Source organism: Helianthus annuus, chromosome 9 (assembly GCF_002127325.2).
Source record: "Helianthus annuus cultivar XRQ/B chromosome 9, HanXRQr2.0-SUNRISE, whole genome shotgun sequence".
Classification (NCBI taxonomy): Eukaryota; Viridiplantae; Streptophyta; class Magnoliopsida; order Asterales; family Asteraceae; genus Helianthus; species Helianthus annuus.
The window spans coordinates 81,939,902-82,011,990 of NC_035441.2; the positions used below are offsets into that span (position 1 = coordinate 81,939,902).

General features: G+C 38.1%; 3 protein-coding genes and 2 long non-coding RNA genes across 8 annotated transcripts; 3 read left to right on the top strand and 2 right to left on the bottom strand.

The window, feature by feature from the left end:
• Positions 1 to 4,554: 4,554 nt before the first annotated feature.
• On the top strand, positions 4,555 to 7,405 carry LOC110877821. Of its 2 annotated transcripts, XR_002557299.2 has the most exons (4): positions 4,555 to 4,865; positions 6,151 to 6,235; positions 6,542 to 6,632; positions 7,211 to 7,405. It is a non-coding gene; the product is annotated as an uncharacterized LOC110877821 (long non-coding RNA). The 2 variants fall into 2 exon arrangements; XR_002557298.2 differs by having other exon boundaries at positions 4,558 to 4,865; positions 6,542 to 7,405.
• Positions 7,406 to 10,308: 2,903 nt separating this feature from the next.
• Positions 10,309 to 13,535, top strand: LOC110877822. The gene is made up of 4 exons (XR_002557300.2): positions 10,309 to 11,038; positions 12,323 to 12,407; positions 12,714 to 12,804; positions 13,383 to 13,535. It is a non-coding gene; the product is annotated as an uncharacterized LOC110877822 (long non-coding RNA).
• Positions 13,536 to 32,315: 18,780 nt separating this feature from the next.
• On the top strand, positions 32,316 to 40,538 carry LOC110877823 (LL-diaminopimelate aminotransferase, chloroplastic). Its single transcript, XM_022126035.2, has 9 exons — positions 32,316 to 32,470; positions 33,550 to 33,617; positions 33,743 to 33,859; positions 36,853 to 36,915; positions 37,016 to 37,120; positions 37,227 to 37,277; positions 38,964 to 39,284; positions 39,357 to 39,563; positions 40,054 to 40,538. The coding sequence occupies exons 1-9, from the start codon at positions 32,428 to 32,430 to the stop codon at positions 40,345 to 40,347; spliced, it is 1,269 nt and encodes a 422-aa protein (XP_021981727.1). The 5' UTR covers positions 32,316 to 32,427; the 3' UTR covers positions 40,348 to 40,538.
• A 1,315-nt stretch (positions 40,539 to 41,853) lies between these two features.
• On the bottom strand, positions 41,854 to 45,652 carry LOC110877825 (transcription factor GTE7). Its single transcript, XM_035977436.1, has 4 exons — positions 45,351 to 45,652; positions 42,705 to 44,860; positions 42,410 to 42,632; positions 41,854 to 42,324 (listed from the first exon to the last, which is right to left on the bottom strand). The coding sequence occupies exons 2-4, from the start codon at positions 43,965 to 43,967 to the stop codon at positions 42,278 to 42,280; spliced, it is 1,533 nt and encodes a 510-aa protein (XP_035833329.1). The 5' UTR covers positions 43,968 to 44,860; positions 45,351 to 45,652; the 3' UTR covers positions 41,854 to 42,277.
• A 4,396-nt stretch (positions 45,653 to 50,048) lies between these two features.
• Positions 50,049 to 55,148, bottom strand: LOC110877826 (DNA-directed RNA polymerase II subunit RPB7). 3 transcript variants are annotated; one of them, XM_022126038.2, is made up of 7 exons: positions 54,960 to 55,146; positions 53,572 to 53,698; positions 53,323 to 53,488; positions 51,066 to 51,116; positions 50,773 to 50,838; positions 50,622 to 50,690; positions 50,049 to 50,313 (listed from the first exon to the last, which is right to left on the bottom strand). In XM_022126038.2, the coding sequence occupies exons 2-7, from the start codon at positions 53,685 to 53,687 to the stop codon at positions 50,248 to 50,250; spliced, it is 534 nt and encodes a 177-aa protein (XP_021981730.1). In that variant the 5' UTR covers positions 53,688 to 53,698; positions 54,960 to 55,146; the 3' UTR covers positions 50,049 to 50,247. The 3 variants fall into 3 exon arrangements, with proteins under 3 accessions (XP_021981730.1, XP_021981729.1, XP_021981732.1); XM_022126037.2 differs by having other exon boundaries at positions 54,964 to 55,145; XM_022126040.2 differs by lacking the exon at positions 51,066 to 51,116 and having other exon boundaries at positions 54,960 to 55,148.
• Between the last annotated feature and the right edge of the window lie 16,941 nt (positions 55,149 to 72,089).

Here is a 72,089-nt window from a genome sequence, read left to right on the forward strand (position 1 = left end):
CGACCTGATTGTTAATGTTTAAACATTCTGCGTTGTTTTTGCACAAATCACAGTTGATCAAAGTTTAAAGGCATTACTTGAGTCAGTGTATTGCATGATGAGGGGATATGCTAAGATTGTGGGGTCCATAAGAACTTAGTGCATAATTAATATACCTAAACGTATCAGTAAGCATTTTGAAAGTTTTTAGATTGAGCTTAAGTGGACAACAATATCGTCAATCTATGTGAATCGTTTAGAACTGAAAATGAAATCAAGCTTAACGGTGCTTGTGATGTGTCTCAAAACTGATATGATCCTCTTTCGCAAACTCACAAAAATAGTGTTTGTACATATTTCATTTCTGCATTTAAATTTCAGTTTAGTTTACATATTTTGAAAAGTCCAAAAAGATTTTCGACGACTAATGTTGATGAGCTGATTTTCAAAATCTCAAGTGCTAAACAAGATGAACTGGTTTGGGAATCTGTGTGCTAAATTGAAAATTTGGTTTAAAAAAGGGGTTAAATTAGTTAATCAAGGTCATTAATTTGAACTTGATGTAACTATCATGATTGAAAGATTTATACCAAGTAAGTTTTTCTTATTGAGATAAGTAAAAACTTATGGTTTATTGAGATGTGTGTAGGTGAAAGAAAGGTTTCTGATCCTGTTGCTACGGAAAGCCAGGAGATGCATCAGAACCTGAGAAGAGATTAATTAGAGAAAAAGCCAGGATGTAATTTCAAAGGTGATAACAAATTCCAGACAGCGATCCCAGCTTGGTGAATGGGGGAGTCTGACGAGAGTTAGAGCCAGAGAAAGATCCGGGTACATGATTCCAGGAAAAATTCCTGAAGAAGACCGATCAAGTTTGAAGAGTCGTCATGTTGAAGACTCTCACTGAAGATTCCGTCAACATTCAAGGGGGAGTCTGTTGGTGCAGTTGTCTGTCGACTTCATCTTCGTTCGAGTCTTAGATTAGAACTGATTGTATAGTGCATGAAAATCGAGATAGTGGAAATTAGGAGTGATTCCGCTCGAAATGACATAGTGTCATTTCAAGCGAAATCTCAATTGTCCTGATTCCGCTCGAGTTAGTTTGTTATGATTCCGCTCCAAATGAATGTTGAGATTCCGCTTGAAACATGTTCAAGCGGAATCAGAAGGTCTATAAATAGGACAGTCCGAGCGGAATCAAGTAAGTCAGTTCAGTTGTGATTTCCGACGGCGAAGCTCCGTCGAGGTGTCTCCGAGTCTGTAATCGCATTCTGATCAATACAAGAGATAGTTAATAGTGAATTCAAGCTAAACAAAGACAGTATCAATGAATTCCGCCTCTGATTCTGTCTGAGCACTCTTCTGATCGACTCGTTAGGTCGTTTCACGATCCTACAAAAAAATATATCAAACAAGAGAAGCTAACTTACAAAAGTTTTGCTACGACCAGGTCAACCTAAGTGTTTGCCACGACCCGGCGCTAATAAAATTTTGGCTAAGTAGTGGAAGTTTGGACACAAACTGAAACTAAGAAACCGAACATTAGATATCATAAGTGCATTGTGACACCCCAGGAAAACCAGGAAACAAACGCAACTTAACTAGCTTCCTCAGTAACTACGCGCTAAATTTCGGGACGAAATTCTCTTAACAGGGGGAGATTGTGACAACCCTCAAAATTTCATGTAATCCGTACAATTTATTAATGATAATTAAAGGGCTTGATGACTGTGCTGAATCATTTAACTGCTCTCTGATTACTGTGATATACTTACATGTGTTTGTTAACATACTTGGCTTGTGCAGAAAACTTGACTAAATGGTCCTGAATATTTTCCTATGTGTTAGGAATTAATTGTGTTACAAAAATATATGTATAAGACGCCTTACGGAATAATTAAACACTCTAACGAACCGGTATCTAACCGAACAACCGGACATTACCCAGGACACCAAAATATTGCTAGAAACATTGTTTAATTATTTCTTGGCTTGTCGTAATCCCCGAACACCCTGACACCCACTAGAAATCACATAGCTAACATATATAAACATAATACTTGAAATCTAACTATCCATCACCTATTTAGTTGGAAAAGTTACAACCAACCCCCCCCCCTAACCAATTCGGTCACAAGGACCATACCCACCACACTCTCAAATCTTGCCTAAAGATTTTATGGTATTATTTTAATAGATCTTTGCTTGTAGTACTCACCAAAATATATGAAGTGATTATAAAAGCATGGCCAAGATCACCACAACCATACTCCATCATTTCACACTCCCTCACTTCACTCTCTCTCCCTTTCTCGGCTCACCCACAACCGGCCACCATACACCACCCACACACCACCCATCTTCTTGCAACTTCAATCCAGTCCAAGGTGATAGCAAGGTGCTAGGAGGTGAAGTAGGAAGCCCGGTGTGCTTGGAACTCGAAAGACCTCTCTAGATTGCTTTTATCCACCACTTTTACGCCTTTGATCTTCCCTAGCCTCGAGCTAGTAGTAAGTGACTCTAAACCTCTTCTTGATCTTGTCTAGAGTGGTTAATGAGCGTTTTGTCGGATAAATCGTGAACACTAAAAATCAAAACTAAAAAGTCTTGCTAGAGTGATGAACTTGTTGGTTAAAGAGTAAATAATGATGAAACATGGTAATACAAGATAAATCTGAAATAACTTATAACCTGTTGTAAATCATTATTAGAATGAATGGTAATCATATGTGTGCGTTTTAGTAGCCTTTAGACTGATAACAGCTTGCTGATGTGTGTTTTCAGCCGCCTTTAACAGGCTGTAAACAGGGCATAAATTCAACGAAAAACCGATATTTTGAATCTAAAATATGTTATTATGAAATACGGTTCTAATGGCACCGGAATCGTAATTTTTGGACATCGTTTACTATTTTTAAAGTATTAATTTGTAACAGCAACTTAAGCTGAATTTTGACAGCAATAAATGGGTGTCATACTTTCGGTCATAACCTGAGTTTTGTGATGAATCGGACCATGAAATTTGTATATTAGATGATAACCGATGCATGTGTAATTACCCCACTGGAATTTCGTAAATCGGACACTTGATGAATTTTTAATAAATTGTTCCGTGGACTGTGGTCAGAAATTCATAAATCTAAGTTCAGTCCGGAATATGATTTTTTATAAAATATTGGTAGTGAACCGGACCCCGATATTTTTACACAATAAAATACGGAACGTTTAAGACATCCTGTAAAAATATGGGAATTTTTGGAATAATTTAACTATTTTATTAAAATGTCCGAAAACAGCCGGTTTTGAATATAAATGCTGAATTGAGATAAGTTGTGACTTGCGTGTCTAAATGTCGAGTATGCTATCCGTGAATGATCTAACATGTTATATATGTTATGTGCATTATCGTATGTTTGATTTTGAGTGGGGAATGGATGGGAAACTTAGAGGGCATAAACTGTTAAAGTGATGCATGTTATGTGATAGATACGTGTAGGAACTTTGTGTTCTATTTGAAAGCCATTAAATGACTAACTGGTAAATCATACTAGGACGTGATTGACCGACCTTGACTGTTAGCTATATTGAGAATCTAACCGAGCAAACCAAGGTGAGTTCACACACTTTCTAAGGCATGGGATTCCCGGTGGTTTGGGAATGGGTTAAAGAATTAAAACGGAATCTACATACCCTACTTAGGTAGGATATGTACGGCCATCCTCCTCGGGTAGGATGCCAGTATTAATCCTGCGTATTCTCTTTGGGAGAACTACGTACGTTCGTCCTCCTTGTGCAGGACAACAACCTTAAACTTACTAGACAAAACTCTATCATAAGTCCCTCATTTTATATCGACTTAATCGCTGAGGCCAATGGCGAGCGGGTCATTAGTTAATAGCGCTATTAGGTTTAACAAACCTCACACCGTGCCAGTCGGACGGGCGTGTACTAATGGACTATGGCAAACCATCAGTGATGATAGACATTGATGTAGGGCACAACTTACTTGCGTAGTAGTCGATATCATACGGTCTAGTGGTTCACATGGGGAAGCCCCCACTAATCATGAACAGGGTATGGGTAATAAAGAATGAATTGGTTTAAACTTTCTTTCAACTAAGGGGTAACCCCCACGGCAATTACGCCAACGAAAGACAAACCACGTTTTTGGAAAACAACTTAAAACTAAACAACCAAACGTGAACTCACTCAACTTTGTTGTTGACTCGTTGTTACATGCCTTACAGGTCGTTAAATGCTTGGAGCTTGCACGAGGAAGGAGTTGTTGTGGGATACGGACTGTCATGTTCCGTAATAAACACTTAAACCTTATGAACTTATTAAATCTACGTTTTGGAATTTAAATGTAACACCCCGAAAACAGGTTTGGAAATTAAACCCCGTTAATACAAAAGACGGGGAAAGTACCGTTAGCGGTAAAAGTAAACCGGAAAATATTAGGAATCAAGTGAATAATCCTAATATTAACTAAAAGTGAATAAGAGCTTCCAGGAAAATAGAATGGATAAAAGGCCCGATTTAATGGGACTTAGAATAAAACGGGTTTTAACTCCCGGAACCCACTAAGTTAACTAGGTAAAATTAACCTAGTTAGTAATGAGTAACTAAATAATAAACTATGGGTTATAGTTTCATTTATGAATCTCTAAACTTGAGGGGCTAAACATGGGCAACTAGAGAAGTGTTTTATTAAAACACTTAAATAAATAAAAAAACACATACATGTGTGTACGTATGCGATCAGAAGAAGGAGCCAGGAGAGCTCAAACCCTAGTTCAACAAATCCTCCAAATCGAAGCTCAAATCAAGCCCGAATCGTCTGCATGATTACAAATTCGTGATCGCCTAGTCGTGGGGATCATAAGGTATGTAAAAATTTGATGATTTGTGAAGTTGTAAAATTTGAGTAATCTTCATAATCGCGAATTATGTATGGATTAGAGAGGCTATGGCTGAATTAGTGTTGTATGATTTCTTGAAAACAAACCCTAGATGTAAACTCGCTAATTTAGCACCATAATTTAGTGTTTTGGTTAACTAGTTATGTAGGTGCTAAGTGGGTTTTATGAATATGGGATGAACACTAGAATTATAGTGTTAAAATAGATGAACATTAGGTAAGTAATGCAAGTTCTAGTTGTAACTTATAAACACTAGACATAAGGGCTTGAAATTGATGCTTGAAGCTTGGTTGGAAGTTAATCAAGAACTTGACAAAAGAAGTATACGAATCTTGCACACTAGGTGTTTGTTAAAATGCCTAAATGAAAACTAAAGTGCTGAAATAGATGATATTTTTGACATCTCTTAGCCTACAATCACTGTGTTATAGGTTTCTAACCATTACCAAAAGTTTAATAAGGGTTATAGCCATGGAAATAGGTTGCATTTGATGGTTTGGGTCGAATTTGAAAGGAACCTAAACATGATTTCCGTAGCTTTTTATATGGATTTTGACTAATCTTAAAAAAATCATATAAAATCAACCGTTTATCCGATTTGGGTGTTCTATACCTTTTCGGAAAGCTTATGAAGTACGTTTTTACTGTTTTCAATCATAAGAAACAAATGTGGTTGTTAAAGAGGTCAAAAATGTGATTAAAACTGCTGTTCAGAAAACTTAAAAGCTGATTAAAAAATGAAAATATAGTTGCTGTGCTGATTTTATAAAAATCATAGAAAATCATAGAAAATTCGTTAGAAGGTGTACCTTATATGCTTGCGAAGGTATTGAAGTTTTCTACGATCCATTTTTGAACATGTTAATCTTGTTCGGACTTTAAATGGGTCATAATGGTCGATTACAGCAGCTGAATAGAAAAATCGCTTCACATTAATAATGTTATTATTAATCCGGAAAAGGCATATGATTGCGTATACTTGTTTAGTCATGAAGTATTTATTGTTAGGAACAAATAGCACTTTATGTGACATGCTTAAAGTGTTTAAAATCACTTACTAACTTGTTATATAAGTAATTTCACTAACGGGTCAAACGGTTAGTGAATGAAAATAATTATGGTATGAAACTAGTTGTTGAATATATGGCATGCTTTGATTGATAAGTGTGTAAAAAAAAGGGGGGTCCATACGGTGATGGCCATTATATAGAATGACCAATCTAACCATCTTATGGATGTTATGATATAGTTGACTCTAAACAAGCTAGGTGGGAGCTTGAAAAGGAACAGGTCAAACGGATCATGGATGCGAAGAATGTTTGCGCGGACGCGAGGTAAGTCAAGCTTACACTTTTTTTTAGGATACGTATTTACTTTATAGATTATAAACACGACCAAGGTTATATCCGAAGTATGGGTTCCGACACGAAATGATACGGGTCGGGACGAAAAAAAGGATAAAAAAACATGTTTAATGGCAAAAAGGGGCGAAATGGGTTAAATAATGAAATGGTAAATAAATACCATTCAAATATAAGTGCAAAATGTTTGGTCGTTTAGACTAAACAGGTCAAATGGTAATGTTAACACCATTTGACGAATAACGAGTAACAAGTGCATGTCGAGTCTAATGCTCACAGGGTAAAACGGCTTATGGAATTTACGTGGCTATGAATCAGCAAATTATTAAGGCAAGGTATTAAAACGGGTCAATACTTTGACCCGCGCCAGGTACGCGTAAATTTGGTGGAAGATATGTGAATACCTTAATGTAGAAAAATGACATGTGAAAGTAGAGAGTGGGATTTAAACTTAAATGATTAAATCCTCTCTAACGGGTCAAAATATGCATTTAAGCGTAGACGGGTCAAAATCTTGTAAAAAGGTAATAAGCCTAATGCATAAAAGTCTCAAAATTTATTAAGCCGGATGTCGGACTTTAACTCCATATGATGGAGAATCAAATTACAAACATGTAGGAAGAAATGGTAGGTCAAACGGACAAGCGAATTTAAAGATACGAAAGATTTCGTGTCAATTACGGCCAAATGGAAAGGCTGAATGCAGGGGCCACCATAACTTACGGTGTCACCGTAAGTTACGGTGGAGCTGAATTATTTACGGTGGTTGCCTACTGTTGTACGGTAGGAAAATTTTATTACAGAGGCCACCGTAACTTACGGTGCCACCGTAAGTTACGTTGGAGGTCATTTTCAAATTTTTGTTTTTGGAATCAATGGTTTCCCGGACTCGTTTGGACACGTTTTAAAGCCCGTAAGACTAAAGCATTTCGTGTTTATGAAATGTAGGTACATTTTGGATGCCGGAAGACGATCAAGCTCGACGAAGGACCGAACACGATATAGATACATGCTTCCGCACTTTAACACATTGCAAATATTAAACAACGAATTCAACCACGTTATGTAGAATAACTTATGAATTGTAAAAGTTTTAATAAATTCGTATTTTTATAGTATGTGTAGGCTTAACTACACATCTAATTGTTGGCGTTTACATATAAAATTGTTAATTAGTAACTAGGGTGTTACAAGTTGGTATCAGAGCCCTGGTTTAAGAGATTCAAGTATGGTGGGGAAAACCATGCTTGGACTTAAACCTTATGCTCTTGACAAAGATTGGTGTTCGGTTCGAGGCTTGATCGCAAATCCGGTAAGTACATCTATGCTAATAGTTTAGCATGCTAAAGTGTTGTAAACAACACATGGGGTTATCGTGCGATACACGTTACCTCAATTAAGCGATAAATGTAGTTGACAAAGTTACGCGTGTTGACACATATAGTACAAAAGTCTTGTATTATGATACGGGCATTTAGTAAAGTTGGCATTACTAACTTTTGTGAATGTCTTGATTGAAGGACACTTGCGTTTAAAGATGACAAAGGTTAAACAAATTAAAGATGTGATAGAGGAACAGTCCGAGGCATGACGAGAGGAACATGCTCACTAAGGACTAAATCGCGTAAAGACCGCGAACAAGGTTAATGGCAAGAAACGCCCGTCGGGGCAAGCATTATCAGGTGCGTGCTTTTAAATATAATCGCGCAATTAGCAATGTGCAACAAACATGTAAAGAATGATTGTCGCATATGTAAATTAGAAACTTGGGAAACCTGAATAGAATACCTATCCAGGATATTATCTCCAAGAAAACTAAATAGAGGTGTTACTTACATGGGGTGTGATGTGAAAACTATAAAAAGGTCATGTATGTCATGTGTTAATCGCTTACTCTGGCCAAGTAAGTAGTGGCATATGATACCATGAGTTTCTTATAGCGGACACATTATATCTGATGTAGTAAGGACAGGGTAAATGGGACAAATTAAAAAGTACCCAAAAGAATCAAGTGAGCAAAATATTTGATAATAATGTAAACGCACAGCCGAGTGACGGAAGCGTATTACATTAAGATAATGAGCCCGAGTGAAGGGACAAAGAAACACGTAAGATGATCAGAATACGTATCGGGAGGGGGGTGTACTTACACTCGAACCCGGAAAATGCAAATATGTAAAATGATGTAGACATGTATTGGGAGGGGTGTACTTACACTCGAACCCGGAAAATGCAAATATGTAAAATGATGTAGACATGTATTGGGAGGGGGTGTACTTACACTCGAACCCGGAAAATGCAAACATGTAAAATGATGTAGACATGTATTGGGAGGGGGTGTACTTACACTCGAACCCGAAGAATATAAACATGTAAATGATCAAGATATGCATTGGGAGGTAGTGTACTTACACTCGAACCCGAAGAATGCAAATAAGACTCTTAACGGGCCGATTTTGTAAAACACCAAATTTGAGAACAAAGTAGGAATATAAAAGCGAAACGAAGTCATAATGCATACCGTAAGGGTTGCAATAATAACGACTTCGGTAAAACACCCGGTTGGTGGGTAAGGATTTAAACACATGCGTAGACTGAGAAACAGGAACGCGCATGGAAAGTCAAAAGACTCGGGTTTTGGGTCATGACCAAAGGACGATAAGATAACGGCAAATAGAAATTTTGATGAATTACGCTCAACTATTTTAAAGTTGAACGGGTCGAACAAAAATTGAAGTTTGACATTTATAAGTGATGAAATTTTCAGACGAACAAGTCAAACAAAATTTAAAAAAGGATGACTCTTGCTAAAGTAAGTAAGCGCGAATCGAATTAAAAAAAAGTGCGAAATATTAGTAAACCTATGTAAAGGAGTTAACGGTGTTAAAAACATTAGAATAAAAGAACCCGGGTAATGGGACGTAAAGAAGTATAGGTAAGAACCGGTTAACAGTAAGTGTAGGGCAAACCGACGTGTAATTGACATTAGAAGTCAATGAGTCGGAAGGATAATTCGAAAGAAAACAATGTAGCCTTAGACTACGGTCAAGGTCAAACGAAATCCAAAAAGTAAAGGTGAATAATTCTAAAACATAAGAGGGGGTGCCTTAATGCCATATGCGTATATAAATGTATACATATTTGAATAAAGACTTGAATAAAAGATGATCTAGGGGATCATCATGACCTGCGGGATATGAATTAAAGCAAAAGGATCATAAGGGTCTCACCTTAAAGAGGTGAAAACATAAGGAAATAGCCTACGAGGTTAAGTGAAGGAACCTACGGGTCAATAGTGTAAGGTGAGGGAATTTGTTACGATTCCCCGCATAAAGTAAGAACAGAAAACAATAAATTATGAGTTATCAATTTCCTTGATATGGATAATTGACAAAAGTTAAAGGGAAAATGCTAAACTAAAACTCCGGTTTTTGCAAGAAATGACTTTTTTACGAATATGAATTCTGATAGACGAATATGTAATAGACATGAAAGATATAAGTCTTGACACTGATAAGTGCAAGACGATACATTTGAAAAGAAAGGTTGGAATAGACCTAAACATGACGTGACGCGATCACGGTCAAGAGAAGTAATGTGAAGTAATCATATTATGACCCGAGTGATGGGTACAAAGTAACTGGACTGATAAGTCTAGTTAGTGAGATCGGTTAAGGTCGAAACCCAAATTAAGAAATTGTTTAACACGTTATTCACTACGAAGAGTAATGTAGAATAAACATAATTTATAAACCTATGTGACTAAGTGGCCAACGTTTGGCGACTCGGTCAAGTAAACAACAAAGGTATATAGATCCAAGAGATAAAGTGACGGCCCATGAGACCTCACTAACAGAAAATATTGATCACTTATTTGAGGGATCATAAAGCTATAAGTTCATGAACAAAAGAATAGTTGCTAAAAGTGAAAGATTTCACCAAGGACCTTTAAACGGGTCAAAACGACGGATTCATAAATAATTTGATAGTATATGAAAGCGATGAATATCGCTAAGTTAACTGGACTAGTGGAAATAACGAGGTTACGTTATTTCAAGATTGCACTATGTAGTATGAGATACGTAGACAATTAGTAACCAAAAGGATATTGCCATACTTTTCTGGTAATACGAACAATTGGTCAAAGTAAAAGTAACGTTTAAAAGATTTCTCGGATCAAATGCATTGAGTTTGAACTCGATGAATTAAGCAAGAAAAGGTTTCGAGGACGAAACCTCTTTAAGGGGGGTAGACTTGTAACACCCCGAAAACAGGTTTGGAAATTAAACCCCGTTAATACAAAAGACGGGGAAAGTACCGTTAGCGGTAAAAGTAAACCGGAAAATATTAGGAATCAAGTGAATAATCCTAATATTAATTAAAAGTGAATAAGAGCTTCCAGGAAAATAGAATGGATAAAAGGCCCGATTTAACGGGACTAAAAATAAAACGGGTTTTAACTCCCGGAACCCACAAAGTTAACTAGGTAAAATTAACCTAGTTAGTAATGAGTAACTAAATAATAAACTATGGGTTATAGTTTCATTTATGAATCTCTAAACTTGAGGGGCTAAACATGGGCAACTAGAGAAGTGTTTTATTAAAACACTTAAATAAATAAAAAAACACATACATGTGTGTACGTATGCGATCAGAAGAAGGAGCCAGGAGAGCTCAAACCCTAGTTCAACAAATCCTCCAAATCGAAGCTCAAATCAAGCCCGAATAGTCTGCATGATTACAAATTCGTGATCGCCTAGTCGTGGGGATCATAAGGTATGTAAAAATTTGATGATTTGTGAAGTTGTAAAATTTGAGTAATCTTCATAATCGCGAATTATGTATGGATTAGAGAGGCTATGGCTGAATTAGTGTTGTATGATTTCTTGAAAACAAACCCTAGATGTAAACTCGCTAATTTAGCACCATAATTTAGTGTTTTGGTTAACTAGTTATGTAGGTGCTAAGTGGGTTTTATGAATATGGGATGAACACTAGAATTATAGTGTTAAAATAGATGAACATTAGGTAAGTAATGCAAGTTCTAGTTGTAACTTATAAACACTAGACATAAGGGCTTGAAATTGATGCTTGAAGCTTGGTTGGAAGTTAATCAAGAACTTGACAAAAGAAGTATACGAATCTTGCACACTAGGTGTTTGTTAAAATGCCTAAATGAAAACTAAAGTGCTGAAATAGATGATATTTTTGACATCTCTTAGCCTACAATCACTGTGTTATAGGTTTCTAACCATTACCAAAAGTTTAATAAGGGTTATAGCCATGGAAATAGGTTGCATTTGATGGTTTGGGTCGAATTTGAAAGGAACCTAAACATGATTTCCGTAGCTTTTTATATGGATTTTGACTAATCTTAAAAAAATCATATAAAATCAACCGTTTATCCGATTTGGGTGTTCTATACCTTTTCGGAAAGCTTATGAAGTAAGTTTTTACTGTTTTCAATCATAAGAAACAAATGTGGTTGTTAAAGAGGTCAAAAATGTGATTAAAACTGTTGTTCAGAAAACTTAAAAGCTGATTGAAAAATGAAAATATAGTTGCTATGCTGATTTTATAAAAATCATATAAAATCATAGAAAATTCGTTAGAAGGTGTACCTTATATGCTTGCGAAGGTATTGAAGTTTTCTACGATCCATTTTTGAACATGTTAATCTTGTTCGGACTTTAAATGTGTGATAATGGTCGATTACAGCAGCTGAATAGAAAAATCGCTGCACATTAATAATGTTATTATTAATCCGGAAAAGGCATATGATTGCGTATACTTGTTTAGTCATGAAGTATTTATTGTTAGGTACAAATAGCACTTTATGTGACATGCTTAAAGTGTTTAAAATCACTTACTAACTTGTTATATAAGTAATTTCACTAACGGGTCAAACGGTTAGTGAATGAAAATAATTATGGTATGAAACTAGTTGTTGAATATATGGCATGCTTTGATTGATAAGTGTGTAAAAAAAAGGGGGTCCATAGGGTGATGGCCATTATATAGAATGACCAATCTAACCATCTTATGGATGTTATGATATAGTTGACTCTAAACAAGCTAGGTGGGAGCTTGAAAAGGAACGGGTCAAACGGATCATGGATGCGAAGAATGTTTGCGCGGACGCGAGGTAAGTCAAGCTTACACTTTTTTTTAGGATACGTATTTACTTTATAGATTATAAACACGACCAAGGTTATATCCGAAATATGGGTTCCGACACGAAATGATACGGGTCGGGACGAAAAAAAGGATAAAAAAACATGTTTAATGGCAAAAAGGGGCGAAATGGGTTAAATAATGAAATGGTAAATAAATACCATTCAAATATAAGTGCAAAATGTTTGGTCGTTTAGACTAAACAGGTCAAATGGTAATGTTAACACCATTTGACGAATAACGACTAACAAGTGCATGTCGAGTCTAATGCTCACAGGGTAAAACGGCTTATGGAATTTACGTGGCTATGAATCAGCAAATTATTAAGGCAAGGTATTAAAACGGGTCAATACTTTGACCCGCGCCAGGTACGCATAAATTTGGTGGAAGATATGTGAATACCTTAATGTAGAAAAATGACATGTGAAAGTAGAGAGTGGGATTTAAACTTAAATGATTAAATCCTCTCTAACGGGTCAAAATATGCATTTAAGCGTAGACGGATCAAAATCTTGTAAAAAGGTAATAAGCCTAATGCATAAAAGTCTCAAAATTTATTAAGCCGGATGTCGGACTTTAACTCCATATGATGGAGAATCAAATTACAAACATGTAGGAAGAAATGGTAGGTCAAACGGACAAGCGAATTTAAAGATACGAAAGATTTCGTGTCAATTACGGCAAAATGGAAAGGCTGAATGCAGGGGCCACCGTAACTTACGGTGTCACCGTAAGTTACGGTGGAGCTGAATTATTTACGGTGGTTGCCTACTGTTGTACGGTAGGAAAATTTTATTACAGAGGCCACCGTAACTTACGGTGCCACCGTAAGTTACGGTGGAGGTCATTTTCAATTTTTTGTTTTTGGAATCAATGGTTTCCCGGACTCGTTTGGACACGTTTTAAAGCCCGTAAGACTAAAGCATTTCGTGTTTATGAAATGTAGGTACATTTTGGATGCCGGAAGACGATCAAGCTCGACGAAGGACCGAACACGATATAGATACATGCTTCCGCACTTTAACACATTGCAAATATTAAACAACGAATTCAACCACGTTATGTAGAATAACTTATGAATTGTAAAAGTTTTAATAAATTCATATTTTTATAGTATGTGTAGGCTTAACTACACATCTAATTGTTGGGGTTTACATATAAAATTGTTAATTAGTAACTAGGGTGTTACATTAAACTTATGGACTATGAACTTATATTTTGGTATCACGTATTATGCTTCCGCTGTTTAATTTAAAACTTGGTTAACTGGCTTTTGGTCACCAATTGTATTGTGGTTGGTTTTATTTACTTAAATACGTTGTTCAATATGATTGGTGGCTCGATCCTGGTCACGTCACGCCTCCAAGCGGTGGTACTCCGCATGGTGGATTTTGGGGGTGTGACATGCATTGTCATAAGGTCGAAAGAAACGTGTCCAGCGGGTTACAAACAGAAATTAAAATTGTATGATTACATGCCATAACATAAAGAAAAACACTGCGCGATTACAGAGATGGAAAAAGGGTTCTTCAATCCTCTTTAACGATCGGAAGTTCACTCTTCTGTTTTATAACCGACAGCGGTTCGTTCACCAATTCTGAAACTTTGTCAAGAACGGAGATATGAAAGTTGTCGAAAGCCTTGATCGCAGCATCTAAGACGTCTTTGGCTCCTTCATCGTACCCGAGGACCTCTTCAGCAGACTGAACTGACCCCTTGGCAGCTTTGAAACCTTGTTTAATCCCTTCGTTCACACCAACTGCATTAACACTGTTCACCAGGTCCGCAACAACCTTCTCCAGCTCAGGGCTTTGATGCACCAATTTGACCACCCAAGCAACCCCATCCGTCATGAGCTCCAACACCTGGGCGTATAACTCAACCATTTCACCATCACAACGAGTCAGCTTGCCTTTCGCTTTATCGATCATTGCCTTATGCGACTCGATCGCCCTGTCGCGAGCCCTTTCAAGTTCGTCCTTGTCTAAAGAAAAACGGGATTTAATAAGCAGTAGAGAAAAGAAAACAGGAAAGAAAGAATTACAATCGTACCATTAATCAAGCGATGATGATCGGCCAGAAGCTGGTCATAGGACGTGTGCATCTCTTTTAGCTCAGCCTTGTTTCTTTTTTCCCCATCAGATAATTTTTTCTCCAACTCCCCAAACTTCACCTTCATATCCTCAATATCCTGGACAGCCTTGTCACGAGCTTCATAAGCAGCCGCGGCAGAAGCCTGTGAAGCCTTGCTCACCTCTTTAGCTTCAGAAACTTGCTCTTTCAATCGATCAGCTTGAGCTCGGAGCGACGTAATTTCTTGCTTCGTCTTCGACCGAACGTTATCTTCATTTTTTAAGGAAGCAATTTCACGCTCGAACCTACGGCAGTTGGATTCGGCTTCCACCCATCGTTTGTAAGTCTCAACCACCAGAGAATTAGATTGAGCTTGGTTCAGCATCAGGGTGTTCCCAAGCTCCGGTCCGCTCATTTTTCGATAGTGAGCATGTTCAGCAGGAGTTCCGATATGAAACAATGACATCTTGGCGGAAAGAGCTTCCACAATCCTGTCTTTATTGACCAGCGACCAATCAGGGACATATCTCTCCAGGGCCTGAGCAGAATCCATCTCCATCGCACCTCCCGAACCTAATTCTCGACAGAGAAAAATGGCCTCAGTCTCGTACCATAAAGGGGAAGAAGAGGCACTATCCCCACCATCAAACTGTTGAGGGCTTGGCCTTGAAATGTTAGAGGCAACCCCAGTTGTGAGCTTACTCGAAGGGGAAAGATCAATCTTCTTAAGAGATGATGGATCAGGCATGTTGGTGACATCAATCACCTTAGTAGTTTGGCCCCCGAAAGATAGTGGGCTCAAAGGAAGGTTAACATGTTGATCCCTCGGGGTCCTCCCGCCATGAAGATGAGCGTCTAGATTTTCCAGCAAACCTCCGGCTACAGAAAAACTGGTAACCTGATCAACCTCATCCTCTAAAATAATCACCTTATCTCCTTTTGTCTTCTTTAGCTTCTTAGGGTTCAGATCGGCTTTGGAAGAACCGCCCCGCCTCCTTTTGAAGCTGACTTGAGGGTGAAACTCGTCATCATCTTCTTCATTTTCGCCACCTCCGGCGTTCACGCCTTCGTCTTCAACAGACATATGCACTGAACCATAGAGCACAACTTTATCTGTATCTTTGGGATCACTTGACCCGGTTTCTTTCCTTTCATCCCCTCCACCCGTCGGAGCTGTCCGAGCCGAGACATTCGTCGTTTGCTCTAAGGGTACTGAAGCTGAACCCCCCTGACCGGCCTCGGCAACGAGCTCCCTAATCGAATAAAGGTTCTCCTTCACTATGGTCAGATATGGCGGATCCCCCTTCGGTGTCTTAGTAGCTCGAACATCGAGTTCCTTCGAATCAAACGATTTCAACCTCAAGGCCTCCTTCAATCCCATGGCTACGCACACAGAACAAAGAAAGAGAAGACATTTGATAAAGTACGCATGATTAGAAATCTAAAAAAAAGTTAATAATAAATATGTATCAAGGCATATGAAAAACAAGCGCTCAAACCGGAAGCATAAACTAACCCTTTCCACCCCACTTTATAGTGGGGTAATACTCTGGTTTAGACCAAATCATGCTTATCCTCCCCATGACCAGGATGTGTTCCGAAAATTTCAGAAAACGGCCAGCCTCCTTAATCAAATTCGCGTACAAATCTGCGTCAAAATAGAAGTCTTCCGGAAGAGGAGCAGGAAGTCGGGACTTTTTCGATCTCCAAGACATCTCAGACGGGACACACCGATCATCCACCAAAAAGAAATGATCTTTCCAATCCTTCAAACTGGTAGTAATCCACGAGTAACAGCAAGCGTTCTTATTCCGAGTCTCGAAGGTGTACCAGTCTCTGGACCGGTTCAGTTTGTAAAAAGCCCGGAACACATCTAGATCCGGATCGGACCCCAAGCCAAAACAAGAAAGGCGGGAGTATTATCTCAGGATTTTCTTCCTTTGTTTATGGGAGAAAGCGCAAGGGTTTATGATTTCCTTTGGGCGCGCGAGTGTTTGCCAGTTTGACTGTTTTTTAGATCTGTTCGTAGGACCAGTGCGCGGCCGCGCAAGGTATAAGGTTTGATCAGTAAGGTTTTGGTATGGTTCCCAGCACCTTTTATGGGGTTTTTGGGACCTTACCCCTTCAAGTCCCCCCCCCCAGTCTAGTGTTGTACTTATGCAAGTAAGTGGAGCACTGGACTTTTGAGAGGAAAATGCTTTGGGTTATGAAAAAATGAAGAATCTTCGATAAGAAGATTTATATGTATTTAAAAATTTGTTCTTTGAAAATCATGCTATGACGTATAATGACGTCAGTTGACAGGAAAAGTGGTATTTGTAAGAATTTGCCTGTTTTTATTGGGATGTGTAACGGCGTTTGTCAGATTCATTTAATGGAGATATGACTCCAGTTCCTGTAGCGCCGTTTGGATGTGATACTTCCTGACAATTAATCATGATGGTTAAGCTTTCTTGAAGTTGAGTTTCCCTATATATATGCACATTTAAGATGCTTTGCTTTTAGCTTTTTCTGGTAAAGAAGATCAAACGTTCTTACTATACTCGCCACTTGATGGATGCTTTTAGGGTTTATGAGGCTGCTGAAGGTCTCGTGCTTCTTTCTCGTTCACCGCCTCCGATTGTTATCAGAGAGGATCCGATCGAACCTGTTTCCCTGACGACTGTTGGTTCCTGCTGTAAGCTTCTCCAGCACAAGGTTGTTATTGATGGTGGTACTGTGCTAGATGCTGATGGCTTAATGGCTCGCTTTCCACTGCTCCAGAAGGGAGGATGTCGGCTGGTATATCAACGCCGGAGAACTCGCCGGTGTGGGCAGATGTCTGTTGATGATGATTCTGATGCTGATTAGGTGTTTAGCTTTAGGACTATCTTTCGTCCTTTTTTGTAAATCTGAACGATTTTTTTGTGAAGATCCTTGTCATGACCTTGCTAGGTGTCTGTGGTTACACTTTTGATGGTGTGCATATTTTTGATGTAATATTGTCCCTGTTAGGGTTTGCTTGTATGTTTGGATTACAATGTGTTGCATATTCTTTAATTGCTTTGATTAGTTAGAGCGAATGAGAGATGGTATTGTGCTCATGTGTGAACGTTTGTCCAGAATATGCGCTTATGTTGCGCTTTTTTTTTCTCTTCCAAACTGTTCATGAGGTGTACAATGTTTACCATATTGTTTTCGCGCGAACCAAAGGAATTTTATGCAATTTGTAACAAACAGCAATCATGAAAATAATGTTTGTATTAATAAAGCGCAAGCTTACAATATGGAAATAGGAAACATATTGCTGTGAGTGAGTTGTCCTATATGTAACACCTGCGCAGCTGCTGCGCGTTCCAGGTGCGGGGAACTAGGGTCCGTCAATTCTCTTAAGGGTATACGCCCCTGTAGGATCGTTGTAGACCCCGAATGAGTCGATCAGAAGAGTTTAAAGTCCGGTTCAAAGGCGGAATCAGAGAACTAGACACGTAAACAACTTGATACTCTAATATATGTCACTTATATTGCATTTAACAGTGTTTACAACCTGGACAGACTTTGGCAGCACTTCGTTACACGTCCGAAGATTCGATACCAAATAAAATGAACAAGTGCACTATATATAGGGTGATAGTTTTGCTTATATGGACGTGCCATAAGAGCGGAACTACTAGCTAATGGTTTCGCTTTTATGGACAATGTCCATATAAGCGGAACCTCTTGCTAAACCACCAACTTTCGTTTCTCGAACCTCGTGCACTGGATATCCTATCCTATCCTATTCTATTACATGATACAAGACGAAGTCAATAGACGTAATGCAGTAACAGACTCCCCCTCGGATATTGACGAAGTCTTCAGTGACTATTCTCTGTTATGACACCTCTTCAGTGTTGATCATTTTGCCTTCTCAGTCAGATTGTAACAATGTAAGCATCTTTCAATCTTTCTCTTTGATCAGCTTCTCTCTTTTGAATGTTATACCAGGATCTCATCACTGGCTTTATCATCAACAGCTTTATCATCAGCAGGCTCCCCCTCTCGTCAAGCTTCCGTGCTTTTAGGGATCGACACCTAGCTTTCCAGCTACAAGTTCTTCCTCGCTTTCAGCTTGTCTTCAGACTCCCCCTCAGTCTTTGCTTTCGGGATCGTAGTCTGGACTATCTTATCCTGCAATCACTCAAACACTATATAAGTAACAACATTTTAAAACCATCAATCAAATTCTCTAATCCACTCCCCCTATCAACCAACTTTGCAGATATGGCAGCGTTAAAGAATCCAACTCCCTCACAGTTTATCATCCAAGTCCAATTTAATGACCTTGGAGATATCACAAACTATTTTTGAAATTTTGATTTTTCATTCAAGTATCAAATTAATGAACTTGTTTTATTTTCAGAAACATAATCAGCTCACTATAGATTTTGAAACTCAACATTTCAGACATCGGTTGTCGAAAATAAAGCAGAAATCAAAATCTTTTTGTATTTTCTGAAAATATAAAGCAGTAAAGAAATATATACAAACATATTTACAGACAATATTTTTGTTTGAGTATACGACAGAGGATCATATCAGTTGTTGACAAGTTACAAGTACCGTTGAGCTTAATTTCACTTTAAGAATTAAACAATTCACTTAGATTATCGATATACTAGTCCACTTAAATTTTCACACAAATTTCAACTGATTCAGGATACGATTTAGATGTTTTAGGAACTTAAACTCATTCATGTGTCCCACCTCTTGAAAATACTCCCGTATCCAAAATCCCAGATATTCAGTCTTACAGGTGAGTATACCACAAATGATATCTGTAAGGGATTAAATGCGAGGGCCGTGAGAGCTCAGGTCGATACTTCCGTATACGCAGAGAGATGACTGCTTCGACTTTCTGGTGTGTCCCCTTTAGAGGATCTTTTAGTTACAATAGCAGCGACTATCAATTTTATTGTTTCATCAGCTTGCTGAGGGCGATGCTATGTTTCAAGCATTTGCAGAAAGTATTATTCGGGGACTAGGTCAGTACTTCCATACAACAGAAGTCCCGGAATAATACCCCAGATATCACTGAGTATAAAGACCTAGTATCTCAGAATATGGGACCTTTCAAACAAGATTTCAGGGGTTACCTATATATATCCAAGTAGTGTTCCCCACGAAATAAGCAAGTGTTTGAATTTAGGTTTATATCCCGAAAAAGTTTACTAAGTGTATAAAAACCTATCGACATATCATCAGTGAGACTGTTTAACGCTTATTAATTCTATACAAATCTTTAGCGTACAGTAACTGTCTACTGATGTACAATCATTTCCTCTTTTTACACAAAACTCAAATTTTTGAATTTATCATGCTTTTGGCTTTTTCAAATTTTCTAATGTTTTTGTATTTTCTGACAATTTTTCTCCCCCTAAAATGCAAAACCATTAAAAGAAATTTGACAACACGATACTGATAGCTTAGTCTCGCCATCCATGTTCTGCTAATCATGCACTGAATTATACTAAAAGTAGTAATTACCCCCATGATTTACAACACATTGATTTTTACAGTTTGAAAACCGTTCTTCAATCTGATGAATGTAATCATGTTTGTTCAGCCGTGAGGGTTTCGGCGTATTCAATCAACATAATTTTTTTTTAATTTTCTATTTTTGACATAAAGTAAACACAAACATATTTTTGGTTTTTAATTTTTCTAATTTTTAGGGTTTTGGAAATATTATTTAATTATATACAGAAAACCAAATAAACACCCTGTTTCAACCAACACAGGTTCCACCAGCCTTCTCCTCCTCTCTGTGTGCCAGGCTACTCCAACTTCCAAACTTACAATCTTCAAAATTCTTGAGCACATACACATTGAACTAACTCAATTATTTGAACAATTTAGCCCAGGTCTGTTGGACCTTAGGCATTTCAACACAATATTCATTCAATGCTAGAAATTCTCTATCATTATTCACAAAAACTTTTTCAATTTTAACTTCAACTTTCTCATCTTTTACCAAACCAACATGTTTCTTAACAGACCATGTCTGACCTTTTGGAGTACCCCTTTTGTAAAAATGTTTCTCTTTTTGATCAATTTTATTTTGAACAACAACGTTTGGTTTCCAAAACTGTTGGGGTTTTGTCATATCAACTGATGTTTTCCATCTTTGTGTTGTTCTGAATCTGGGTGTGTGAGAATTCCAGGTCTGTCTTGAATCGAACCTATTCTGATTTGATTTCTAGCTTTGATTTGAAGCAAACTTGTTTGTATTGTACCTCCAAGTTTGTTTCGAGTCAAATCCGGTTGACCTTTGTCTCACATTCTCAGATTTTTGTTTCTCAACATCATTCTTCTTTTTGTCAACATCCACAGGTTTTGGATTTGGACACTTGCGTGCAAGATGTCCTTTTTGATCACATTTGAAACATGTTCTCATGGACACATCTTTGACCTGTGGTTGTTGCTTTCTCTTTTGTGCATCAAACTCAGAATTAGACTGTCGTCCAATTTTAAGTTCTTTTTCTTTTGCAAAACTGTCTCCTTGAACAAAACTCATTTTTTCTTGATAATTTAGCGTCACATTTTTCTTCCAATTTTGTTTTCTTTTATACCCCAACCCAGCATTCATGTTCTTCTTTTTGACACCCGGTTTGTTATAAAAAGTTTTGTGACCTTTACCAGCAAACTTTGAAATCTCAGATTTTTGAATCTCAACCATTTTGCAAACTTTATCAACCTTTTCTGAAATCACATTCTGAATCGGGAATACAACATCTAAGAATAATTTGTCTAATCCAATCATGGTATAAACCAATCCCTTTGAATCATCATTCAAATTTTTCTCGGATTTTATGGTTTTTAGATATCCATCATTAAAATTTCCCTCATTTTCATCTTGTGATTCAGTTTTACCTGTATCAACCGATTCTTCTTTGAAAAGACTTTCAACAACCTTACCCACCACCTTTGAATCACTAATATCATCAGATTTGGTGTAAGTCACATCGATGTTATCAGGTAACTGATCAACCATGTTGATTACTTTTTCCACTTTTTCGCCATCATAGAATGTATAATTATTCTCCAACGGTGGTGGAACTTGATGGTATTCAGACCCTATTCCCTTTTTGTTCTTTTCAAACTCTTTCTCATCGGGTGTGATGTTGAAAATACGTTCCAGAATATATGAAGATGAATGATAGCTTTGTAATTTATTGACCAACTTTTCTTTGTCTGCCAATTCTTGTTTAAGCTTAGCAACATCATCAATATATTGGTTTAACACTCTTTGTTTATCTTCAAATCTAGTTTCAAGAAACTTAGTGTTTCTTTGACAAGCACACAATCTATCATCTAGACTTTTGACTTTGCTTTTTAAAGTTTCATATGCTTCTTTTACAGTATCATATGACAATTTCATTACATCATATTCTTTTTGCAACTCTTGAATTTTGATGTCTTTTGGAACACATTCGTTGCAAACAGCTGAACACTTTTCTTTTAATATCTTGTTTTCTGTTTCAAGATCATCACATTTTTGTTTTAATTTTTCATTTTCTTGTTTCAAAAACTTTTCATTTTCAATCATCTCATGACATTTTTCTTTGAATTTTTTTTTTTATTTTTGTGAATTCAATGTCTCTGTTGTTGAGTTTTTCATCTTTATCAATACAAGCACTGCACGTTTCCATGCATTTCTTGCATTGTTGTTCAGCTTCATTATCAATTTTATCAGAAATATCAGTTTGAATAATTACCTTAGTGACTGGCACTGTGGTTTCCTCTGCTTTCTGAGTCTGATCTTCTTCAGCCACTTGCATTTTCTCTTCAACAACTTCCTCGGCTTTCCCTTCAACCTTCTTTACTTCATTCACCATCTTCTCACTCTCAATCACAATTTCTTCAACTGTCTTCTTCTTCTTCTTCTCCAGACTAGCAAATATTACCTTCCGAATACCTTCTTCAACCTGCTCTTTGTACCTTGGAATCTCCCTAAGGCCTTTGCACCAAACACTCACAGTAGGTATAACAGCAACTAATGCATCAAGATCAACCGTCTTCGGATCAACCGTTGGGTTTCCTTGAGGATCAACATTGCATTCTTTTTCTTTGCTCCACCTGCCTGCTCGTGTTGCTTCTTTGTAAGCATCATATACATCATCCAATCTCAGACGTGCATGTCTTTCTTCACGAGTAAGTGTTACTTCAGCAGTCATTGCTTTAGCTTCCACTTTGACAACCTCTTCATCATGTTGACTCCAATCATAACCTTCATCCTCATAGATTATGAAATTGGGTCCTTCTGACTCTTTTAAACATTTTTCCCAATCATAACTTTGAACTATAGATTGTCGGATCTTTCATAATCATAATCTATACTGTCCTCATTTTGATTACAGAATGACAAAGCAGCTCTCTTTTCTTTGGATGATCCTCCATCAATTTGCTTTCTGGTTGGCTGTTCGTTGTTCTTGTGATAGATAGCCTTTTTGTAATAGTCCTCACGAAACGGATTTACACTTTCATCAACTCTGTTGTTTGGACATTCTCTCCTGAAGTGACCTTTTTCCTTACATTTGAAGCAAGTTACTTTGTTCTTGTCAAAACCCATCTTCATTTCAGGTCCTTCCAAACATCTTCTGCCAGTGATCTCCATGAATCGTTGAGCTCTTCGAATGACACTCTCCATGCACCAGCGAATATCCATAAGTTCCATTTCTTCTGGATCCACCTGATCGTAATCCTCTTTTGTCATGTTAGGATTTCCGATCTTTCCCGCAATTAAACCTTCGTAAGATACCAGAATGGATGCTAAAAAGCTCATATGCTGTTGAGCAAATTCATTGTTCAGCAATGGAGAATTCTTCCAATCAAGGTTGGAATTTGAATTTGACGATCCAGATGCAGACGATGCATGATATCCCGGATCATAACTTGAAGATGTATTCTTTGGTGAATCATTTGTCTTTTCTGCAGAAAAACCCGTTTTGATCCTTGGAGATTCATTGTTTTGTAGCATCCCTCTTCTATAATACAAACCAACATTTTGTTGATAGTTAGAACTAGACATCTTGTTTTGTTTTTGAATCAACAGATCATGCCCCTCTATTTTTTCTATCAATTGATCTAATGTCAGTTTATCAAAGTTAGCATCATTTTTCAATACAATCACATATGTTTTCCAATCATCTTCATGTGGTAAAGCTTCAACAAGTTTATCCACCATTTCTTCTCTCTCTTTCTTAATTTCAAATCTCTCCAGCTCAATCTTTAGATGACAAAATCGTTCAATCATTTGACGAACTGTTTCATTCTTCATGCAGCTAAACATGTCAAACTCTTTTTTCAACAGTGATATTTTGTTTTTCTTGATATCTTTCCCTCCTTCAGCTTTCAATTTTAACGCTTCCCAAATTGACTTAGATGTTTCACCATACTGAAGCAGTGAAAAAATATCCTCTCTGATAGATTGTTGAAGTAGAGTCTTCTTTCTCAATTCTGCTGAATGTTCTCTCTTATCATCTGCTGTGAAATCTTTCAGTGTGACCAATTCACGTCTTTCATTTCTTGGTTTTACATATCCCAAAGTCAAACAAATCCAGCTATCATACGCATAAGCTTGCACCCAATTTTCAAATCTTTCATACCACCAGTGATAATCTTCGATATTCATGAGCTTTGGTGGTCTCTGATGGTTTCCGTACACGTTATCGTAACTCAAACTTTCTGATATCACTTTAGTAGCATTTTTTGGAGTAATTGGTGTATCTTCTGAAGTAAACGCGTTATAAAACGTGTTATAAAACTCTTCGCCAAAATCCGACATCTTTAAAATGTTTCTTGAATATCTCACTTTAATCTTCAAACCTGGACCGAATCAAACAAACACAAACAATCAGTACAATCAATATCAAATAAACTGAAACTGACTGACACTTGATCGACACGAAATAATCCCGATATGGAAATGTTCACTTTCGAGTGAAAATATGACACTGGAGCGAAACCCTGTATTGGACAAATGAGCGAAACAGCAAACTTGACCGAATGAGCGAAACTTCAACGTTCACAAAAGCGAAACCACTTATGTTCACTCGAGCGAAACTGCTAATGTTCACAAGAGCGAAACTAACAAGCAGTTTGAAGCGAAACCTCTATGTTCTTAAAAGCGGAACCTTGATGTTGTACACAAAAGCGAAACTAGCTGGACATACAAGCGAAACCAACTGTCAAATAAGCGAAACTATGTGTCTTTCGAGCGAAACCTAGTGTCTTTGATGACACGCAAGCGGAACCTTATGACCTTTGGAGCGAAACTATACACTGTCCGTAAAAGCGAAACCTGTTCGAAGTCCAATTTTGGTCATTTTTAGTCCGAATTTGAATGTGAAACTTTCAAGAGTTTATCTATGATCTGTGAAAATTTGAGCGAATTTTGACCGATAAATCTCTCTGAAATGATGAAAGAAGGTGTAGTAGTCAGAATGAGAATGATATTAAGCCAAACTCTTCTTCCTGTGCTCTGATACCACTTGTAGGATCATTGTAGACCCCGAATGAGTCGATCAGAAGAGTTTAAAGTCCGGTTCAAAGGCGGAATCAGAGAACTAGACACGTAAACAGCTTGATACTCTAATATCTGTCACTTATATTGCATTTAACAGTGTTTACAACCTGGACAGACTTTGGCAGCACTTCGTTAAACGTCCAACGATTCGATACCAAATAAAATGAATAAGTGCACTATATATAGGGTGATAGTTTCGCTTATATGGACGTGCCATAAGAGCGGAACTACTAGCTAATGGTTTCGCTTTTATGGACAATGTCCATATAAGCGGAACCTCTTGCTGAACCACCAACTTTCGTTTCTCGAACCTCGTGCACTGGATAACCTATCCTATCCTATTCTATTACATGATACAAGACGAAGTCAATAGACGTAATGCACTAACAGCCCCCTTGCCTAGAACTTCATTGATGACATATGGTCCTTCCCACCTTGGGGCCAATTTGCCCGGTTTCTCCGCATTTGATGCTTCGTTGTCACGTAAGACAAAATCCCCAGGAACAAAGGTGCATACACGTACGCGTGCATTATAATATTTTTCGAGTTTGGACTTGTACCTTGCTTCAGTGATGGCGGCGTTTTCGCGCCATTCTTCAAGAAGGTCTAAGTCCATTCTTCGCTCTTGCTCATTATTCTGCCTTTCCATGGCTATCATGCGCGGTGACGGAAGACCAACTTCGGCTGGAATTACCGCTTCTGAGCCGTAAACCAGGCTAAACGGGGTTTCTCCCGTGCTAGTCTTTGGCATTGTACGATGTGCCCATAGGATGCTGGGGAGTTCGTCGACCCATCCTCTGCGCGCTGTTCCAAGTCTTGCTTTTATGCCGTCAACGATCTGTTTGTTTATACTTTCTACTTGGCCGTTTGCTTGTGGATGCGCGACGGAGGCAAAATTATGCTCGATCTTCATTTCTTTGAACCATTTCTGAAGATCTTCTGAGGCAAAATTTGTGCCATTATCCAAGATGATGCATAATGGTAATCCAAACCTGCAAATAATATGTTCCCATATAAATTTGCGGATTACCATTGTTGTGGTTGAGGCCAGGGCTTTGGCTTCCACCCATCTGGTGAAGTAATCGACCGCAACGATGATGAATTTTACTGCGCCTGGCGCATCAGGAAATGGGCCAACAAGATCGATGCCCCATTGTTGAAATGGCCAAGCAGATGTGACTGGTACTAGCGGATTTTTTGGTCGGAGCGTCTTTGGCACGTGACGTTGGCATGCTGTGCATTTTCGTAAGATTTCTACCGCATCTACGTGCATTCCGGACCAATAATATCCTGCGCTCATTATTTTGGCTACTACCATACGCGGACCCGCATGTATTCCACACAACCCTTCGTGGATTTCTCTGATCAGGTATTACGCGTCTGTCTTGTCAACGCATCTGAGTAATGGTCCCATGAATGACTTTCTGTAAAGAATGTCGTCTGCCATTTCTTAGTTTACTGCTTTATTCTAAATTTTCCTGGCTTCTGCTTTTTCCTACGGGAGTTTTCCGTGCTGTAGGTACAAAATGATCGGGGACATCCATGATGGATTGCCGATCTCTATGATGTTGACTTGTTTGAGAGGAACAGAGGGATTGGACAGTACCTCTATGCGCACCTCTTTTGCTAAGTGTTTGAAGCTGGTCGCGGCCAGTTTGCTCAATGCGTCTGCATGTTTGTTTTCACTTCTATTTATATGATTAACCCTGAATGTCTGGAATTGGCTGATTAATGCCCGCGCTTGTTCAAGGTATAATGCCATAGCTTCTCCTTTAGCGTCATAATGGCCATTAACTTGCTCGGCTACTAGCTTTGAATCGACGTTGGCTTCAAGGTTTCTTGCTCCCATTTTAAGTGCTAATCGGAGACCTGCCAAGAATGCTTCGTACTCGGCTTCGTTATTTGTACTTCGGAAATCTAATCGTATAGCGTATGTAAGTTCGTGATCGTCAGGACTGACTAATCGAAGGCCTGCGCCGGCTCCGTCATCATTGGAAGCACCATCTGTATGCAGAGTCCACACCCTATCATCGAAAACAGGAATAGGGTTCTGAATTGCTTCGCACTCTTGAACTTTGTCGATGGGAACTTCTGTGGCGAAGTCTGCCAGAACTTGCCCTTTAATTGCCGGTCTTGGTCTATACAAGATATTATATCCCCCCAGCTCAATAGCCCATTTAGCCATCCTTCCCGCTACGTCGGGTTTGGAAAAGATTTGGCCTAAATGATAATTGGTGAGAACTGTGATGACATGGCCCGAAAAATACCTGCGTAGGCGTCGTGTTGCATGTACTAATGCCAAGACTAGCTTCTCTATCATCGAGTAACGAGTTTCTGGGCCGGTGAGCATCTTACTTATATAGTAAATTGGAGTCTGGATGTTTTCTCGTTCTACCATCAATACTACTCCTACTGCTACTTCCGCCGCAGACAGGTACAAAATCAATGGTTCTTTTTCTTTGGGTGCAGTCAGTGTTGGTAACTGAATTAAATACTCTTTCATTTGTTTGAATGTTGCTTCTGCTTCGGGTGTCCACTGAAAGTCAGTTTTCTTTGCGCAATTTCGCAGCGTGCTGATGAATGGGTAAGATCATGATTAGCCAAGAATCTGTTCAAGGCCGCTAAGCGCCCGGCGAGTCTTTGCATTTCTTTTATTGTTGTAGGCGATGGCATTAGCTGAATGGCCTGAACCTTTTCTGGATGTACTTTAAACCCATCTCTTGTGACTATAAAGCCCAAAAATTTCCCCTCTTCTATGCCGAAAGAGCACTTTGTTGGATTTAATTTCAGGTTTACGTTGCGCAATGAGTCGAACGTGCGCTGAATATTGTCGAGCATTGTGTCTTCCTCATGGCTCATGATGACAAGGTCATCCATGTATACCTCGACTGTCTTGCCAATGTCGCCTTTAAAAACTTTGTCCATCAAGCGTTAGTAAGTTGCGCCTGCGTTGCGCAAGCCAAAGGGCATTTTAGTGTAACAAAAGATGCCCTTGTCTGTGCGAAATGCAGTTTTATCTTCGTCTTCTTCCTTCATCTGGACCTGATGATATAGCCTTTGTAGCAGTCGAGAAAACACTTCCATCTGAATGACGCTAGAGAGTCGACTTTTTTGTCTATCTCCGGAAGCGCGTAGCAATCTCTTGGGCACGCTTTATTCAGGTCTTTGAAGTCGACGCACATTCTCCATCCGCCGATGTGTTTCTGTACCATTACTGGGTTGGCAACCCATGTATGATATTTAACTTCGCGTAAAATTCCCGCGTTGAGTAATTCTGTTACCTGTTCGTCCATGGCTTTCGCTTTTTCTTCACTAAAGCTACGCCTCCCATGGGCAACAGGTTCTGCTGTTGGTTTGATATTCAAGCAATGTTGCGCTATATCGCGTGGAACTCCCGTCATGTCTGCTGGGCACCATGCGAATATATCTTTGTTGTTGGTCAGCAACTCTTTTAATTGTTCTCGTGTTGCCGGTGAAATGGTGTGTCCTAGCAGGATGGTCTGTTCCGGATATTCGATGTTCAGGACCCATTTCTCCGGCTCATTTGGTGCTGAAGGTTTGGCTACCTTTACCGGTGGCTCGTCATCTACGTACATGACCTCCTTGCTTGAGTATAGAATTGCTACTCCAGTCTCTGTTGGAAATCCGCATGCAGCGTGTGGGATAGAGGTGATCATGCTGAATTCTCTTTGTGACCTTCTCCCGAGCAAAACATCATGTTGCGATGTTGCCGGCATGACCATGAAATTTACTGTGACTGTTCGTGAATGCTCACCATCTGATAGAGTCACAGGGAAAGCTATCTGCCCTAATGGGAATACAGCTTCGTTACAGAATCCGGTGAGAGGGAAATCAACCGGTTCTAAACGTGCTTTGTCTTCCGGATCGAGTTGTTTGAAACATTGCTCGTATATGATGTCCATCGAGCTTCCCGGATCTATGAACATATAGTCTGTCCGGTAATGGCCGAAGATGCCGGTAATAATTACTGGTCGTTCTTCTTGGGGCCCTCCAGGAACAACGGGAAATACGACTTGTTGTTCCCTCCAATGTTGATCATGGTTCCGCTTATGTGGTCTCCGTGACGGACCTCCTTGAACCATGTTTATTTGTTTTGGTTTAATTTCCTGATAACTGTTATTTCTGGACTGTGTGTCGAGATTATGACCAAATTGGATGGCCTTCTAACAGGGTGTTAGTAGGTCCAATACTGTCATGTTGATTTTTTCACCAGATCTGATGTTTGGGGATTCAGATCTGATGTTTTTGTTTGCTCCCTTGATTTCAACAGTCTGGGTTTTTTGGGTTGTGGAACCCTTGGATTCAAATCGGGGATCTGATGAGTGAAACAATGAATTCTCTGCCATGTGAAAATAGAGAATAAAAAAGAACTGAATCGAAACGAGATGAAAACTGAAAAAACAGGGGAATCGGTGGGCGCCAATGAAGAAACACTAGATAAATGGTCGGAACCGAAATATCTAGGGGGTTTGAATCCGCATAAAAGGTTAGCTTCCACTCGACTGATTTAGGTCCGATTGACCTTCTTCTCCGATAACTCTGCAAAAAAGAGCACCGTTAGCCTCGTCAAGGGGAGAAGGGGGTTCTCTCCTTGACTCGACTCCGACGTGAGAATAAGTATTGGTAATGAAGAAGAAGATGTATTTAGTAAGTGTGTGTAACTTGTTTCATACCTGGGTTTTATCTCTTATTTATAGCCGAGAGTCATTTGGGCGGGAAAACCTGTTAGTGAAAAGTTAACGGAAGATGCTAACCCCGTAAGCGGTTACATTTCCTTCCGTTAAGCTTTCTGATCTGACGTGAGAGCACACGGATTGTGACTTAGATCGAAGGCTGGGGATTTGCCACGTGTAAAGTGATCAAGTGGAGATCACTCTCTACTCTCTATTTACATGCCTCCGTTGTGATTTCAGGGACGTATGAGATGATGACACATATCCAGTCGGTTGTAACCGTCTTGGTAGTGCACGACTGTATTCCTTCTAGAAGACTACTGCTGTAATCTGGTGTGACACCTTATCGTGTGGAGACAGGTAGATAAATAATTCCCAGGTCTGGGTAAATAATATCCAAGTCTGGATATAAAGGCGGGAGTATTATCTCAGGATTTTCATCCTTTGTTTATGGGAGAAAGCGCAAGGGTTTATGATTTCCTTTGGGCGCGCGAGTGTTTGCCAGTTTGACTGTTTTTTAGATCTGTTTGTAGGACCAGTGCGCGGCCGCGCAAGGTATAAGGTTTGATCAGTAAGGTTTTGGTATGGTTCCCAGCACCTTTTATGAGGTTTTTAGGACCTTACCCCTTCAGGGTCCTCGACAAAATAATCCACCATAACGGTTTCGTGGCCACTCCCACGATCACGACGAACAAAACGTTTCTTACTAGATGTGCTTGTGTCTTGTAGTTCGGGTCCGTCGATGAGATTTTGGAAAAAAAAAAGAGTAAACTGCCATTTTAGTCCCTGAGGTTTGGTTACTTTTGTCACTTTAGTCCAAAACTCAAACCTTTTGAATCTGGATCCCTATGGTTTCACTTTTATTGCCAACCAATTTCCATTATAATTTTATTATAACACATTAAAACCTATATAAGTTAGCAAACTTTTTGTGCATAAGGACTTGTAAGTTGTGCTTTGGGTGTTTTCAAAAAAAAACTTGATTTTTTTGTTTTAACCCAAAAGTTTGTACATTTTCCAATTTTAACCCTACATAATTTGTTTTTTTAACTTTAACCCAAAACTTTTCATTATTTGCAATTTAACTTCAACAACTTTTATCACTTATACTTTTCATCTTTCGCAAATTTTCGTTTTACGTATAGTTCTAAAATTTTCGAGTTAATACGACGCAACGTGCATGTGTGGTTCAACGTTTTTACCTCTATTTTTCCATGTTTGACAGGTTCGTCGCAATACGCATATTATAGGTTGAGTCAGTGTTGGCTGTCGATGACGGTTGTGTGACATTAGTACTATTTGACACCGTTTTACGCCCCACCGCAACGCGGGGTGTGCTTTGGGGATTTTTCAAAGAAAAAATTGTTATGCATATGGTTGTCGTAACGTTGGCTTTGGGGGTTTCCCAAAAAAAAATTGATTTTTTTTTTTTACTTTTCACCCAAAAGTATTTCATAAATTACTTTTAACCAAAAACTATTTGTTTTTTTACTTTTAACCCAAGACTTTTTATCTTTTACAATCTATCCCCATAACTTTTTTTACTTTCAACTTTGGTCCTTTATAGTTTTCATTTTCCGCAAATTTTGCGCTCTATGCTTGGTTCTAAATTTTGTGACTTAACACATCACAGCGTGCGTCTTTGGCTTAACGTTTTTACGTTTCGTTCTAAATTTTGTGAGCTAACACGACGCAACGTGCGTGTGTGGGTGAACGTTTTTACATCGTCTATTTTCACCCCGTTTGACAGGTTTAACATAATGTGTGGGTCGTAGATCGACTTAGTTATAAATAAAGAATCTCTGCCGCATTGCGGCGGGTCGTAATCCTAGTTATTAATTAAATTAATAATAACACTAGATAACCCTTTGACCTCATATGCACAGATATTATCATCTTTCCCAAAAATCATCTTCTCCAAACCCTCCCAAATCCCTTGTTCTACTATAATCTTCTCCAATGGACTGTACATTGTACCTAAAGTCGAGACACGGGTTAACTCCTTGCCAACCCATTTCCATCCACTGCTCAGAGATCGATCCTCAGGGACCCAGATTCAAAAGGTTTGAGTTTTGGACTAAAGTGGCAAAAGTGATCAACCCTCGAGGACCAAAATGGCAGTTTACTCAAAAAAATTATGCTATTATTGGGTGGGAAAAACGATGGTATTTCTTCCATCATTTTTAAATAAAATAGGGGTAGAGATTTAGTTTTAGAGAAATGAAGAAATGGGTTGGTGTGAATTTGTTTAAAATGAGTTGGGTTTATGTAGTTTAAATATATAAAAAAAAAAAAAAAAAAAAAAAAAAAAAAAACTTTTCTTAATATAAACGGCTATATAGCTGTTACATTCAAACAGTCAAGCCAACAACGGTCATATTCCAAGCGGTGAAAAGTCCTCCCGCAATTCAAGTCCCCGCACGGTGAAGGGGTTCACCGCCTGTGCACCCTAATATATCAAAGAAGAGGGGCTAAATTGTAAAACTTGAAAGAGAGAGAGAGAGAGATATCCTGTTTTCCACTGACGTATACGTATCTAATGTTTATATTATATATATTAGTGGTTAAATGATGTATGATTCGTCTGAAATTCTATTCTTATTCTCTCGTCCACAACCTCAAAGTTAATATCTCAAGGAGTAAAATAACACTATAAAAAGATCCAAATCAGAATCATCATGGCGTCATCTTCATCATCAAACATTCAAAAGGATCCTTCAAGTAAGTTAGTTTGAAACTTGTATGATTGATAACATTTGTAGAATACATTATTCTATAGATTTTGCTTCAACTTGTTAATAATCTATGCTCAATATGTGAAAAGGGTCACCTTTATGCTTAAAATCATGCTTTCAGATCACATGTTTGTCATGGTGGGGTGATTGATTCTGCTTCAAATTAGAGAAGTCTATGCTTATCTTGTGAAAAAAGGACCATATTTTCTAAAGACGAAGCAGGGGTATAAATGAGCCTAGCCGTTCAGGATCAGCTCAGCTCGTTAAAAACTCGAATTGAGCCGAGCTTAAACAGGCTCGAGCCTAAAAATAAGCTTGTACAATAAATGAGTCTGAACTGAACTTCACTTATCTATCTCGAGTTGGATCACAAGCCTAGACAAACCTGTTATTTATATAATTTTTATTTTGATATATTAAGTATATATATTTACATAATAACAGTTATTATATATAAAACTATGATAAAAATAACTAAATAATAAATACTCATCATCATCATCGTACTCAGTAAATCTTACCAATACCAACAGCAAAACTAAGGTAGAGTCTAAAGAGGTTAAGATGTAGACAGCCTTACTACCTCTTCTACCCCGTAGAAATAGCGTGGCTGCATCCAGTGAGACCCCCAGCTCTACAGCAGTTTTGCATCAAGCCTTGGACATAAGGCACATAACACTCAGCAATTGGAACAAAGGCCGATTAGTGAATGTACCCTTTTGTCTTTCGGCTATCAACGCCACCACTTGATGCATGATTAACCGTCCGCCGCTTTTAACGTTATTTTAACAAAATTAGTAAAATAATTTTAAAATTAGTGCAATTTCACTATCCCCCCCCCCACCCCAGGGCCGCACACCGCAAGCGGGCGGGCGGGATTAGATAACAAATATTACGTTATATAAATTATAATTAAATAATATATAACAAACAAGCCGAGCTCAAGCCTAGTCGAGCTTGGGCTTGTGTTTGGCTCGGCTTGTTTGGACACTTAGTATGTAGTATATAACATTTATGTACAACCAGTTGACTGGTAAAACTATGAATATGTGTTGCTATTCTCAGCTTACAAGACTAAAGTCTCAAGGAATGAGAACATTGCTAAGCTTCAAGCTGGTTACCTCTTTCCAGAGGTATGTACAATCACTGTCATACGTTACTTGTAGTTTCAAATGTGGTGGTTAAACTTTGGTCAATATGTGGTCCTTTTCATCAATTGGAGATGAGATGCAAGCATTTTTCGTGTGTTGGCTTACAGGTTCGTAGAAGGAAGGCTGAACACGTGTTGAAGTATCCTGATGCACAAGTGATAAGCCTTGGAATTGGTGATACTACCGAGCCCATCCCAGAAGTTATCACTACTGCCATGGCTAAGGTATTATTGCACTTAGCTGCATTTTGTTCCCTGTGTCCTTGGTTTTAGAAAGCGCGCCTGAGACACATGAACCAATATGGAAAACGCCTTAGGGTCTGTAGAAGGCTAATGTAATAGCTGAAGTTTGTTTCGATAAGCAAGAATCATCCGAGTCCAGAACATGGGCCTCGGGCCTGTTTACATTTGTTTGTTTTATGTCTATTAGTATTGGGTCAAAACAATAGTTATGTTTATGTATTTTAGTTGGGCCGTAGGCCACCAGTTTGGGTCGAAGGATTTGTATGTCCAGTCCATTAAACAGCCGGTTATTGATGAGGAAGTTGGGCCAAGTAGCGAACCGGTGTGTCTCCATAACCGAATGGCGGTTATTCAGAATCGTCACATCTCTTTTGAAACAACGTGACTGTTGGAGACATGCCTCTTGATCCCTATAAAGCCGCTGCCAAACTTCCCTATCAAACCGGTAGTTATCAGTGTATTCGAACGTGTGTATTATCAAGTTAGTTATCATATTCAAAGTTCAGTCAATCAAGTTTATTCATTCGGTTAGTTATTGTTTTCTGCAAATCATTCTCGTTTCAATTAGTTATCATGAATTCGTGTGAGTGTTGTGGTTTGTACGTGAATGATTGTGTTTGTGGTCACAAGTTCATCCGTTCCGATTGGTCCTGGGTTTCCGATGACGATGATACCAACATTGGTATCAGAGCCAAAGGTTTAACAGGAACCGGAAGGAATTGTGATCAAGGAGAGAACCGAATCGGTGGAAACAAGGGGAAATCGGTTATGACCGATTTTGGTGATGATGTGTTTGTTCGTGGTGGAGAGTGCGGCCGGGCGGCGGAAGTGGATGAGTACGCGCAGGGGAAGCCAACCATACGAACCGGGGTATCACCAAAAGGAAAGTTTCCAAAGAAAGTATTCAGAGGGGGTTTCGTGAAGAAGAACGGGAAGAAACCCAATGCACCAGTGGGTAGGCCAAGAAAACCGGGGGTTCGGTGTTTCAAGTGCAAGAAGTTTGGCCACATCGCGTCGATTTGCCCTAGTAAGTATATTATATTATCACCTTTACCAGTCGAGTGTGATTATATTGTAAAGGATACTTGCGGGGGTAAGTGGGATTCAATTTGGGTCGTGGATCCTACGTTTAAGACGCACATGACGGGAAACCGTAATTTGTTCAAGTGTTTTAAAAGACACTTTGGGGTTGTAAAGAATGAAAGCAAGAAGGATGTTTCGTTTGTTCATGGAATTGGTGAAGTAAGGGTGCCGGTGGACGGCAAGGACAAGACAATTCCGTGTGTTAGTTACGCACCAAAACTTGACAGGAATGTTCTAAGTTTGGAACAACTCCTGTTTCAAGGAATCGAGACGGTTACTATGGGTGAAAAGTGCGTATTGAAGAAGATGTTCGGTTGTCGATCAAAGGGTTTTGATATTTACGAAGACAAGTCGGAAACCGACTTGGAACAAGATTATCTTGACGCCTTTTATGATAATCTTGGGGTCGACAATGGGTACAAGAAAGAAAAGGAGGAGTTTCAAGAATGTTTGGGGGATTACTATGAGCGAGAATTTGAAAAGTCAAAAAATATAAAGAAAGTGTATGATGAACGCCCAAGTGCAAGGAAAGTCGTGTACTCGAAAAAGGCAAAGAAAGCTTTAATGATTTACCTCGAAGGCGAAAAGGATAATCCACACCAATCAAGACAATTACTTCGGGAACGGGCAATAACTCTTTCTCAACTCGAGGAGGATGTTGTTGAAAGGGGTTTAATCATGGAAAGTTGTGTCGAACCAGGGGATCTAATCACCCTACACGAAGAAGTCAAGAAGCATCCAAGATTCTTCGACGCACCATTCGAAGGAATTTTGGTTTGGTTCATCACTAACTTTCTTGGAATTGTTTGTGAGAAGGCAATGCCACCGGAGTTAATTGATGGTCGTGATGTTAGCCTCATTTTACTACACCGCATCGTAAGGCACAATGGTGGGCTTGATGAAATAACGGCAAAAGACAAATGGGGCGAGATATCGGAGAAGTATGGTTACGACAAGGACGACGCTTATGAAATGAAGGTTGCATTCGTTTACTATCTAGAGTTGGTCGAATGGTACTTTGATTACATCAAGAAGGAGCGTGCAAGAGAGAAAGTTGGTATGGCCGAGAGCTCGAGCAATTGCGGATGGATCGAAGATTCAAGTGATGATGACGTGGTGGTGAAGATCGAAGTCACCAACAACCGCAAGGAGTAATCGGATCGAAGAGCTCGGACATTTCTTGCTTAAGGGGGAGAATGAAGTTTGTTTCGATAAGCAAGAATCATCCGAGTCCAGAACATGGGCCTCGGGCCTGTTTACATTTGTTTGTTTTATGTCTATTAGTATTGGGTCAAAACAATAGTTATGTTTATGTATTTTAGTTGGGCCGTAGGCCACCAGTTTGGGTCGAACGATTTGTATGTCCAGTCCATTAAACAGCCGGTTATTGATGAGGAAGTTGGGCCAAGTAGCGAACCGGTGTGTCTCCATAACCGAATGGCGGTTATTCAGAATCGTCACATCTCTTTTGAAACAACGTGACTGTTGGAGACATGCCTCTTGATCCCTATAAAGCCGCTGCCAAACTTCCCTATCAAACCGGTAGTTATCAGTGTATTCGAACGTGTGTATTATCAAGTTAGTTATCATATTCAAAGTTCAGTCAATCAAGTTTATTCATTCGGTTAGTTATTGTTTTCTGCAAATCATTCTCGTTTCAATTAGTTATCATGAATTCGTGTGAGTGTTGTGGTTTGTACGTGAATGATTGTGTTTGTGGTCACAAGTTCATCCGTTCCGATTGGTCCTGGGTTTCCGATGACGATGATACCAACAATAGCTAGATAAAGAAATTATTAATGATTTATTTGATAAAAAAGGCTGATATTTTAAAACAGATGAGAGATAGCTTTTATCTTTTATTGATGTTGTTTCATAACTCTGTTTGGCAGAGAGCACTTGGCTTATCTACCGTTGAGGGTTATACTGGTTATGGAGGTGAAGGAGGTGAAAAGGTATCATAGTTTTTGATTTTAGAGCAATCAAGTAAACTTATTATGAACTGGATTAATATGCATATTAACTGGTATTAACACACATCTTCGTATGTTCCAGCAACTGAGAGCTCGTATTGCTTCAACGTTCTATGCAAACCTTGGCATAAACGAAGATGACGTATTTGTATCTGATGGTGCAAAATCCGACATTTCTCGCCTTCAGGTGTGTTTTCCTCACATTCTTGTTTGTGTTTTATTCTTCTTTTCTTACTTACTATCGGAATCATACGCATTATCAACATTTCATCTAGTTCATTTGCATTTGACAGGTCCTATTTGGGTCTAATGTTACAATGGCAGTGCAAGATCCATCATACCCGGTAAGCAGTTGATATCTGTATTGATTAAATTTAAATTTTGAAGGGAAAGTCTTTGGTTATCAAAAAGGTACTGTGTAAACGAGTCGAGCCCAAGCTTTCCTAAGCTCGGCTTGTGAGTTTATAATTTAATGACTAATTTATATAGTTATTGTTACATATATTTATAACTATAACTTTTATATACAACTTTATCTATATTTTTTACTTATTTTTATCATAATTTTATAAATAAATATTAAATATATTAAATAGGGGGAGGGTTATCTTGAGAACGCTTAAATATTGCGAGAACCGTGAGAACGAATGAAAAAAAAAACACGAGAACTTGAACAAAAACAATTCAAATTTAAAAAAAAAAATTACACTTATAATTATTATTCGAATACAATGTTAGAAATTTAATTTACACGTTTAAATTTTCGTGAATTCGTAAATAAAGAAAATTTACACATGTACGTTTGCCATTTACACATGTGTAAATTTAACAAATTTACACATGTGTAAAAAATCTAATAAGAGTGATTTTGAGAGGAGAAATGAATTATTTGATGTTGTAAATTCCTTTTTTAATGTTGTATTTTAATTACAATGAGGGTTGTATTAAAAAAATTGGTTTTGATTGGTTTTTTTATTCGTTCTCACGGTTCTCACAATATTTAGCGTTCTCAAGATAACTATCCCCTATTAAATAGAAGTTATATAAATGAAGCTTGGGCTGGTGCTCATATATTAAACAAGCTTATTTTTAGGCTCGAGCTCGTTTAAGCTCAACTTGATTCAAGCTTTTAGTGAGCCGATCTCAAGTAGCACACGCGCACAGGGCCGGTTATAAGGGTGTTCAGGGTGTGCACCAGAACAGGGCCCAAACAATTAAAGGGCCCAATTTTTTTTATGTTTTCTTTATATATAATATTAGCCCACTATTTTTACAGGCCCAAAATTTGTCAAAACTTGATTATAGGCCCAAACCTGCAGGCTGAGGGAAATCAAAAGTCGCTTGCGTGCGATGTGCGAGGATTTCTGATCAAAAATTCAAAGACCAAAGTGACAAAGTCATCGATCAAGAACGTTGCAGCCGTATTTCTGCGAATCGCACCTGCCATCGATCACCAAACGCCACTGCAGTGCTGCACCTTCCTTCCCTGCGAATCGCGATTCACTTCAGCCGTTCAGGTATTTGAATGTTTTATGTTTGTTTTCTTTTGTCTTAATCGTTGAATATGTTGAATATGTACAGTTGAAAACAAACATATATTAATTTTTATATGTTGAATATGTACGTAACTCACCGTTCAGGTATTTCACTAAAATCTAGTTTGAATATGTACAGTTGAAAACTCATACAATACAATAACCTATTATATGTTTAATGTTTAGTTTGAATATGTACAGTTTAATACAATAACCTCTAGTTTGAATAATTTTTTTTCTCTCCAAAATGTGTACTTTTAAGTCATGAATATTAGTGAATAGTGAGTTACGTAGATACTATCATAGAATCAATTATATGTTTATATGAAGATTTGCGAATAGGGCCCAAATTTTTTATCTCGAACAGGGCCAAAAAATTTTTTAGGATTTTCGGAGACGGCCCTGCACGCGCAGCTTGGCTAGTTTACACCCCTAGGTAGTTTCTACAAGACCATTTACGTTTGCAACTTATCGTCAGTCTTCATACGTTTTCAGGCTTATGTAGATTCAAGTGTGATTATGGGTCAGACAGGGCAGTTCCAAAAGGATGTTGAGAAATATACAAACATAGAATACATGAAATGTACTCCAGAGAACGATTTTTTTCCTGATTTATCTGAAGTTTCTCGAACAGACGTCATATTTTTCTGTTCGCCCAACAATCCAACGGGTTCTGCTGCGTCAAGGGAGCAACTGATTCAGTTAGTAAAGTTTGCCAAGGATAACGGGTCCATCATCGTTTATGATACAGCATATGCCATGTATGCATCGGGTGACACCCCTAAAACCATCTTTGAAATCCCGGGAGCCAAAGAGGTAAAATTAACATGTAAAATTTACTTTTTCTAAGGATAAAGGCCTTGATTGGCGTGTTTTGGTGTCTAGCAGGTTGCGATTGAAATCGCATCTTTCTCTAAGTATGCTGGATTTACAGGAGTTCGCCTCGGTTGGACTATTGTCCCGAAAGAAGTTAAGTATTCAGATGGGTCTCCTGTGGCTAAGGACTTCAACCGCATTGTTTGTACTGGCTTCAGCGGGCCATCAAACATCGCGCAAGCTGGTGGCCTTGCATGCCTTTCTCCTGAAGGTCTTGAGGTGAGAGCAACTTGGACTGCATCTGTTGTTGATTGGTGGTTTATATTCTCACATGGGCCAAGATAAGGGTGTAAACGAGCAGAGCCTGGCCCGAGCTCGCCTAAGCTCAAGATCGGCTCGTTTAACTTAAGAGCTCGGTACTTTATTTCAAAAGCGCTATCTCGAGCTCTACGTTTAGAGTTCTAATTCTAAGGCTCGAGTATGTACATTTATTATTTATAGCTATTTTCATACATATTTATTTTTATATTTAAGGTAAGATGTACATTATTTAGTTAATTTTTTCATAATAAGTTTATAAAATAATAGTTATTTTGTAATAATATATATTTAATATCAAACAAAAATTATATAAATAATAGGCTCGTTTAAGCTCAGCGCAATTCGAGCTTTAAGTAAGCCGATCTCGTGTAGCTCACGAGCGACTTAGCTCGTTTACACCCCTATAATTATATACATACAGTATAACTGTTTTTTCTAATTCTTCCAGGCTATGCATCAAGTGGTTGGGTTCTACAAAGAGAATACAAAGATTTTAGTGGACACATTTACTTCACTTGGTTTTAAAGTATATGGAGGAAAACATGCTCCATATGTGTGGGTCCACTTCCCTGGTCGAATCTCATGGGACGTGTTCAGTGAGATTCTTGAGAAGACTCATGTTGTGACCACACCTGGAAGTGGGTTCGGACCCGCAGGTGAAGGGTTTGTTAGGTTCAGTGCCTTTGGCCACAGGGAGTCTGTGTTGGAAGCCTGTCGCAGATTCAATGAGCTCTACAAGTGAGCAGTGGGTTTATAGTTCTAAAACCATTAAGTAAATAACTGATGATGTACACACAATAGGCAAACAACCTGCTTGTGGAAGGAACCTTCTGCCGCGAATAAAGATCCTAAACCCAGTCCACTGTTCTTGTATGTAAAATAGATGTAAGAGAGACACAGCTTCTGAATGAATGGTTTGGTTTCACGATTTAACTTGCTTGGCCTTTAAATAGCACACATTTATGGAGCACAAGACTTTTTTTAACCAAAACACCACCCAAAAGTAGAATCTGTGCAATTATCTATTCTTGAGCTTCTTATGGGATAGATAGAATTTGAAATTCGCATAGCATAAACGTCGAAAAAAATTGCCATTAAAGAAGAAATAGTCTCTGCTTCCTTCATGCAGTACAGATATGCCAGAAAAGCAAGCAACATGAGCCAGAGTGCGTAAATTTATCACTATATGAACCAGCATGTGAAAATCAATTTGGTGATTTAAAAAAGGCAACAAAAGTAGGGTTTTGCTAAAGATCTCATCTTTTAGATGTGAAAGGCTTTCGTGTTGAACATGCATTTACAGTTTCAAGAAAAATCATGTTATATGTTTCTCTTGATTCTGGAAACACATGATGAATGTTTTTTTTTATATTTCAGCATTTTTGTAACCTCCAGTATGTTTGTAAATAGCTTCTCACATTCAGTTAAGGCCATCCTAGGGCCGGCCTGTAAGGCTTATCAATCTAGGCTAAGGCCTAGGGCCACCAAAAAATAAGGGCCTCCAATTTTGTTTCCTTTCACATATTAGACTTGTTTTTTGCCATTTAAACAACGTTTCTAGGCCGAAGATTTTGGATTTACACTAGGAGTCTGCATTGTCCACGCACACCACATCAACCCTCGTTACTTGCGACGTCTTTTGAGTAATCAATGTGAAACTGATTGCGGATTGAGCGAAATTAGGGCCAAGATTAGGAAAAATCATCGCTATGGTTATTCAACGTCTCAAATCTCAATCTCAATTCCTTTATACCAATTCAATAGGCCCTGACTTTGTAGTTCGTTTAGGGTCTCCAAAAACGTTGGAACGGCCCTGGGCCATCCGTAGTCATAAAGCCCCTTTGTGGGCGTTATGCGACACGTGTCGTGCCACGTCACACAGGGGCGTTATATCACTAGAGACCGTAGTCATAAAGCCCCTACCCATCATTACCTAATTATTAATTTTCATTTTTATTAATTAACTAAAAAAACACTAACTATTTTTTAAATGGTCAAAGTTTTGAAAATCCCCTCCATCACACCGCTATCACCATACCGCCCCCCACCATTTTCTTCCCCCATAGCGCTGCCCGTCATAGTGTTCAGGGCGCTATGGGGCGCGACCAGCCAAAAATTCCCATACATAGCGCCCCACTACAGGTACTCTTAGATGAGCTTAAAACTCGACTTTTATAAATCCAGCCAACTCACGTGTTTCTTGTTATAGATTTAAAGAAACTTCAAATATTTCACTTTTATGATAATATAAATAAAAGAGTAAGATCAACCATCCATTCATTACTTCGAACTACAAATCAGTTCCCCAAATATTAGGAATCAAATGTTGAAATTGTCAATTAATTAAATTAATGTAAAGAATTTAACAACATATTGCAATAGAATTATCAATGATACTAACAACACTAAAGTTTGTCTGCCTTGTTGGTCATATGTACACACAAGACCAGACCTCATCATCCACTAACCTATCTGCCTCAGCTTCCTCCTATTTCATATTGTATACAAAAAAAAAAGATCAAAACCCTAAAAACCATTAACATTAGGAAGGATTAAACCAACCAATCAAAGGTTCTTCTTCCCCATTCATGCCTTGTATCTTGTTCAAGCTTTCACCATTTCAGATCTTGCGTTATGCTGTTTATCGCAATTCAGATATGCGATGTCTGGTGTTACGAATGCGCCTCATCTGCATCTGAATCACTCCCAGAGTCTGAATCTATAAACATATTAAAATAAACCTCATAAGGAATGCAATCTCCCAACAAACTCTCATAACTTGTTCGAAAGACAAGATTCAATACCGCTCGAGGAAGACGACTCGCCACTGCTTGAACTGCTCGATCCGCTAGAGGTGCTGCTTGCATTCTCATTCTCATTTCCATGACCTGCAGCTTGACCCTGTTCACCAATACCACCATCATCTTTCTCAATCTCCACATGAGGGAAGCTGCTCTCCGGCATCTCATCGCCAATATCGACATCTTCTTCCCCTGCTTCCTTCTTGTTTTTCTTCATCCCGTCAACCTGAATTCAACACAACCATTCAAATAAAACAACAAGCAAGTCTTCTATTTTTCCAACAATTGAAAAGCTTACATCATCAATGTCGACCGTTGCGCTGTTTACTAAAAGTGCTTGCCTTTTCGTCTTGCTCACTAGTTTCTTCCAGTTGGTGACAAACCGATCGAGCTCCCAGAGCGTTTCTGTGTCCAAAGCCTCTATGTCAAGCTCGATTTCATCACCCTCTTGTGCCAACTGATCGTTCCTCTTACGTATGATCTGCAATAACTGTGGCATCTTCTCTGGTGGCATACTTTGCAGCCCTAACCCCAATTTCTGTTTCTCTTCCATGTTCATGTCCCTCTTGTTCGGATCCTTGGCTCTGGGCTTGGGCAGCTTCGGCACAGTTCCTCGTGTCGCAGTTGATGACGGTTTGATCTGTTCTGGTTCTGGTTCTGCAGCCTGCATTGGCGATGGAGTCCGCATAGGCGGCTGAACAACAGGTGGGACGATCGGTTTGGACGCAGTGGAGTGATTTTGCTTGTTTAAAACAGGAGCAACCGGATCACTAAATTTCGGCTTCTTGGATCTCTCAGGCGTCTGTATATCGTCCCACGAACTTCCATTGAATTCATCTACAGCAGAAAACTCATTCACACGGTGATTAGTAGGCAATTTCGCCTGAATCGGTCTAAAAAGCATCTCAAAATAGGACAGCAGCTGTTGAGCCATTCCATGAACCTCATCCGTCTTGGGGTTATAAAGCATCGCATTCTCAAACACCAACCGAACATCGGAGGCAAAATCAAGTGGACTAGAATACATATTCTTGGACAAATTCAACTTAACTGAACCCAAATCCATCGGGCTCTTAATAATCTGATGGTAATCATGAAGCCCAAAAGCTACCACGTCAACCGGTTTGTTAAACACCCAGCTGAGCTTATGCTTCATCAATTTCGTTAAAACCTGCTTACAATTCTTCAACAAATTCTCACAACCATATTTCAACACTTTGTTGCTAGATCCGAATTTATTTCCCGGGTTTACTTCCCCAACCTGAATTCGATCATTCAGGCTCCGAATTCGGTCAAGATCCGAAGCTAATTTCCTCCTAAGCTCATTAATCTCGCTTCTAGAGCACGAAGCAACACGGTAGGTCACATACTCCCCGTAATTGAACCCATTCCCATATCCCCTACCCGCCGGACGTTGGTTGTACGAATAAGCATCATCCGATACGGCCTGCTTTTTCTTTATTTTGGGTTTTTGGCTAGGGTTAGGGTTCAGATGACGAGGATTATTAGGGATTTCTCCCATACTTGTATGATTCCGACTCGCTAAAACCGTCGACGCCATGTACGGACAACGCCGCACCGTCGGGATCCGGATCTATCTCGAATTGATACGGGCAACATGCAGCAGTCACAATTTCGAATGCAGACAAGATGATGGTGTCCGACCGGCGATCTGTTGATTATCGCCGGAGAAAAATTAGTTATAACAACAATGTAGATGAAGGAAGATGATGATGACGACCTTCTAGGGTTTGAGACTGAGCGAGGATTGAAGGGGTTGGGGGTCGTTCTTAAAGGCGATAAGATCTGACCACGGGCAGAATATCCGCCGTCGATTGTTTTTTGATCGCTCATCGGACGGGGGATTTGACTGGTCACCCTTCACGGTTGAGATTGATTGTTTTGACACGTGGCGTATTGTGAGAGAGTTGCTGGAAATATCGTCGATTTTGGGATTTTTATTTGTTGCAGAGGTTGGGGCCCACTCCGGTTCCAAACTCCAAACATAGTGGATGGAGTTGGAAGTATGACGCGCTGTGGCACGTGGTGGGAATATAGGCGCGTCTCGAAGGTATTTAGTTTTTTTTTTTTTTTTTTTTTTTTTTTTTTAACGGTGAGATTCTATGATTAATAAAACAGGACCAGGAAAATCTGTAAAAACCTGAAAAAAACAGTACAAAAAGAAAATACAAAGTGCAGAAAGAACAAACACCCCTAATTACATTGATCCGATTATCTTACTATATCTCTTATATTGAACTCTACCTATCTCTCCCACACGATATCTTGAACTTGATTTGCTCTTTAGCCATATAAAGCTGTCCGACATTACCGTTTCTATTATGTTAATTTCGGTTCGGGTAACTCCGTTGAATTCTCTCTCGTTTTGTGACTTCTATGTATTCCACATTGTAGCTTGAAATATCACGTTGATTACTTTTTTCCATATTGTAGCTTGAAATATCAAGAGTATTTAGTTACAAAGAAAAGTAGAAGACCCACTTTTTTTTGGTTGAAAATACTAAAATACCCTCCCTCTCACTTAAACATTTTTTTTAATAATTTGGAAAATATATTTTTAACAATAACTGTGATTTTCCGAATATCATTTCGTTTGAATATTTGACTTGTTGCAATAAAAATGTCAATTGAATACCATAAAAAGCCTAGAATCATCAAACAATATCAAATCAAATGTCGTCATATACCACTTTTTAAGGAACAGAAAACGAATATATTATGCTTTCAAACCAAGTCATATATTTTTATATTAAGAAATATATTTACTTTTTGAAAAAGAAAAAGTAATAGATAAACTTCAAACTTACGTAAAATAACTACTTATATTCTTATAAAAAATATATTTACTTTTAGAAAAACAAAAAAACTTCAAACTTAGGAAAAAAAATACTTATAAAAATTGTATCAACGAAAAAGATCATACCCTTTTTACAAAAACTTAATTTTGGTCGGAAAAAGTTATCGTCGACGTTCATCGGTCACCGGAAGCTTATGATCCTCGTCACATGTGTTTTTGTCCGTCGATCTACTGCCGGTGGTTTGCTCAGATCTCAAAGGTGCCGGCTGGTGTATGGTGGCGGAGATGAGGTTATCTGATCTGAAAGGGAAAGGGGGATAGGGAATTATTGGGAAGCTATAATTAAAGTTTGGTGACAATTTTTGCGGTTGTAGCGTTTTTTTTAATTTTTGGGAGGAATTTGAGTTGCATTTGGGACGACTTTCACATGTATGTCAATTATGGACATCTGGAGAAGTTTAAAACGTTGTCTTTATTCACTTATCGATTGGAAATGAAAAAAAAAAAAAAAAAAGACTAACACCTCATATTTTATGCTATTGAATTGTTTGAAAGAAGAAGAATCAAAATGAGTTAAAATTTTGTACTTAATAAAGTGTAGGGTTAAAGATGAAATTTGAATTAAATATTATTAAGTTACTGTTCTATTTTAATCGTATAATAAACTAGTGGGTTCGAAACGTTCGATAAAAGCAAAGAATCACGTCGCGACGGTATATGCGAAAGTTATAGAAAAGTTGTGTAGTTATATACAAAAGCCAAATTATTTGGATAAAATTTACACCAAAACGCAGGGCCGGCCCGTAAGGCTTGTCAACGTAGGCTAAAGCCTAGGGCCACAAAAAAACAAGGGCCTTCAATTTTATTTCCTTTCGTATCTAAAACTTTTTTTTGCCATCTAAACAACGTTTCTAGGTCCAAGATTTAGGATTTACACTAGGAATCTGCATTATCCATGCACACAACACATCAACCCTCGTTATTTGCAGCGTCTTTTGAGTAACCAATGTGAAACTGATTGCGGATTAAGTGAAATTAGGGCCAAGATTAGGAAAAATCATCGCTATGGTTATTCAATGTCTCAAATCTCAATCTCAATTCCTTTATATCAATTCAATAGGACCCTCACTTTGTAGTTCGCTTAGGGCCTCCAAAAACGTTGGGATGGCCCTACCAAAACGTATATATAGATAAACACGACGATTGAGAATTATAGCGACTCGGTTTAAACGTATAAGAAAAACATTTCGCAGTATTTAAAGATGACCATCGGGCGGTTTTAAAAATCGAACGGTTTAAAAAAAAACGTTTCAAACAATTTGTTGGTTTAAAAACAACGTTATGAAAAATCACAAAAAAATATCATGTCGCAATGGTGTATTTAATACCGAACGTTACAAAAAAAAAAAAAAAAAAAAAAAAAAAAAAAAAAAACCTTTTAAAACAGCTGGTTGGTTTAGAAATTCACGTCGAAACATAGATAAAATAACCCGTGTGGAGCGTTGATATAAAAACTAAACCCATAAAAAATCACATAACAGGAAATTAGTTATCTTGTTTCGACGTGAATTTCTTTATCTTGTTTCTAAACATACAAAACCCATCGAAATCTTTGCTCCAAACCTCTTTCACTGCCTCAAGAAACCCATCCTTATCAGCCAACAAGTTAACGAATTTAAAAGGTTTAGGCTTATCCCTTGTAACATTCGGGAGCAATAAAATACAAGGAATGTTACGAGGGATAAGCCTAAACCTTTTAAATTCGTTAACTTGTTGGCTGATAAGGATGGGTTTCTTGAGGCAGTGAAAGAGGTTTGGAGCAAAGATTTCGATGGGTTTTGTATGTTTCAAGTCATAAAGAAACTAAGGTTGTTAAAAACTCCGTTAAGAAAACTCTTTTATAAGCCAGGTAATCTGCATGAGAAGGTTAAGGTTGCAAGAAAAGCATTGGATGATTGTCAGATTGCTATTGATGGTGATCCTTTGAATAGTGAGCTAACTGTCCAGCATGGTCAACTGCTACAAGCGTACAAGGATGCAGTTCATAATGAAAGCTCATTCTTGAAATAAAAATCTAAAGTCGAGTGGCTTTCTTTGGGAGATTCGAACTCCAAGTATTTCCATAATGTCGTTAAAGCCAAGAATCATCGTAGTAGGATTTTTGCTGTTAGAGATGCTCGTGGTACGTTGCATGAGGGTGGAATGGTTCCTCAGGTTATGGTGGATCATTTTACTCGTTTTTTTGGTACTGTTGGTGATGTTAACGTGCAACCTACTCGCGAGTTGTTTCAAAAGGTGCTATTGGCTGATAAGGCCAATAATATGGTTCGCCATGTGACCGATGAGGAGATTAAAACGACCAGGTTCTCTATTGCTGGGAACAAAGCCCCGGAGCTAGATGGTTATACCTCGGTGTTCTTTAAAAAAGCATGGGATGTGGTGGGTAATGATGTGTGTTGTGCGGTCAAGGATTTCTTTGAGAATGGTAAACTTCTTCATCAGATCAACCATACGGTAATATCGCTTATCCCGAAGGTGAGTACTTTGGCTGCTATTACGGATTATAGGCCTATATCTTGTTGTAATACACTTTACAAATGTATAAGCAAGATCATGACGAATCGTATAAAAGATGGTTTATGTGACATCGTAAGCATTAACCAATTGGCTTTTGTTCCGGGTCAAAGGATTTCGGATAACATTTAACTAACTCAGGAGTTGATGCACAATTATCATCGTAGTCTTGGTCCTCCTAGATGCGCGTTTAAAGTAGATATCCAGAAGGCTTACGACACTGTTGATTGGAGTTTCTTAGAAAAAACATTGGTTGGGTTCGGGTTCCACCGGACTATGGTTAAATGGGTGATGGCGTGTGTCACTACTACGTCGTTTTCTTTGGCAATTAATGGTAATCTCTATGGGTATTTTCAAGGAAAACGAGGCCTTCGACATGGAGACCCTATGTCTCCGTATTTGTTTACGTTGGTTATGGAAATTCTCACTTTGATTCTGCAACAAAAGGTCTCATTGTCTGCTGAATTCAGATTTCACAATAAGTGTGAAAAACAACGAATTATTACCTTTGTTTCGCTGATAACTTATTTTTGTTTGCGCGTGGTGACCATAGATCTGCTACAGTTATTCTGGAGGCTTTAAACTTATTCAAGAATATGTCGGGCCTTGTTCCTAGCATGACCAAAAGCACGATATTCTTTGGTAATGTGCCGAATGTTGTGAAAGATCGTATCCTCAGTATTATGCCGTTCGAAGAAGGTGTATTGCCGGTTCGCTATCTTGGTGTTCCGCTTATCTCGACTAGGCTTATTTATAATGATTGCAGAAGGCTTGTGGAAAATATGGATGCCCGGATTACAGATTGGAAAACAGAGTGCTTATTGTTTGCTGGTAGGCTTCAACTAATCCGTTCGGTACTTTCTTCTATGCATATCTTTTGGGCGTCGGTATTTATTTTACCTAAACGGGTTATATATGATCTTGAACAAAGAATGGGGAGGTTTTATGGTCTCAGTGGATTCATACGTATCGTATTCGGAATAGGAGTTTCTGGGATGTTCCTTTAAAGAATAATGTCACATGGACGTGGAGGAAAATGTTAAGCCTTAAGACATAGTATTCGGCATCATGTATTCATGTATGGACCAAGCTGAGAGATGGCACTATAACTTCTGTTTGGTATGATAAATGGGATGACATTTGTCCGCTTAGCACGTTCATCACGCCTAGACTTATAGCGAATGCTGGTTTCACATTGATTACTAAGGTTGCGGATGTTTGTGAACATGGGGTGTGGATGTGGCCGAGTACTTGGGTTACCCGTTTCCCTGCTCTTCAGAACATTCGGCCGATAGTTTTGACATTGTCAACTCAAGATAAACTAGTATGGTGATCGAGATTGGGGAAAGATGACGAATATAGCACGACTACCGTGTGGGAGGACGTTCGGCATGCTCGGGATGAGGTTCCATGGGTGAATGTGGTTTGGTTTCCTCAAGCTATTCCGCGACACTCGTTTTTTATGTGGTTACTAGTGAACAGTAAACTGAAGACGCAGGATGTCATGAGCAAATGGACGTCAGCGGGTAATACTAATTTTAATCTTCTTTGCTGCTCTTTGTCTCTCAGGACCAGATTCTCATGAGCACTTGTTTTTTGAGTGCCGATACGCATCTAAAGTTTGGAGCGGAGTCAAAGATAGAGCAAGTATGAGTGACGTTAGCAAAGCTTGTTGTCGGAGCTGCGGCATATGTTGTCTGGCAGGAGAGAAATCAAAGACTGTTTTCGACCAAAAAAAGGGATCCAGACCGGTTAGTGGAGCCGGTTTTATCAATGGTTCGGATGAAGCTCCATACGTTAAGATTTAGAAGTTCCATACAAGTAAACTCGATTTTGCAAAATTGGAGTTTGCCCCGTGGATTGCTGATTGATGATGATGATTGCGGCCAAGTTGCAGCTAGTGTCCGAAGTTGTCGTTTGGTTTTGAGTCGTTTTCTTGTCTATGGCTGTTTATTTTGTGTTGCTTTTTGCTTCTTGACTCTAGTATGGTGTGTCATACTTGAGAACTGAGGAATGGATTTGTTCATCACTTGTATTATTTGGTTTTGATGGTTGATAGAATATTCACCGGGGTCACCCTTTACTCAAAAAAAAAAAAAAAAAAAAAAACCTGCAAATGCTACAATTATACATGCACCCAATGTGTTACGATCCAAATTCCATTTGTTCTAGCGTATACCGAAAAATCGCAAACGAGTTATGGAAGAACCAAAATAAACCTTTGGGTTAGATTCTAGAACAGGTTAATAGTAGCTGAAAATCAGAGGTGCATCTAATACTACTATTAGTCTACAGTACATAAAACCCACAAATGTTAGTGCAACAAGGCTAATATAATAATAGCAGTACATACATGATTTTTCATTTTTAGAATGCACTATTGAGATCAAAAGTTACACATGCATTAAAAAGTTGTACTAAGGCTACAAGGCTTGAGAAGTAACATGCATTAAGAAGTTGTACCGGGATCACTAATCACACCCAAGAAGTCATCTTTAATAGTCCCAATGCAGAACTGCAAAGCAACAGCAAGATTTAATGAATCTCACATGTTACAAAAAGATATATACATATATAATCTGTAAAACAATAAACACAGAAACAACTAAAAAGTAAAAATAGAGAAAACGAACAAGTACTAGAGGTGACACTTTCGAATTCGACCCATTAACTAGAAAACAAGTCAACTTTAAAAGCTTAGCTAAATATGAAACGGGTTGAGCAGGTTAAATAGGGTTGAAAGTTGCCCAAAGTGAATACTTTCAACCTTCACAATTTACGTATATTCTAACGATCGAGTTTTTGAAATAACTTATGCCATACAATTTCAGTGGCATCGACTCGAGTCCCAATGATCTTCAACCGCACCTCGCTATCCTTTTGAATTTTCACCTGAAAAAGACCAAAAGCACGGTACATCACCAATATGGCAAGTACAACCAGAAAATATAATATTTGTAATATTGATTCGTACAGATCCATCTGAAGTTGTGTAATTAGGCATATCCCCCGACTGAAACTCCATGTCATCGGGTATCAACTAAAACAAAAAAAGAACGATTATATCAGAAAAGTCTCATAAGCAGACAGAGAAGAGCAAAGTATCATCTTTCATGGCAATAATCTTCACACGCCTACAATTCTGTAAATATATCTTCCTTGTGTAATTACCAAATAATTTCTAATCAATGTTTATAATCACTTGCACAAAGTATTTATTGCAGACATAGAAACCGGATGATGAAGCTTCAATAGAGGATAACTCACATGGTTTGACACAAAGATTTGAACAGGCCCAGCTTCAGCAAAGAAACCCATCTACAAAATTTGGCAACATAGATTATTTTTTATATAAAAAAATAACCAACATAGTTTTTCATTTTGCACAAAAAAAGTCCTTCGACCGAACTTTGGTATATTAAAAGTCCCTAAACTTGTTTAAAACGCACATGTAGATGGTTCTTTTTCTTGACGTGAAATGCTACCTCATCCTAGGCCGCTTTTGTACAGATTTATAGCATTTTATATAAAATATATATATAGGATAAGGATCGGTTAGGAACCACCCTTTATTGCGAGAACCAATGTGAACACAACCAAAAATACCTAAAAAACACAAAAAAAAAAATTATTATTTTTTATATAAAAATCGCTACTTTTAGTTTCTAAAAAAATTTCGAGTACCAATTATGGATGCACATGTGCATCTGTATCATTTCTTTGACAAATTCCATAATACATTACCAGCATTAGAAAATTGCACTTGCATTTACACTACCATCAGTAATACAATACTTTTTATATTACAAATATTAGAAATGCACATGTGCATCAATATGTATGAACAAGATATAACGTGTTTTTGGTACACTACTTTGAATACACTTTCCCTTTCATCTATCATACCATCCACAATACACTACCATTACCAATATGCATAATATTTTTCACTTTATGCACATGTGCATCAACACCCTTCATACATACCAAACAACATATTACATCATAAAGTGACAAATATAACCAAACCATCAACCACTAGATATAACTAACCAAAAACATGTACATTGGCCGGGATCACTAATCACTATAATACATGTTTATTTGTTAACAAACTTTTTGTACCAAAACACGTTATATCACGTTCATACATATAGATGCACATGTGCATTTTATACATTGCAAATGTAAAAAGTAGTGTATTACGGAAGGTAGTGTAAATGAAAGTGCAATTGTCTAATACTGGTAATGTATTACGGAATTTGTCAAAGAAATGATACATATGCACATGTGCATTGACAATTGTTACTAGAAAAAAAAAATTGGTAACGAAAAATAGCGATTTTTAATTAAAAAATAAAAAAAAATTGTGTTTCTTAGGTATTTTTAGGTTTTTCTTTTGTGTGTTCACATTGGTTCTCATGGTTCTCGCAATAAGAGTGGTTCTCAAATGAACCCTACCCTCATCATCATCATCATCATACTCAGTAAATCCCACCGATAGCAAAGCTAAGGTAGGGTCTGAGGAGGGTAAGATGTAGACAGCCTTACCTCTACCCTGTAGGAATAGAGAGGCTGCTTCCAGTGAGACCCCCGGCTCGAAAACCCTACTCTATATATATGTTATCTGTGTCAATTTTTAAACATTTGGGTCAGGGGAGTTATATGTTATCTGTGTCATTATTTTTAAACATTTGGGTCAGGGGTGTTATTGGTTCTGATGTAGATTGCCTCATGATTATAGGTTTTCATTGGGTCATTGGTTAGTAGTCAGTCTGTCACAAGTTCTATATTTTGCCTCGGTTTTAAATTGTGTGATGCGCTCCAATGCGTTTGGTCCAAAAATCTGATGCGCGATGCGAGCGCATCATGTATGCGATGTGATCTTTATAAAAAAAAATACTAAAAAATTATTTATACATAACAAGTTATAATAAAACATACCTAAAGTAATACAACTGACGTAATAAAAAGATAAAAGTTGTGCTTTTGGGTTCAAATAAAGCATACTAAAATGTTGCTAGAACCACAAAAAGTGTTTAGGAACCATAATGGTCCAGATCAAGCATACTAAGATATTAATTATTGAAAAAATTCCAACCCATTTCATAAAATCTGGAAAAAAAAACATAACAAACATTGTTGCATGCATCGGAGCGCATTACGTGAAATCGGTGCAATATTCACGCACCACGTAAACGCAACGCATCAGCTGTGGCGATGCACTCTCATCAGCGCATCAGGCATTATGCGCGCATTTTAAAACCCAGATTTCTGCTAATACTATGGTTTGCTACTGCTGGTCTTTAAATGTTGATTATTATGGTTTGAAGCTGCCCATGGAATTTCTCAACAGGGATATTGGACATTCATGTTTGTGATACACTGTTATTTTAGTAGTCTCTGCTGGTATAATGACTATTCTAGGTTTCAAGAATGTTGTTTTTTTTATGATAATAACCAAATTTTTAATTTAGCCAAAAACGTATATATTCATCAAAACAAAAAGCATCAAGTATATAACCTTATTAACCATGGAGACGACAGCTTCTAAGATCTCTCCTTTAAATGGTCGAAATACAACACACTGATACTTGACGGGAAAAGTTACAAAACCCGTGCCATCTCGAATAAGCCCTTTTCCAACATTCTCTATGCCTGTTATGGCCACAACAAACCCGTGCCGGCCACTGTAGATTAAAAGAAAAAGAAATTAAACACAAACTTGCTTAAATTTGCCATTAAAACAGTTGCAGGATTTAGCAACTAGAACCTGCAAGTGCCCTCTACATCTTTCATAAGCTTTGAAACAAGCTTTTCGCGAAGGTCACGGCCGAAATGGCGAGGGTGAAGCTGCATGTTTCGCTCCAGAACAATGTGGAAAAACATTTTCCCTAAAACTGAAAACAGATTACAATTCAATTACTCAAACTATTCCTGCAGAATGGGGAGTCCGGTGAATGGTCAGAGCCGTTTGCTTTAAAAGATGGCCATTTTGGTTCGAGTCAGAACAGGTTACGAAAAAAATGGGCACGGGTCAAAACGTACAATTTACTTAGGTCGTTGCAGGTTTTAAGAAACAACACCAAAACCCGAAGATTCTTCATGAACATGGCATGATTACAACAAGAAAACAACAAATTTGGTAATTAAACTAATTGGTACAACCATAAATCATACAAAAATCATGTTCAACAATTATCATCACATTTTGCAGTTAATACAGATTATAGACCATAACAAACAATGTATATTAGGTGTTTCACAGAGAAGAAATAAATACAAGTTGTTGGGAGGGAGGAACAGGGCCCCGTCTATCAAGGGGTGCAGGAGGTGCCTACGATTAGGGCCCAAATCGATGTAAGGCCTGAAAAATTTTTAAAAAAAATTCTGGTTGTTTGTATAAATAAGGACCTGCTAAAAGACCCAAAGTTTTTTTAAATAAGGGCATGTTTAAAAGTTTTTAAAAAAATGGCCCAATTAACAAGCCCAGGTGACTAGTCTAAACAAAAATAAGGAATAAGGGGCCAGATCAGCAAGGGCGTAGCTTTGTGGGGGCGGGAGGGGGCGACCGACCCCCCGAACTTTTCGCTCGTTAGTGGAGAGTATGTAGCTTTCGTATAGAAATTTTTGGGTATATACATTTTTGACCCCCCGGTTTTGTAGAAATTTTTGGTATATACGTTTTCGACCCCCGATCGGAAATCTCAAGCTTCGCCACTGCAGATCAGTGAAAGGAAACAAAACGTCGTAGTATTTCATAACAGTTCTCGTAGTATTATGGGTTTTTACTATTTATATATTTGATTGAATGATTCATCAGTTTATATCATATGAAGATTTGCGAATAGGCCCAAATTTTTTATCTCGAACAGGGCAAAAAAAAATTTGTGATTTTCGGAGACGGCCTGGGGAGGAAGATATCTAAATTCTTTGATCATCAAATATGGGGAGGAAGATATCTAAATTCTTTGATCATCAAATATCAGCTTGAAATGAATATTTTCATATGAAGAATAAAGAAAATACAGAAATTTAGGTCAAGGTGAAGTAAAGAAAATCAGTTCACACTGCTTAGCAATAACACCGAACAGATGAAACCTAAAATCCAGAAGTAATCGTCTTCAAATTTCCATAAAATAATAAAAGGAACACACACACCTGCGTTAAAAGGTAAATCAAAAGCCCCTTCGAGAAACAGAAGCACCCGTCTCTTTCAGCAGAGAGGATGTCAAAGATTCATAAATTCTATGTTAAGTAGCGAACAAGAAGAAGAGGAGAATAGCGTTGATCCCCGTTCTGTTTTTTAGGGTTACCCCGACCATCCTTAACTCCACTATCACAACCCAACCTAACCCAACTCAATCTTATATTAAAATATTAATTTCTCTCTTCCACCTACATAACCCAACCTAATCTAATTTTTCACTTACTATCACAACCCAACCTAAACTAATATTTTATTATATAAACAAATAGAAGTTAAATAATAAAAAAAGAAAAAAAATTAAATATTATAAAGAAATAGAATTAAATAATAGAAAAATAAATAAAGAATTAATATTATGTTGGTTGCAACCAATGGTTGCCATACCAACCTGGTTGTCCATAAATTTCAATTATTTAATTAAAATAATTTCCTACAATTTTGTCTTATTTGCCATGTGACAACCGTTTGTGCAATTTGGTCACCATAGTGGATAGTCTTAGACTATTCCCATTGGTGACCCAAACATGGGTTAGGTTGTGGAAATCAATTAAAGAAAAAGCAAAATACAAAAAAAATGGACAACCTGGTCGTTCCAACAACCTAGGTTGCAACCTAGGTTGGTGATTTCCTATGCCATGTGTCACAACAAGAGTGGGTATCACTATTATTTTCTTTTTCATTTTTGTTTGTTGACAATTAGTTTTAAATATAATCAGTTTTTTTCTAATAACTTATAATTTTTAAGTTTTTTCAAAAATCTAAACAGACTATCTTGTTTATTATATCTTTGTGAACATCCTGATATAAATTTTATTAAAAACAGAGTTCGTTCAGAAAAATATATTTTTAAATATAAAATAAATATAGATTGTTTGATGAATGTTAATTTTTTTTTTTCATTTTTCTTATTTTATATTTAAATAAGCTTAGGGATATCAATGGGATACCCGAAACATAAACTCACGGTGTTACGCCGCAACATTCACACATTGTCCAAGTTCTAGCCGTTAGGCTATCGTCCATAACTCAAGGCGCGAACATCGGACGATGCTTTATGCATCATCGGCGAAACGGACAGCTTTGGCACAAAAAGCTACATATATTAACCGAACTATGCGACAAGTGTAAAAATAAACTATTTTTAGACACTTCATATATATATCAAAGACAACGAAAGCGGGAAAGTTCAATAATAAAAATAACACTACGTGCGGTTCTAAAAATTTACTATTGTGATTATAGCATACTTAGCAAAATTTGTCACAAATTCGAGAACACAAATATTGGATTAAGTTATATAACTTTGGGCCTTTAAAATTAATTTTGGACTTGGAATAACATAAATATTGGGCTAAGCCCAATAACTTAAATACATGGGCAAAGGCCCATTTCCTAAAATACTTATAAAAGCCCACTTACAATACTAATATGGGCTAGGTTTACTAACTTATACAACTTGGGCTAGGCCCAAATGCCATAAAATACGGATTAAGCCCAAAACACTAAATTGTGGGCTAAGCCCAAGGTAGAATACATGAATATTTTTATAAATATATATTGTACAAATACATTAAATACGGTATACCTACACGTATAATACGGTATACCTACACGTATAAATACGGTATACCTACATGTATAATACGGTATACCTACACGTATAATATGGTATACCTACACGTATAATATGGTATACCTACACGTATAAATATGGTATACGTACACGTATAAAGCACACAAATACAAGTATACATATGGTATATGTATATGTATAAAAGACTCAAGTACATGATGATATACTCACCTACACCTGTTGAAGTGTACTCTCTCACTAAGGTTGTATACATACGACAACGTATTTTGACGTTAAAAATAAATATTTTCAACACTTTTTACACTTATATTTGTGTAACAAATATAAAGTCTCGAATCAAAGTATACCAGAAACAAATGCCAACATATCATTAAATTGCACAAGTGTTCCAAAAACGAAATGAAAATAATAAACGTTCAAGATGAACAACGAGTACGAGGTCTAGGAAAGACCGACGTGTCTAATGAGTTAAAACCCTTGTAGGTTGACTCGCGTTTTGGGAACCCGTTGATGAATATATCTCTCTCAGGAACGCAAAGCTGTGAGTTCATGTCCCTCTTTTCTCTTATCTGTTTTCGGATTTATAACTCTCGGGGGTGGAATACATGTCTCGATGGTATGGTTTAGCTAGGGAATGAACTGTTAGATCATGTGAGCGAATAGTAATCTCTCTTAAGTGCCATTAATCTTGTATAAGACCTAGGGCAAAAGTGGTAGATCTATCGGGTGTAGCGAGCCCCACTCTTGGGTCCTTGTGTGTCCCATGTAGTGCTTTTGTTGTTCTAACCGGGTGGACCGGGGGAAATTCGCTAGGGTTGAGTGCTTCCTATGTCGCCACACATATTAGTGTCCTTGCAAAACATTAATGATCTGTTCATAGACACTATGCATACATGTTTGTTATAAAAGATCTCTCCCATGTTTAAAGGTTTAATTGGAGCTCACTCAAAACACATGAACTCGCTCAACTTTTGTTGATGTTTTCAAACTTACATGTATTTATGGGATCTCGGTGCTGGTGTTTGTCACACCCCGACCACGTAGGACAACAAACCATGACGGAAACGTTGGGGAGTGTTGCAACAGAATAATTGATTCACAACCATGGATTCAAAAATAGTTTCGTTTTATTGATAATATTAAACATTACATTTCCTTAACACATAGAACAAACAAGTTTTATATCGTCTATCATAGTTAATATGTCACTAAGGCCTTGTCCAGATCCTACATGACGCATGCATCCTAGAAATTAATCAAGTATCAACACCTGAAACATATGTAAAAACTTAGTCAGCAAGGAAATGCTGGCGAGTACATAGGTTTTATAAGAGTATCAGAATCATGGCTCGTTTATATGTTGCGGTACTTTATTAGACTACAAGAGTCAAAATACAAACCTTGTTTTGAAAAATGTATTGCAACATAGTTAACCAACTCAAATCAAGTGGGTTATAGTTTGTAAAATCCTATAGCCATGCTTCTTAACCCAAAAACATTTGTTTTAGAAAACCAACTTGTAAAACATCTTGTAAAAACTTGCTAAAAACTCGTATGGTTTATATCTTTAAGAAAACATTGTTGTGTGACATCGTTTCAAAATCGTTTACACAAGTGAACTAAATAACACCATGGTATGTAATATGATGAAAACACTTATATATAGGAAGTACCAGCGGCGTATCCACCATGCTTTCATCACATTACACCCGTCCCGTTATCTAAACACTAACCAAAAACCAATCGTTTACCCAAATCGTTTAACTCGTTAAAATCGTTTTTCCAAATCGTTTCCAAATCGTTAACTCGTTCAAATCGTTTAAATCATCCTCGTTTTAATTGTGAAAAACTATTTGTGGTTGCCTCGCTAATAACATTCAAACCTTCGTGACTCGATCACCTCGCTTCTCGCTTCTCGAATTAACAAACCACCAAAGGGTAAGTTAACAAACATCAGATTCAGTCGCTACCCACAACCCCCACACATAACCATGGGTGTAGTAAAGTAACCAGATTTGTCAGATCCTACGGTACCGTAACCTAATACTGGTCGGTTGGGCCAAAATTAATGAATGTCATTTGTTATGTAACTACAACCATCAAGTTTTGTTCACATTATTGAAATCGTTATTAGTTTAGTAAAAATCGTTTTAATCGTTTTTGAAATCATCGTTTAAACCTTGAAAACATTTCATACATATGAATCACCCCAAAACATTTAAAAACAGTAAAATAGGGGAACTATGTACACACTTGGAGTGCAAAGTATCTTCAATCAATAGAACTCAAGCAAACTCAAGCAAACCAGAGCAATCAAACAGTACCTAGTAATCGAATCACTAGTCAAACAATAGACGCCTAAATCGGAAGATCAGATAGAATGAAGTCTTGTAAACCCAATGAGTGTTGGAACTCATGTGATATGGTTTAGCAAAGCTTACATCCTAAATTGAAACCTAACCTAAGTGCTTTCGACCCATCGCGACCCATTAAGGTAGCTTACGCTACTTTAACGCGTCGTGCGCGCAATGCGCATTCGAGACGTCTAACTAGTCCTATGACAAGTATTATATGCCTTTTTATGTTTAAATATATTACATAATCAGTTACGTGGCAAAAGCTTAGGTTACATATGCTTAATTACCAATTATGCATGAAAAGGGTATTTTGGTAATTTACCTAAGGCATATAAACTACTTATCATACAACTACCTAAACTAGGTGACCATAAGGTATAACCTCGGAAGGTTATTCCCTGTGCTATTATGGTCACTAAACATGTTTGGTCGGATCCTAATGATCGACCAAACGGGTCGTGTTCGAAAGTTTAAGCGGGTGTTTAGTCCGCTTTGACTTACGACTCTAGACTAGCACTAAACTAAAAAGTGACGAGCTAAACATGTTAAAACATGCTTAACTAAATTAGAAAACAAGTTTGGTATCAAAACAAACGGTTTTGATACCTAAGAGTAGTTTGGTTACAAAATACGCGTAAATGCGTATTTTGGCCGAAACTACGACTCGTCACTGAGCCTAGATAACGTGGTAATCAGTAGGTATAGTCACTAGGGGCTATAACCATCGTGATTACACTCACGTAATGAAGTTTAAACGAACTTCACATTGACCATAAATTGGTCAATGCTGAAAGTCAAACGCAGTTTGACTTTAACGCTAAAACGAATGAAAAGAACGAAAGAACACTTACAGAAGGTCCCCGCAAGATTTGATTCCGATTTTTATCTCAGGTAGGAAGCATATACTTCCACTTAGAGAGCATAAATCAGATTTCAAATTGTGGGTTTTGAAGTGAAATGGATGGGGTATATATAGGATTTCTAGAACCGTTAAGATCGTTCCTCGAAAACTGAGCTTTGATCTGGACCTTACATGTGTGCCCATGGTTTTCTAAAACCATGGGAGCCCATAATATGGACTATGTTCATTGAATACCAGCCCATGGTTTTGCAAAACCGTGGGTGAAAACCATCACACTTCAAAATGGACTAGGTTCATTGAATCTGCCAGAAATTTCAAAAATGGTCCCTGCACTTGTAAAACTTGATTTTTTTTTTTGCACTTTTAAGCCCCGTTAACCCCATTTCAAGGCTCTAAAATAAAGTTAAAGTATAGGGAACTTAAAATATGCTCAAAAACATCTCGGATGTCGGTTCGTTTGGTCGTACGGTTGCGTTATTCGCTTAATTACGACGGAAGTCGTAACGAACGCAAAAACGATCCAAATTAAGCGACGAATGGAATTTTATCATGCCAAAAACTAAAATAAAATATTTTAATGCTTACATATTTTTTTTGGATGTCCGGATGTATTCAGAACGTAAGTTATGCGCGAAAATGCAAACTTATGCACTTTTTGACGCTTTTAGTCCCTGAATGAGCCTAAAGTTTATTTTAGCATACCGAACCCCTCAAAGCCTATTTCTAAGCTATGTAAAGGTTATTTAGGGTATGTTTAACTTATGATCAGGTTCCGGAATGTTCGTTACTATACAAATCGGCATAGTTTCACAGTTTGACACAAATAGTCCCTGCTATCGAACAAAGTTGATTTTAACACACCAAACCATCCAAAACTTATTTCTAAGTTATGTGGAGGTTATTTAAGGTATGTTAAGACTATGTCACTATTCCGGAGTGTTTGTTGCATTAAACTGGTTATATTTACGCATCGGTGCGCATGTAACCTTCCAGAAAGCGATTTAGAGCTTGAAATCGGAATCGAATCGAATTGAAAACTTACCAAACATAAATACACACATAATAACACAAAAACAGATATAATAACACCAAATCACATTGTTTTATTAATAATCAACATTGTTTTACATTGAACCACGAATACTGAACACAGTTGTCACTGTCTCCCCTACTTCAGGAAATTTCGTCCCGAAATTTAACTAGAGGAAGCTTGTGAAAACAAATGCGGATATTTCGCCTTCATGGTCCTCACGTTCCCAAGTAAACTCTGGGCCACGTTTGGACTCCTAGTGAATTTTTACCAATCGAATCCGTTTGTTCTTCAACTGTTTGAAAGTACGGTCCATGATCTCCACGGGTTTCTCGACAAAGTGCATCGTTTCATCGATTTGGATCTCGTCGAGAGGAATGTGAAGATCAGCGTCGGCTAAACACTTTCGCAAATTGGACACGTGAAAAGTCGGGTGAATATCCCAAGCTCTAATCATATCCTCCAAAGTTTGAATCGTTCGCTCAGATTGACTATCTGTTTGGGGATGATAAGCAGTGCATAGATTCAGTTGGGTTCCCAAAGCAGATTGCATAGTCTTCCAGAAATGAGATGATAATCGAGCATCACTATCAAAAGTGATATCCAAAGGAACACCATGTCGTGATACAATCTCATCAACATAAATCTTTGCAAGTTTATCAGCAGATAGATCCTTGCGAATTGGAATAAAATTAGCTTATTTCATTAATCGATCGATAACAACCCAAATAGCATCGTGACCTTTAGATATACATGGTAACTTAGTGATGAGATCCATCGCAAGGCTCTCCCACTTCCAAACCGGTATCTCTGGTTGTACAAGCAAACCAGAAGGTCGTTGATGTTCAGCCTTGACTTTAAGACAAGTTAGGCATTTTGATACATACAAGGCAACATCCTTCTTCATACCAGGCCACCAGAACTTAGTACGGAGATCCTTGTACATTTTATCAGCACCAAGATGGATGGAATATCGAGACTTGCGAGATTCGTCCATTACCAAGGTGCGAAGGTCGTCTTGTTTTGGAATCCACAAACGATCCTTGAAATAGAGCAACCCATCGTCCTTCGTTTCGAGTTTAAGCTCAAGCTGATGTGGTAATTCCGTACCCATCAAATTTTGTGAAACACAAAATTGCTGAGCTTGAAGAACACGAGTTTGAAGATTAAATAGCGTTTGGAGCGCTTCTTCTTGTTTGGTCCCCACTCAAAAGGCTTATTCCTTTGAGTCAAAGCAGTGAGTGGAACCGCGATTTTGAGAAGTTTGAACTGAATCGACGATAATATCCAGCAAGACCAAGAGAAGGTCGAATCTCTGTTGGTGTTATTGGTGTATTCTAGTCTTTAATAGCAACAATCTTGGATGGATCCACATGAATACCCTGCTCATTGACTATATGACCCAAGAATTGAACTTCTTTAAGCCAGAATTCACACTTGGAGAATTTAGCAAAAAGTTGTTCCCTTCTTAAGGAGTTCAAATGTTAAGCGAAGGTGTTGCTCGTGCTCGGCTCGAGACTTCGAATAGACCAGAATATCGTCGATGAACATAATGATGAACTTGTCTAAATAAGGTTTATAGACCCTATTTATTAAGTCCATAAAGATAGCTGGAGCATTAGTCAAACCAAAAGGCATGACAGAGAACTCATAATGCCCATACCATGAGCGGAAAGCAGTTTTGGGAATATCTTCTTCGAGAATACGAAGTTGATGATACCCAGAACGCAGGTCGATTTTTGAAAAGCATGAAGCACCTTGCAGCTGATCAAAGAGATCATCAATTCGAGGTAGGGGATTTCGAATCTCGACGGTGAGCTTATCAAGCCCACGATAATCGATATACATTCGAAAAGACCCATCTTTCTTTTTCACGAAGAGGACAGGGGCTCCCCAAGGTGAAAAGCTCGGACGGATGAATTCCTTATCAGATAACTCTTGAAGCTGCTTCGATAATTCGTGCATCTTTGACGGTGCAAGACGATAAGGCGCTTTTGCAATTGGGTTGGCATTGGGTACAAGGTTAAAATGAAACAGGACTTGACGAACTGGGCAGGCAGTTCATCAGGAAACACGTCTGGATAATCCCGAACAGTCGGAATATCCTGAATACTCTTGCTCTTGACTTTCTCCTCGGTGACATGTGCTAGGAAAGCAACATATCTTTTTCGTAGATAGCTTTGGGCTTTTGTTTCTTAAAAGAAACGGGCGTCTAAGGTTCTAGGGGAGATCACAAGTGATCATAAAAAAAAGACAAAACCACACGAGTGGTTTATTTTTGTATTGACATCATAAGGTTGCATTAAACATTCATACAATTGCATTGGTTCACAAAAATAAAAACCACAAATTTTTATTTATATAACAACCGCATTATCTTTAAATGTTAAAAGATAGCAACCAGAGGAATTACAAAATACTAATCGTTCACTGCTGCATCATTGATCGCCTCATTGATGTTATACACTCGTCCACGTGCTGGATTCACATTGACGTTGACGTTCGCATTCGGGTTTGCATTCACCAGTCTTGGACAGTTGTTGCGGAAATGACCAAACTCTCCACAGTTGAAACATGAACCCGGTGGGAATCTCGCAACATTCCCTTGAACCAGAGCTTGAACCTGAGCAACCTGATTTTGTCCCAGACGACAAATATTGGCCAAATGCCCAAGTTTTCCACACGTTGTGCATTGCTTACAAGCTTGCTGTGCAACATGATGACCGTTGCAACGAGCACAATGAGGTGCGGTACCTGCATATGCCTTTTTCGCAGGAGGCTGAGCCAGTGGATTCTGATCAGTCTGTGTCGTAACAGCGAAGTTCTGAGCTTCCTTCCGCTTTCTTGACTTCTTTGTCGTCTCACCTTCCTTACCCTTACCCTTTTTCTTGTCTTTCCCAGAATCAGCTGCCTTCTTTTTATCACCCTTGCGGGTGAGTTTACCCTTCCTGACTTGAGACTCAGTCAGGGTTGCAGACAACTCGATGGCTTGACGAAGGGTAGTAGGGTTAACATCGGTCACAATATCCAGAATAAAATCGGGTAAACCATCGATATATCTCTCGGTTGCCTTCTCTAGAGGGGTAACCATGGTGGGACACAATAGACTGAGTTCCTCAAAACGATCCGTGTACGCACGGTGCTCAACCCCATCTTGCTTTAAATCGTCAAACTCTCGTTCCAAAGCTCGAACCTCGTGACGGGTACAAAACTCTTTCATCATGAGAGCCCGAAGCTCATCCCACGTTTGTGCCAATGCCACTTCGGCACCCCTATCGCGCATAATACCATTCCACCAGGTAAGCGCTCGCTTCTCAAACAAGCTAGAAGCAAATTCAACCTTCCGCGCATTCAGACACTGGACGTGTCTGAATGTGCTCTCGATACTCTCAAACCACTGCAAGAGCGCAGTTGCTCCTTGCGACCCAGAAAACTTTAGAGGCTTAGCTGAATTGAAGCTCTTGAAGTTGCACGGCGCATTGTTGTTGTTATTATTGTTGTTGAATATCTCGTGGACTTGGGTCACAACACCTGGAAGCACAGCAGCCACTTGCTGAGAAACCAAGGCTGCGATTTCTTCAATAGTGAAAGATTGTGCTTCACGTCGAGGAGGCATTGTCTAATAAGGAAACAAGAGAAACGAGTGAGGTTGAAAAGCAAAAGAGGTATTGAAAATACCGTCAAAACACCAGAAAGGCGATCATTTGTTCGTTACCTCGAACAAACAAACGACACGGAGAGACTAATCAAAGTAAATGGATCAAAAATAATGTATCGCCAAAGACATGCTCGCCTATAAGTGGACACTCACCCCAAGAGTTCCCAGGTAAGAGTGACTGGTCCGATACTGCGGATTTGTACGAACACTCTAGCCTTAGACAGAAAACTCAGAATACAGGCACCCACTCTTCCAGTTTGCACGTGTTCACACTATTTAGACCCAAACTCTGACGAGATTTTGAAACTTAAAGGGTTCAAAACCTAGTAATCAATCATCCTAGAACAGATGATTAGTTTTCAAAGCGGATTCGAACTTAGCGTTCTCATTGTGGTTATCACCTAAGGATAGGCGATGGTATTGTTTTAAAATCTAAACGCAAGTAAACTTGCGTTTGGTCCTAAAAGTTATAGTCTAGGTCAAAGCATTACTAATAACCTAATTCCCTATAACCATTGGCTTTGATACCAACTTTTCTGTCACACCCCGACCACGTAGGACAAACCATGGCGGAAACGTCGGGGAGTGTTGCAACAGAATAATTGATTCACAACCATGGATTCAAAAATAGTTTCGTTTTATTGATAATATTAAACATTACATTTCCTTAACACATAGAACAAACAAGTTTTATATCGTCTATCATAGTTATTATATCACTAAGGCCTTGTCCAGATCCTACATGACGCATGCATCCTAGAAATCAATCAAGTATCAACACCTGAAACATATGTAAAAACTTAGTCAACAAGGAAATGCTGGCGAGTACATAGGTTTTATAAGAGTATCGGAATCATGGCTCGTTTATATGTTGCAGTACTTTATTAGACTACAAGAGTCAAAATACAAACCTTGTTTTGAAAAATGTATTGCAACATAGTTAACCAACTCAAATCAAGTGGGTTATAGTTTGTAAAATCCTATAGCCATGCTTCTTAACCCAAAAACATTTGTTTTAGAAAACCAACTTGTAAAACATCTTGTAAAAACTTGCTAAAAACTCGTATGGTTTATATCTTTAAGAAAACATTGTTGTGTGACATCGTTTCAAAATCGTTTACACATGTGAACTAAATAACACCACGGTATGTAATATGATGAAAACACTTATATATAGGAAGTACCAACGGCGTATCCACCATGCTTTCATCACATTACACCTGTCCCGTTATCTAAACACTAACCAAAAACCAATCGTTTACCCAAATCGTTTAACTCGTTAAAATCGTTTTTCCAAATCGTTAACTCGTTCAAATCGTTTAAATCGTCCTCGTTTTAATTGTCAAAAACTATTTATGGTTGCCTCGCTAATAACATTCAAACCTTCGTGACTCGATCACCTCGCTTCTCGCTTCTCGAATTAACAAACCACCAAAGGGTAAGTTAACAAACATCAGATTCAGTCGCTACCCACAACCCCCACACATAACCATGGGTGTAGTAAAGTAACGGGATTTGTCAGATCCTATGGTACCATAACCTAATACTGGTCGGTTGGGCCAAAATTAATGAATGTCATTTGTTATGTAACTACAACCATCAAGTTTTGTTCACATTATTGAAATCGTTATTAGTTTAGTAAAAATCGTTTTAATCGTTTTTGAAATCATCGTTTAAACCTTGAAAATATTTCATACATATGAATCACCCCAAAACATTTAAAAACAGTAAAATAGGGGAACTATGTACTCACTTGGTGTGCAAAGTATCTTCAATCAACAGAACTCAAGCAAACTCAAGCAAACCAGAGCAATCAAACAGTACCTAGTAATCGAATCACCAGTCAAACAATAGACGCCTAAATCGGAAGATCGGATAGAATGAAGTCTTGTAAACCCAATGAGTGTTGGAATTCATGTGATATGGTTTAGAAAAGCTTACATCCTAAATTGAAACCTAACCTAAGTGCTTTCGACCCATCGCGACCCATTAAGGTAGTTTACGCTACTTTAACATGTCGTGCGCGCAATGCGCATTCGAGACGTCTAAGTAGTCCTATGACAAGTATTATATGCCTTTTTATGTTTAAATATGTTACATAATCAGTTACGTGGCAAAAGCTTAGGTTACATATGCTTAATTACCAATTATGCATGAAAAGGGTATTTTGGTAATTTACCTAAGGCATATAAACTACTTATCATACAACTACCTAAATTAGGTGACCATAAGGTATAACCTCGGAAGGTTATTACCTGTGCTATTATGGTCACTAAGGTATAACTCTAGACTAGCACTAAACTAAAAAGTGACGAGCTAAACATGTTAAAACATGCTTAACTAAATTAGAAAACAAGTTTGGTATCAAAACAAACGGTTTTGATACCTAAGAGTAGTTTGGTTACAAAATACGCGTAAATGCGTATTTTGGCCGAAACTACGACTCGTCACTGAGCCTAGATAACGTGGTAATCAGTAGGTATAGTCACTAGGGGCTATAACCATCGTGATTACACTCACGTAATGAAGTTTAAACGAACTTCACATTGACCATAAATTGGTCAATGCTGAAAGTCAAACGCAGTTTGACTTGAACACTAAAACGAATGAAAAGAACGAAAGAACACTTACAGAAGGTCCCCGCAAGATTTGATTCCGATTTTTCTCTCAGGTAGGAAGCATATACTTTCACTTAGAGAGCATAAATCAGATTTCAAATTGTGGGTTTTGAAGCGAAATGGATGGGGTATATATAGGATTTCTAGAACCGTTAAGATCGTTCCTCGAAAACTGAGCTTTGATCTGGACGTTACATGTGTGCCCATGGTTTTCTAAAACCATGAGAGCCCCTAATATGGACTATGTTCATTGAATACCAGCCCATGGTTTTGCAAAACCATGGGTGAAAACCATCACACTTCAAAATGGACTAGGTTCATTGAATCTGCCAGAAATTTCAAAAATGGTCCCAGCACTTGTAAAACTTGATTTTTTTTGCACTTTTAAGCCCCGTTAACCCCATTTCAAGGCTCTAAAATAAAGTTAAAGTATAGGGAACTTAAAATATGCTCAAAAACATCGCGGATGTCGGTTCGTTTGGTCGTACGGTTACGTTATTCGCTTAATTACGACGGAAGTCGTAACGAACGCAAAAACGATCCAAATTAAGCGACGAATGGAATTTTATCATGCCAAACACTAAAATAAAATATTTTAATGCTTACATAATTTTTTTTGGATGTCCGGATGTATTCAGAACGTAAGTTATGCGCGAAAATGCAAACTTATGCACTTTTTGACGCTTTTAGTCCCTGAATGAGCATAAAGTTTATTTTAGCATACCGAACCCCTCAAAGCCTATTTCTAAGCTATGTAAAGGTTATTTAGGGTATGTTTAACTTATGATCAAGTTCCGGAATGTTCGTTACTATACAAATCGGCATAGTTTCACAGTTTGACATAAATAGTCCCTACGATCGAACAAAGTTGATTTTAACACACCAAACCATCCAAAACTTATTTCTAAGTTATGTGGAGGTTATTTAAGGTATGTTAAGACTGTGTCACTATTCCGGAGTGTTTGTTGCATTAAACTGGTTATATTACGCATCGGTGCGCATGTAACCTTCCAGAAAGCGATTTAGAGCTTGAAATCGGAATCGAATCGAATTGAAAACTTACCAAACATAAATACACACATAATAACACAAAAACATATATAATAACACCAAATCACATTGTTTTATTAATAATCAACATTGTTTTACATTGAACCACGACTACTGAACACAGTTGTCACAGTGTTTACTATGAAGCTTTTGGATTACAAGTTGTCGATGTCATCCCTTTTGGAGGGTTTGGTCCGTATATCTCATCTTCAATGAGATATAGGATGCAAAGCTTTATGTTTTAAATCTTATGTCAAACTAGTCCTTTTGTAAACTTAAAACTTATGTTGGTTTGTATCCTAAACAACTTATGATGTGTAATATTTTATTATGTTAATGGATGAACATCGTATGTTTTTAATCATGTAGTTGTTTACTTAAATCGTATGCAATGAAAACTAATCAAGTTCACACCACGCGCTTCCGCTAATGAACGGGTGTGACAGATTGGTATCAAAGCTTCAATTGTAGTGAACTAGGATTCCTTCTCGAGTCTAGTTTACAATCACTAAGATCCTCTCACGAAAACATTTTGTTTTTGTAAAATGTTTTTCATCGCATATACAAAGGCACCAAGGTCCGGTAATAAAACTCTTTTCAAGGAAACAATGCGAGGACATTAATTGGGGCATAGTCTATATAGGATAGACTTGCCGAACTAGAACTGAAACACACAAGAACAATGTGATTACATATGATATGCTACATTTACTTTCCCATACATATATAATAAGTAACGTTCCGGGGAGGGATGTCGGGTTATTGGGATGTTTGTTAATACTCGCATATCTATCACTTAAGTCCCATCTACCGATTGTTGACGGGGAGGCAACGGGGTATTAGTTAATAGCGCTATTTAGGATTGGCAACCTCACACTGCACCGGGGAGGTCGGGAGTGAACTAATGATCTCGGTCTTGACCATTGATTTGATAGAGGCAATGTGGTTTGGGCAAACAATCTGTAAGCCATCAGCGGTAAACGAGTTATTACAACATCAAATCATTGAAACGTTTTAATCTGGAAACTGGTATCTAAACACGTTAACAAAACTTTGAACTCAACAGCGTCGTCTGACACACTTGTCTGCATGCTTGCAGGTCCATAGGGACTATATTATTTGGAACTTGCTGTCTGGAAGGCTGGAGTGGTCATGGGTCGAGATACATGGGATCGCAAGACAAGTCTAAAGGTTTTTGAACATGTGGTTATTGAACCACTTAACAAATAATTTATGCTTCCGCTGTATACATTGAATTACATTTAATGTTTTGTAACACTTTATGATAATGAATGAAAGTTTTTATTTAAATACGGACATATGAGGTTTCATTTGACTTGCCATCAGTTGTTTACACTTGGTTTTGATCTGATTTAAACATGAGCATGTAAGTTGATTTTAGCAAAGATAATGAATCAGTAGGATGATTAGGGTTTGCAGGTTATTCACGACGAAAATCTGAAGTTTCGTCACATGTAGTTCTCGACGAAAATCTGAAGTTTCGTCAAATGTAGTACACGACGAAAAAATAAAGTTTCGTCACATGTAGCTCACGATGAAAATCTAATGTTTCGTCACACACACATCCATGACGAAAGACTTATGTTTCGTCATATTGGTCTCGACGAAAGACTACTGTTGTTTCGTCACTATTAGAATGCACAGTTTGTCGAGATGGTACATGGTTAGAACATTGGATTGTGATGATGTTTATGTTAATAAGTATTGGTGATTATAATATATTTTTATTGCAAAATGGGCCACACACCGGTTTGAAACACGTAAATCAGGTTGCCTAATAGAATGGACCCACTGGATTGGGTCGCCTCACGCAGTAAATGAATCAATTGGAGTTGGGACACGCAACTTAAAACATCTCATGTGTGGGCCACGAATTGATTATGTTAGTAGGTTAGAAGATTAAAGTTTTGTAATCTTTGTTGGGCTTAACTTCAACTGGGCCGCACCATGTTTGGATTTTCGGAATGGGATGCCAAGTTATGGCGGGCATTAAACAGTTCGATACAAGATTTTGTAATCAAATGACTATTCAGGGTTATGAATTATTGTTATTATATGCATGTTTATTTGAATGAGGATTGGACAGTTAATTTGTGTTATTATGATATATGAACTTGAAATGTGAAAATACATATGGCCCAAATACTCGTTGTAACTTGTGTGTGATAATATGTGCCATACTTGCTTACCACATGGGTAATATATACAAAGAATATGTGGTTTCTGTGTAAAACAAAACTGACTGTCATTGGAACCATATTAGGGATTAGGGTATCCAACGATAAACAAGTAACTAGTCTTACCGAGCAAATCAAAGGTGAGTTCACTGCTCTTTTTCCAAGCATGCGTCCCGAGGAGGGACATCTGGTAAACGTTCCGGGGAGGGATGTTGGGTTATTGGGATGTTTGTTAATACTCGCATATCTATCACTTAAGTCCCATCTACCGATTGTTGACGGGGAGGCAACGGGGTATTAGTTAATAGCGCTATTTAGGTTTGGCAACCTCACACTGCACCGGGGAGGTCGGGAGTGAACTAATGATCTCGGTCTTGACCATTGATTTGATAGAGGCAATGTGGTTTGGGCAAACAGTCTGTAAGCCATCAGCGGTAAACGAGTTATTACAACATCAAATCATTGAAACGTTTTAATCTGGAAACTGGTATCTAAACACGTTAACAAAACTTTGAACTCACCAGCATCGTCTGACACACTTGTCTGCATGCTTGCAGGTCCATAGGGACTATATCATTTGGAACTTGCTGTCTGGAAGGCTGGAGTGGTCATGGGTCGAGATACATGGGATCGCAAGACAAGTCTAAAGGTTTTTGAACATGTGGTTATTGAACCACTTAATAAACAATTTATGCTTCCGCTGTATACATTGAATTACATTTAATGTTTTGTAACACTTTATGATAATGAATGAAAGTTTTTATTTAAATACGGACATATGAGGTTTCATTTGACTTGCCATCAGTTGTTTACACTTGGTTTTGATCTGATTTAAACATGAGCACGTAAGTTGATTTTAGCAAAGAAAATGAATCAGTAGGATGATTAGGGTTTGCAGGTTATTCACGACGAAAATCTGAAGTTTCATCACATGTAGTTCTCGACGAAAATCTAAAGTTTCGTCAAATGTAGTTCACGACGAAAAACTAAAGTTTCGTCACATGTAGCTCACGACGAAAATCTAATGTTTCGTCACACACACATCCACGACGAAAGACTTATGTTTCGTCATATTGGTCTCGACGAAAGACTACTGTTGTTTCGTCACTATTAGAATGCACAGTTTGTCGAGATGGTACATGGTTAGAACATTGGATTGTCATGATGTTTATGTTAATAAGTATTGGTGATTATAATATATTGTTATTGCAAAATGGGCCACACACCGGTTTGAAACACGTAAATCAGGTTGCCTAATAGAATGGACCCACTGGATTGGGTCGCCTCACGCAGTAAATGAATCAATTGGAGTTGGGCCACGCAACTTAAAACATCTCATGTGTGGGCCACGAATTGATTATGTTAGTAGGTTAGAAGATTAAAGTCTTGTAATCTTTGTTGGGCTTAACTTCAACTGGGCCGCACCATGTTTGGATTTTCGGAATGGGATGCCAAGTTATGGCGGGCATTAAACAGTTCGATACAAGATTTTGTAATCAAATGACTATTCAGGGTTATGAATTATTGTTATTATATGCATGTTTATTTGAATGAGGATTGGACAGTTAATTTGTGTTATTATGATATATGAACTTGAAATGTGAAAATACATATGGCCCGAATACTCGTTATAACTTGTGTGTGATAATATTTGCCATACTTGCTTACCACATGGGTAATATATACAAAGAATATGTGGTTTCTGTGTAAAACA

What these genes read in the sequence shown, in the direction of transcription:
- LOC110877823 (XM_022126035.2), top strand. Translation starts at nt 32,428, where the DNA reads ATGGCGTCATCTTCATCATCAAACATTCAAAAGGATCCTTCAA. An exon ending in TGCAAGATCCATCATACCCG is followed by an intron (nt 37,278 to 38,963) that starts GTAAGCAGTTGA and finishes ATACGTTTTCAG; the next exon opens with GCTTATGTAGATTCAAGTGT. An exon ending in TTTCTCCTGAAGGTCTTGAG is followed by an intron (nt 39,564 to 40,053) that starts GTGAGAGCAACT and finishes TAATTCTTCCAG; the next exon opens with GCTATGCATCAAGTGGTTGG.
- LOC110877825 (XM_035977436.1), bottom strand. Translation starts at nt 43,967, where the DNA reads ATGGCGTCGACGGTTTTAGCGAGTCGGAATCATACAAGTATGGGAGAA. An exon ending in CAACGGTCGACATTGATGAT is followed by an intron (nt 42,633 to 42,704) that starts GTAAGCTTTTCA and finishes TGTTGAATTCAG; the next exon opens with GTTGACGGGATGAAGAAAAA. An exon ending in CGAGTCGTCTTCCTCGAGCG is followed by an intron (nt 42,325 to 42,409) that starts GTATTGAATCTT and finishes ATATGTTTATAG; the next exon opens with ATTCAGACTCTGGGAGTGAT.
- LOC110877826 (XM_022126038.2), bottom strand. Translation starts at nt 53,687, where the DNA reads ATGTTTTTCCACATTGTTCTGGAGCGAAACATGCAGCTTCACCCTCGC. An exon ending in GATGTAGAGGGCACTTGCAG is followed by an intron (nt 53,489 to 53,571) that starts GTTCTAGTTGCT and finishes TTTAATCTACAG; the next exon opens with TGGCCGGCACGGGTTTGTTG. An exon ending in ACACAACTTCAGATGGATCT is followed by an intron (nt 50,691 to 50,772) that starts GTACGAATCAAT and finishes GGTCTTTTTCAG; the next exon opens with GTGAAAATTCAAAAGGATAG.